Source organism: Nothoprocta perdicaria, unplaced genomic scaffold (assembly GCF_003342845.1).
Source record: "Nothoprocta perdicaria isolate Ctin4 unplaced genomic scaffold, notPer1 scaffold_12, whole genome shotgun sequence".
NCBI lineage: Eukaryota > Metazoa > Chordata > Aves > Tinamiformes > Tinamidae > Nothoprocta > Nothoprocta perdicaria.
This window is the reverse complement of record NW_020454316.1, coordinates 6,670,609-6,734,204: the sequence shown is the minus strand read 5'-3', so window position 1 is coordinate 6,734,204 and position 63,596 is coordinate 6,670,609. Positions and strand designations below refer to the sequence as shown.

The 63,596-nt window shown below is 39.9% G+C and overlaps 4 protein-coding genes and 1 long non-coding RNA gene across 5 annotated transcripts in view; 4 read left to right on the top strand and 1 right to left on the bottom strand.

The window, feature by feature from the left end:
- The first annotated feature begins 2,921 nt into the window (after positions 1-2,921).
- On the top strand, positions 2,922-17,459 carry METTL9 (methyltransferase like 9). Its single transcript, XM_026053943.1, has 5 exons — positions 2,922-2,981; positions 3,227-3,417; positions 5,537-5,746; positions 6,296-6,480; positions 17,080-17,459. The coding sequence occupies exons 1-5, from the start codon at positions 2,922-2,924 to the stop codon at positions 17,280-17,282; spliced, it is 849 nt and encodes a 282-aa protein (XP_025909728.1). The 3' UTR covers positions 17,283-17,459.
- IGSF6 (immunoglobulin superfamily member 6) lies at positions 9,516-16,350 on the bottom strand. Its single transcript, XM_026054112.1, has 6 exons — positions 16,214-16,350; positions 13,973-14,323; positions 13,025-13,128; positions 12,096-12,152; positions 11,398-11,481; positions 9,516-9,774 (listed from the first exon to the last, which is right to left on the bottom strand). The coding sequence occupies exons 1-6, from the start codon at positions 16,272-16,274 to the stop codon at positions 9,736-9,738; spliced, it is 696 nt and encodes a 231-aa protein (XP_025909897.1). The 5' UTR covers positions 16,275-16,350; the 3' UTR covers positions 9,516-9,735.
- Positions 17,460-19,710: 2,251 nt separating the features above from the next.
- Positions 19,711-51,148, top strand: OTOA (otoancorin). Its single transcript, XM_026053941.1, has 28 exons — positions 19,711-19,761; positions 22,164-22,273; positions 22,611-22,639; positions 22,734-22,764; positions 22,858-22,885; positions 23,620-23,707; positions 24,873-25,004; positions 25,912-26,147; positions 26,370-26,473; positions 28,775-28,881; positions 29,317-29,456; positions 31,426-31,549; positions 31,932-32,147; positions 32,417-32,584; positions 32,895-33,035; positions 33,671-33,726; positions 34,112-34,229; positions 34,422-34,495; positions 35,618-35,753; positions 37,010-37,200; positions 39,346-39,439; positions 40,619-40,748; positions 43,319-43,506; positions 45,889-46,044; positions 47,487-47,629; positions 48,039-48,175; positions 49,208-49,305; positions 50,840-51,148. Exons 2-28 carry the CDS (start codon positions 22,195-22,197, stop codon positions 51,146-51,148), a joined length of 3,453 nt encoding a protein of 1,150 aa, XP_025909726.1. The 5' UTR covers positions 19,711-19,761; positions 22,164-22,194.
- A 94-nt stretch (positions 51,149-51,242) lies between these two features.
- Positions 51,243-53,016, top strand: LOC112960056. The gene is made up of 2 exons (XR_003251705.1): positions 51,243-51,300; positions 51,884-53,016. It is a non-coding gene; the product is annotated as an uncharacterized LOC112960056 (long non-coding RNA).
- A 6,763-nt stretch (positions 53,017-59,779) lies between these two features.
- Positions 59,780-63,596, top strand: part of KDELR2 (KDEL endoplasmic reticulum protein retention receptor 2) — a 12,722-nt gene continuing 8,905 nt past the window's right edge. Inside the window, exon 1 of the mRNA XM_026053987.1 lies at positions 59,780-59,983. Within this exon, the coding sequence (XP_025909772.1) occupies positions 59,893-59,983 (91 nt within the window). The 5' untranslated portion in view covers positions 59,780-59,892. The remainder of the gene's footprint in view (positions 59,984-63,596) is intronic.

Sequence of the window (63,596 nt, the reverse complement as noted above, 5' to 3'; positions counted from 1 at the left end):
CGGGTCGCGGCGCTGCCCCGCGGCCGAGCCGGGAGCGGGAGCGGCCGCGCGCCGGAGCGGGGTGCGGGGGCCGCCTAAAGCGCCCGATCGTGAGGAAAGCGCAGCGTGGGTGGCGGGGGCGCCTCGCACAAAGCGGTCACCTCGCGCCGCGGCTCTCGCAGCCCCTGCGTCCCGGTCCCAGCTTTGTTAGTGCCCGGGGCGGCTGCCGGCCCCGGCCTCCCGCGCTGGGTGAGCGCGGTGCCGCCGCGCTCGCGGCGCTGACAGGGGCAGCGCTCGGCTTTGCAGCAAGAACTTTACTCCTGCGAACAAAGAAGACGCGCGATTGTTTTGCACTGGTGTTAAAAACCTCCCTAGAAGGATGAGGAGATAGGAGAGGGGAGAGCCTGGTTCTGCTCGCAGGTAGCGGGGTCTGCTCGGGCTGCTCCCTGTCTCTCGTGTGGGGTTCTGGTGCTTCGAGTGTGTAAATACACTTCAGGGGGTTCAAGGTCTTGGGTTCCTCGGTTGTCGGGTTATCCCCTCAAGGGCTGCGTGGTGAGCCCTGGGACCGCCCTGCTCTGAAGTTTTACTGACTTCAGTTTTGTGAGAGTCAGCTGAAAGGCTGTTTTCCTCCTTTTGTTAGTATTAGGCAAGACTTGCAAGTAATAATCTTTATTATAAAAAAAAAAAAGGTCTGCACAAATTTCTCCTCAGGTTTCTTTGATGTGTTGTAGTGTTTCCACTGTTTTGCTATGCCGGATTGATGTTGATTGGTATTGTGGGACTAGCAGCTTGGAAAGGGCTCCTTGCATGTTGGACAACGAGGAAAAGAAAAGGAATTTCTCTTTTGAGGAAATAGTTGCAGAATTGAGCTTTCTTTTCCTACTTTTGTTTGACAGTTGGTTTCCACGGCTAGGTCCTGGAACTACCRGGTTAGGTGATGGGAGTGTGTCATACAACTAAGGCTTATGAATAAGCTCATGGACAGCATGTGTGTAGTCGTGTTAGTTACAGGTCAAAGGTTGTGATTCCCAAACTTGGGATACTTCATACACCTCCGTTGGGATTGAAAATGGCAGCGCGAGGTAGATCTGGCCCCTCCAAGCCCACTCAGCGSGTGAGGCGGCAGCTTTGCCAACAGACACTGAGCTGGCCCGTGTCCCTGCCGGCTCCTCGGCTCCCTGGGGCCCTTCAGCTCTGCCAAGCTCCTGAAACTGCTGCCTGGAGAGGAGTGGACAAAATACATAGACACAGCTACCGCTTTGGGTCTTTTTGATGACTCTATGAGGATTCCTTTTGGGAATTACTGCTTTGTGCCGATCCACTCGCTTATCACTGGGCCATGGCAAAGAGAAGACTGCAGGTGGGAAGAGGGTGGTCATGGAGACGTGCTGTGCTGCGTTGTGTGATGCGGGCTTCCTTGAAGTCTATTTTTTTAGAGGAATAATTCTACTCTCAGTGGTGACAAATGCTCTTGAGTGCACTGCTGAGAGCCCAGTTCTGCAAGGAAGTGCCTAGCAAACATCAAGCTTTCAGGCTAGCCCTTTGTAGGCATGTAACTGCTTCCCCTGCTGAAGGGTGTTGAAACACCTTAGGACTCTGGTCTGCTTGATGGAGCCCCATTTGTGAATTTGGCGCAGTGATCTTGTTGCAGGTCTCTGCTTCCTTTACTTGCTGGCTCCATTCATGTGAGCTTTGGGATGCTGGAGTAAGAATCCTGTACTGTTGTTATCCCAATTTATGTAGTGACTGGGAGTCCCATTTCACTGAATGCTGTGTAAACTGTCATTAAATGACTTCCCCTCTCAACAAGTAACAACAAACAAAAGGTGCATGCATATTTTGTGTATGGTTATAGACACAATTTTAGTGCTTGTTTTAATATTGAACACTTATGCCAGCTGATCTCTTGCTTTCCTACATGCAGTTTTATAATCCTCTGTTGAAACCCTCTGCTTCTCTTTAGAATACTTGTCATTCTCTCTGTGCTGTAAGACAGGTTGGAGAGCACTCTTGCAAGATGAGAGGTGAAGATAGAGGGAGAGGATTTGGGCTATGGACAGTAATTCTCTTCAGGGAGAGATTCAAATCTGCAGTAGAATATTAGAAAACAAACTCAATGACATTAAGGCATCTGCAAAGAGAGCCATCAGTAATTCTGCATGTAAGGGGGGAAGACACTGAGCAAAAAATAGTGATATTATTAATTAAAATTACAGTTAAATGATTGTTGTAACATCTACCTGTTGAGTGTCAGGGGGAAACTGAGTCTGGCATCACATACTAGCAGTGAGCAGCCCTTTGAATTTTGTCAGCACTGGCATTTTGGTGTCTCAACATCTCTATAGGTCTGTCTTGTTTTGCACAATTTCTTGAATTTAAAAGCATGTAAATGCAGGGATTAGAGGAGTTATAGTTTGCACACAGATAGCAAAACATCAGTGTGTAGTCTTACTACTTTTCCAAATAGATTAGGTAAGAAAAGTAGGAGCATCTCCTCTTCAGAACTAGCTGAATAATGGCATGTGTATGAGAGCTAGTTTGCCAGGTAATACACAGTGAAAGGAATCAGTGTCCCGTTGTACCTTGTGCATCAATAGAAAAGCCCTCCAATTGATACTGGAGACTTCTTGGGTGATGCAGGGGCCTGCTTGTTTATGCAACTTCCTCACATTGTTGCTGCTAAATGGGGATAATTGCTTCGAAAGACTGTGTCAACCTGCTTGTTGGCACTAGCATGTGCAAAAGTGCTGTCAGTCAGTGGTGCAGGACAGGCACGCAGTTGCTCAGAGTGTTAATTGGATTCCTTGTCTCCTTTCCTAGAAAGCTGCTGCAAATGCACTTCGTGGTTGCTTTGCAGAGGATGGCCAGTGAAATGTTGAGAGCTGGAAGACAGAAAACAATGTAACCTGCTTCATACTCTGTTAACAGAATGGTGGTGTTCCATGCTGGACCTGTGTTTACTTTCTAGGAGAGCTGCTCTGCAAAATTCTTCAAAATGCAGAGTAATAGTTAAGACAAAAAAAAAATAAAATATTATCTCTTGGTAATATGCTTTTTTTTTGTTGTTTACAACTGAAGTCTAAATAAAGTTTGAAGTTTGTTTAAAAATCTTGGGGGAAAACTGAATTTTGATATTTATAGACAGCTTGATGGTAGCTCTCTGTAGGTTTAAGTTTTTAACTACTTCTGGTTTTATATTGCTGAACTTCTAATGTTCCTTTATCTCTTCCTTTATCTCTTTCTCTAGTGGTATGTCTGCAACACCGAGCAGTTGTCTGAATCCCTTCAACCTGTCTTTGTCCAGAGTTACCTCGACCACGGAACACAGATCTTCTTAAACAACAGCATTGAGAAATCAGGCTGGCTCTTCATCCAGCTCTATCACTCTTTTGTGTCCTCAATTTTTAGCCTTTTTATGTCTAGGACATCTATCAATGGGTAAGTGGAAAGTCGATCTTAGGTAAACTATGTTTATTTATTTATTTATTTATATGGATAATTGAGAATCTTTTTTTCAAGTGTTCAATTCCCATTCTTTTTTTTTCAGCTTTTTAAAAAGATTTTTACAGATTTCCCTTTGCCATTTTAGCAGGTGTTAAATCTTTCCCCAACCCTCTTAATTAAAGATCACAATTGCCGGAATGGAGAGGGAGCARAGGAGGTAATAGCAGTTAGCAAGACATGGTCAGAGGTCTCTAACTGTATTTTATAACCATTACTTGTATTAACTCCTTTTGCAGGAGTTTTCTTTAATTGCATGGTATTCTCTCAGTGTGAGGTATCCTCCTCCCTCTTTTCATTTTTTTCCATTATTTTTTTTCCCTTTACCTTTTACCTGTTGCTGTATCATTAAGAGTTAATGTAATGTTGTGTTTGTTCTGCATGGAGGGGGTTGAATTGCCCTGCAAAACAAGGCAGATCTCTAAAGACAGCAGAAGTTGCTGAGTGTAGTCTAGTAATACTTGTGTAGCACAGAATTCTGCCCTCTCTTTTACTTTTTAAAAAAGTAATTCCATCTCAATTTGTATAAGCTATACTTGAACAAGTAGCTTCTGATGTGAAACATGAGGAAGACAGGAATAGAGAAATTCATTTAACATTGTTTTCTTAGTCTTACTGCATCAGGCTCTTTGGTGATTGGCTGAAGAGAAGTTTGCTGTATACTGTAGTATTTTTTTCAAAAAAGACAAAAGACTTATTTTTTCTTCTCCCTGCACTCCATTCAGTCATATATTTAACTTATTATCACTTTTGAATACTTTTTTTTCCTTTGTTTACTTGACTTCCTTTCCTGCCCTCTGTTTCTCCTTGCACCCGCACACAGTCTGATTTGAGGACAGTAACTGACTACTAAGGCTAGAAGAATAATCTTTCTCCTTATTTTCTAGCCAGATGTCTTTATGAGCTTCCCTGTGGTGTTCTTAGTTACTTGTAGCTTTATATAAAAGTCCCTTTGGTCTCCTCTTCTTCCTCTTCTCCCCACCCCCTTTTTCTTTCCCCCCTCAAAGGCTCTCCAGTGCTTTGAATAACACCTCGTAGTGCTGTTAGGAATAATAGCCACGAGCCAATTACACAGTGTGGACTGACACAAGTGTGCTGCAAGGGGGCTCTGCTTAAATTGGCTTGACTTTATTTTTCTATATTTACCATACTGCTATAGATTCTGTTTTTGTTTATTTTGTGCAGTTAATCTTTCTAGGGCTTCTTTTGCACCTTTTACTTCTTTGATTCTTTTGTCTTTGCTTTTTTTCTTGATTTCTGTTTTGTCGTTCTTAAATTTAACCTTCTATCCAACAGTAGTTTAAAGGAATAGCACTTACCTACCTTCAGTTTATCACTGGTTGGTTATTTTTATCTGCTTGTTTGAACTCTTTCATCTTTTGAATTTCTGCTATGACAGCTGAAATCTGTAAATAAATAGTCTTCAGACAAGTAGTGTGTTTTTTTTTTTTTTTGACTTGATCCATAAAGAATCCAACTGTCACCTGTCCAATTCTTTAATGAGTTGCCTGTTTTTTATTCCATAGCTCTTCCTGATCAATACAGAATCTGCAGATAGCAGCAAAAGCCATTGTAGCATATAATTACTAAATCCTTTCTCTTTGCCACTTCWGGAGTGTTGCCCCTAATGGTTCTTTAAATTTCTTCTATGGTTTCTTTTGAGCTTACTTCTGTCTTTCCAGCCATTTTGTTATTTTTCTTTGTGTTTTTTTTTTTAAGATAGATGAGAGATTCAAATTTACAATTGCAAAAATAGGCTCAGACTTTTTCTCTCTCTTGTTCTTTTTTTTTTTTTTAATGTGATCATTTTCTTGAGCTGCACCCCATGAGCTCTTCCCTTCCTAATCATATTCTTCCTGAAATCTGAACCAGTAAAACTGCATGTAGCTGTGTTTGATCTGTGACAAGTGAAAGGCAACTTGAACTGGATTTAAAATTTATCGAAGCAGGGAACTTGTCTATTATGTGACTGGTTGCTGCCAAAACACACTCTAAATCATTTCATTGTCCTTTTTTTAATTWAAAAAAATGGACGTTTCTCATCTTTACATTACAGGCTGCTGGGAAGGGGCTCAATGTTTGTGTTTTCCCCAGAACAATTTCAAAGACTGCTTAAAATAAATCCAGAGTGGAAATCCCACAGACTTCTCGATTTAGGAGCTGGGGATGGAGAGGTCACTAAAGTCATGAGTCCTCACTTTGAAGAAATCTATGCCACTGAATTGTCTGAAACAATGATATGGCAGCTTCAGAAAAAGAAATACAGGTATTGTATGGAATAGTTCTTGCATACTTTATCTCAATGATTACTGCAAAATAATCTATCTGTAATGTTTTATAACTGTTCAGTGTATTCACTTACGTCGATGCCTTTGATGATTATGGAAAGGGCTGACCTGTACAAGAACATGAAAGCAAACACATCTGACCTTAACCTGTTACCAATGCTTATGTTATACTGATGTTCCSTGTTACCAGTTAAGATAAAATATGGAACAACTGCTTTAAAGTCTTCCTTCATAGCTTGCACTACATGAAGACATGCAGGAGATGAAGTTTAGATGCTGATATATGGACAGTCCAAAGTGAGAGAGGAAGATGCAGACACTGTAGGGAAAGCAAACTGATTCCTTGTAGTAGGGATGTAGGGGTAATGTGCCTTTATCCTTTCTTTAGGTAAAGAAAGTGTCATAGATTACTGTGTAAAGAATCTTYCCACACCCCCACCCCCAACACGTCTGCAGGAAATTTTTATCCTTGGTAGTTCTCTCTGAACTTAGCTTGTGTTTAACACTCTCTGTATCTCTCTTTTCAGAGTACTTGGTATAAATGAATGGCAGAACACGGGATTTCAGTATGATGTTATCAGCTGTTTGAATTTGCTTGATCGCTGTGATCAACCACTGACTGTATTAAAGGATATTAGAAGTGTATTGGAGCCAACTAGAGGCAGAGTCATTCTAGCATTAGTTCTGCCATTCCATCCATATGTGGAAAATGGTAAGTACATGGGTTCACAGACGCTTAGATGAAGAAAGGTTGTACATTACAGTATTTGGAATTAAATGTTTGATTTAATTCATATTTTTGATTTTAAAAAGAACTTATAGTGTTCACATTTAAAAGAAATTATAGGCAAATAGGCCACATGTGGTAAGCTGTTTTGTTAATTACCCATATATGTTGTTGGAACCAGTAATAAAACTCAAATATTGAAGTCTCATGTTCTGCAGGTTCCACATTTGCGCTGTATCAGAGCAACACAAGAAAAATGATCTGATTAGGGCCCCCTGYGACTGCTGTATAGGTAACCCCAGTTGTCTCTGGCAACCACTACGTGAAAAACATATGAACTGTGTATAATTCTGAATAGAGCACTGTTTCAACTGCCCTTAAAAATTCTTAGAGAGGTGATGTTCACTGTCACTATCCAACATGAGGTTTAAAAAGTAAATGTAGACTTCTACTAATATAAAATATCAACTATTACTTACTTTCCTTAGCAACTAGAAGAACTTCTGTATACCAAACTCTATTTCCCATAGTTGCATTTTAAGGAAATACCTGGAGTTTAATTTAAAGACCTCTTTGCTCTTGACTGACTTTGAGAGACTAGCAACTTTTTTTTAGGTGCCTGTGATGTTTGGAATTCAGGTTGAGACACTCTAAAGTTGGACTGATTTCCAGAGGGCTGGTGTTTATGACTTGCTTTTTGAGCATTGCAGTCTCTTGCTCTCTATGAGCCTTAAAACTTGTTAATAGAAAGGCCCGTCCAAAAAATATAAAACCAATTAGCTTAACATTCTGGGAATGATAAATTCATCAAAATATATTGAGTTTTGTGTTTTTCTTGAATGATATTGAGGAGAAAAAAGGGTTTTTATTTTGCAAATGCTATTGTGTCCAAAATCTACTTTTTTGTGTYGTATTGGGTAACCATGTAGTAGATCCTGGCTCAACAGGAGGTGGATAAATTAAGGAAGAAACCACTCTGACTTCATTTATGKCCATCATTAATCTCCTGCTGTCCACTGAGCATGGAATAGTATATTAAATTTATGTATCCYAAAGGATTGGAAACCTGTCTAACTGTTGAACTTCATGTCATTCCTACTTAAGGAAAGCAGATATCTGTTGTAAGACATTTTGTAAACCAGAGTTGTACTTTGGTTTGTGCTGGCAGCTTCTAGCAGATAAATCATTTTGTTTGAGACAGCTTTATTTCCTGTGCTTTTTCTGAGTCTCGAGTAGGACAGTGATGGCTTTTGTGGTTTTCCTGTGGCCTGACAGGTGGGACAGAATGACTTAAACCTCTGTCAGTTGAGATTGTTCCAAGTAGCAAATATTTACTGAAACTTTAAATGTATTCAATATGTCTGTTTGCTTTGGTCATGGATATGGGCCTACATAAACAATGCAAGTTAACACACACAAAAGATACTGTCATTCCACTAGAGCTTTCTCTTTTGAGCTGTATTCAAGTGTACTCTAAAGAAACACGCACTGAACTGCTGGACTGTCTTCCTGATTTACAAACTATTTTAGAATTTAAATATTCAGTTATCCTGCAGGGTGATGCATTAAAAAGGGTTTGACATGTATATTTATATACATTGGAAAAGAATATTTGGAACATTGAGGAGAACATAGGTCTGATAATTCCTTATGTCAGTTAAAAACAGTCCAGTTAAAAACAGTGCAGACCCACCTAGAAAAGGTGTGTTTGGGGGAGCGGGCAAGGAATGCAGAAATGGAGAGAAGGTGAGAAGGGAGGTGATATATTTGATTAGCATATGGATCAATTTCTCTAGCTAGAGCCTAAAAATATGTTTTAATKAAAACATCTTTGAGAGATTTACATCGTTGTACTTAATATAATAGAAGACTGTGGAAACTGCCTATGTGAACAGTGTAAAATTCAAGCTCAGAAAACAAAGCAAGGTAGAGGAGGGAGTTACTTTTGTGCTTACTGTTTCTGGAATTACAGTGACACCTAGAGGCTGAAGTAGTTTAATCATAACTTTTTGGGACAATTTAGGTTTTTATTTTCAATATAGAGAACAATTAATGCACTTCGTGTGTATGCCTAAAGTTGACAAGCAAATGAATCATATACTATTTAAATTATTATTCAAGTAGTTTAATTTTTAGTAGATATTTCATAACATGATGTAGAAGAACTTTGAACTTCCCAATATAGATATGATATTAAYATTAGGATAACATTCTTAGATAGTATATGCCTAGAATGGCTTAAGTTGAAGTTAATTCTAGAGATACCGTACTTTAGGAGAAATAAACATGAGCAGCCTGGGTTTATGATGTGATGAATGTACAATCTGGGTGACTGACTGAGGGAAAGGAAGATGAAGGTGCTTTTCTTCTTTGTAGCTGTTCTTTAATGGGAGAAAGTCAGAGATAACGCATCTCTTGTAAAACTGMCGGTTTTGTAGATTAGCTGGGTGCAATTCAGTAACTTTTAAGTGTACTTCTGTGTTTGTGCTTCAGTTTGTTTTGTRCAGGCCCACAAAGCAAACATGGTGCTCCAGGTACTCCTGGCTTTGGGTGGTTCAATTGGAAGGAGGTCTTCTGGCTAGCAAATCAATTCTGACATTGCAGAAGCAACATTATCTCTTTGACCACCACATTTCCTTTCTAAGTAGGTTAGGAGGAAGCTTCTATTCTCAAGGCATGTGCTATTATAGCAAAGCTAATTTATAGTGTCTGTGTTTTTCTGMTCGCCTGTCTACAGAATATGTATATTTTGCTTGTTTGTGTTGCTATAAGCCTGGGTAACTGCTGATCTGAGTATGTGTACACCAATACTGTCACTGTTAACATGATTGAGAACAGAATTTCACCTAGGGAATGAGTTTATTTTGTATTGCTSTCAATTGTCATACATGTTTCACAAATACTCAGTTCACAGAATGGTTGAGAATTCATGTAAAAAATAGATGTAAACTTTATTTATATATATTTTATATATATAAAAGCATGTAAATTTAACTCAAAACTTTTCTGAAGTGTTTCTCTTGCAAAAGGTAAAGTCCGTTTCCACTCTTTTCATTCTTGCAGAGAGGGAGAGATGTATGAGAGTGTAATGTTCAGTGTGCTCAGTTTGGATCTGTTTAGAATATACTCTTAGGGGTGCTATTTTCCTGTTAAAGCAAAGTGTGTGAAGAAGGTGAACTTCTTTATCTACCTCTTCAGTTGCCTCAGAAATACTGAGCATGTCTATGCTACAGCACATACTCATCTGTTCTGATAAACAGTGTCATCTTCCAAGTGATCCTGTGAGGGGAAAATAGTAAAGCAGTTAGTTACCAATGTCAGCTTTCTTAACTAAAAGGAACAGGATAAAACTTTATTTTTGAGGCAAACTTCCTCTCTTTAGTGTTTCAGTAGACTCCTTTCCCTCCTTCTTTGTCCAGCTGAATCTGAACTTTTCCTTTTGCCTTCCCCAAATCTCTAGGGAGCTCAATAAAACACTCCAATTATTTTCACTATGTTGGTGGCAGTCAAAACAAGAACCAGTCATGTCAGCAGGGATTTGAAGCCTTTAAAGAGGCTCTTACAGAAGAATCATTTGGGGCAATATATGACTAGAAAGCCAAAATGTGTAGGGGAGAGGCATCTAACTTTGCCTGTTTCTTTTCTCCACATTGCATCTCTGGAATGATGTGGTAAATGTTTAGAGTAGGGAAAAACTTGTATTGCTTCAAATGAAGCATTTTTGAAGCCATTTTCTTTTCTTAAAAGTATTTGTGGCTTCCAAGTTGTATATAACTTCCATGATGTGTGCACAGCCATGTAGTYGTAAGTCTCACTGACATAAGTTGGGAATGATGAGATAAATCGTGTGGCTTTATCCAGTGATGTTGAACACTTAGTTGACATTATATTAAGTAGATAGGGGGAGCAAATACTTTTAAGAATACTGTAGAGCTTTTGAAATAATTTTGTTATGGCTGTCATGTAACTACTGCAGGGTAAGGCAGGGACAGAAACTGAGATTTCTTAGTAAGATCCTTCCAAGAGTGAGCTCTTATTATGCCTTTTAACCAAATGGTCCAGAACAACTTGCTGAAACATCTTGGCAAATTATAAACACAAGGAAGATTCAGTTTGTGTCTATGTGTGTGCACATATATATATATATATATATATACCTATACCTATGTGTGTGCATATATATGTTCATAAATAGAGAAATATAAATACATACATGTATATATGCAAAGCATTGTAACCTCCTTTGATACAAGCCTATCCCTGCTTTGTATTTTTTTGTCTTTTCTCCCTGAAAAGGGATACCTAGCTTGAGGCCTGGAATTTTAGACTTTTAGTGTCCATGTGGAGAAAAGAAATTTTATTTCCAGGCAACACAGAGATGCCAGTTCTAGTGCTGCTGGAATCCAAAATATTGGATGTCCAAGAAAATGAGAGCTGTTCTTGATTCAGGACTGCATCTGATCTCAGCTATCAGTCAAATGCGTCAGGTCTGCAGTGAGTTGAAYAGATGAGGAGGAGCCTGGTCCCCGCTGCTCCGCAAAAGTGTCCGAGAGCTCCAAGAACTGCAAGCAGGAGGGGAGAGAGAGGTTGTGACCGTGCAGCTGTGCTGCAAGCAAATAGAACAGGCGCCGCATTCGAGTGCTGTAATCTGTGCTGCAATGCTRGGGCGGGGGTGTGAAAATGCTTGTGTGCTTCTCCCTGCACTCTCTCTTGGATGTGTGTCTGTCCCAGACTATTGTGCAGAACAGTTCTGTAGAGCTTTGTTGCCTTGGGGAGCAAGAGAGAAATCTACTTCCAGAGGAGAGGCAAGTGAGATACGCTTCAAATTTTCTGCTCTTTCTTCATGTATTTCAGTATCAGTAGACATGCACCCAATTTTGCCATACATTTTGTGTTACTTACAGGCTGTTGGCAGTCTTCAGCATACCTCTGCTTCTGAAGTTCTTGGGCAATTGCTTGAAAAATTTTTCGTCCGCTACTGATTTTCTGCAAGTTATTTTAAATATTTTAGATCAGTGGTAATCAGTTTTGCCTTTCACAATTAAAATCTTTTTTTCCCCTATATATGTCTTTGCAAATGTCAGTGAATAACACTTAAAATATAGAGAGTGGCATTCAGAAGGGCTTTAATTTACTTTATAGTTCACTTATTATATATACCTTCTTTAACCGGTGGTTAGGTTGTCTGGCTTTTTATTCAAATAAGCATTGCAGCAGAGGTTATAAGCAGACTTGCTTTAAATGCACTAGAATTTGCCTGAATGAATCACTTAAGCTTTTTTTTTTTTTTCCTTTTTTTATCGCAAGCACTGTTACTTTCAAAACAATTTATTTAAAAATGTAACCCGCAGGAACCCATGTATTAGAGATGGTAGCCTTTAAGTAGATTTGGCATTACCTTCTGCCCAGTTAGTTAAAAATAATGAGAACTTTAATTTCAAAGTCAATAAATATTTTTTACAAATCATAAATGAGACTTTAACATCTGTAAATACCCCTTCTGACTGAATTATTGCTTATTCATAAAATCAACATCCTCTACTTTTTTGTTTAAAAAAAAAAAGTTTGAATTATAGATGGAGGAGACAGTGAAGACGTACACAATTCTCTGTTCTGTGGTCTGCTTTGCTGCTTTTCTTCAGCAGTTCTGGTTTTAGCTGGAGGTGGAAGGAAAAAAGTTAAAACATAAGATGAGATGCCAGCTCCTAAAAGACTTACCTAGTTAAAAGCTGTGCACTGTAAGGACAGAGAGATCTGAAGATAAAAGTTGCATCTTTTACCCAAATTTCAGAGTTTAACTGATTTTTTTTTAAATTTTTTTCCTGAAGAACAGTTCATTTTTTTTCCCCCATACTACTCTGCCTCATTGAAAGAAAACCATCACAAAACAAACACACAAACAATAAAAAAGTTTAATTAGAGAGTCCCACTGCAGTTTTGATTGTTTGGTTTTAACTCAATGTCATTTTTGTACTAGAAAAAAGTATGCCTTAAATATTTAATGTAACTTTTAAACAGGAAGTTTCTAATATGTGTGTTCAATAGGAAAACTTTTTCCAAATCTCCAGTTGATCACAACGTCGTTATACAAGAAAATTCAGTTTGCGATAACTTTACTGCACCTTGCGAATATCTTGACATGAAATTTAAATTCATTTACTGATAATGGAACCTAATCCAGACTGATGACTTCTGATAGTAACTTCTAGCTTAGCTTTTACATATGGCTCGGTAGTCTCAGTCTCCAACCTGCTGAAATTTCGAGATAATTCTGGCTTTAAAATACCTTTCCTTTTATAGACTTCATTTAGTGTCATCACTTTTTTTATTTAAGAGTAATGAGTGCTGCGTGCTAGACTTTGCCAATGGGCACAGTGAGTGTTATCTTCAAACTCCTGTCTCTTTGAAACTTAATAATAAAAGCTATGAAATCTTTTTTTTTCTTTTTATTCTCCTTATGAAAATATTAAAGCTCCTTAAAAGAGAGCGAGGAGAGAGGATGAAAACAGGAATATCAGTTTAAACCTACCTTATGAAGTATAAGGATTGTGAATATGACAATGCTGTATAGAAGCAGTAAGGATAAGGTGATGATCATTGAAGTAAGATTTTCAGTATTGTGCTTCTCAGCCCCTTTATGGAAAAGAAGGGTTAGGATAATGCACAGTTCTTGGAACACATGTAATTTTCTGAGGACTTTACGTTCCAGTCCCCTTCCTTTAATGAATTAAAAATCATTATTAGCCATCTGTATCTTATAGTTCATTTTCTGTCTAAATTCATTAGTGAAATTCCTTTTCTCAGTTTCCCTGGACATTTGCAACAGCAAAGGAGTCTTATGATTTCTGGTTATGGAAACCTTTCTTGAGTGGTAGGCAGAGAAGAAAATCCCATTTTTCTGATCTAATGAAGGACTATCTGAAAAAACTTATTACAGATTTTTGTTTACGAATGCAATTAGGGGACGGAATTAATAAAGGGAAAATAATAGTCCAGCTACTCTTTTTTTCTTAAGTATGTAATACTGAAATGTAGTTAGTGGAAGTCTTATTACTGTTGTAAACTATATGACAGATGAGACTGCCATACAGAACTGAAACTCTTTGCTCAGGATGGTGAGTGAGACTGCTGTTCTGAGCCCTGTACTCTGCTGGACACGTTTCCTCTAAATGTCTGTCTCTACTTCTCACTTTTCTGTTGATACTTCCTTTCTGTAGCCCTTGTAGTCTTTGTACTGGAGGATGTGGAGTATGGTTAGGCAACAGAGTAGAAAACTTCCCTTGTAGAAGATTTCTGAGGTCTCTTCTTGCAGAAGCCCTCTGTAATTTTTCAGTGTTTCAGTAAAATCCCGCTACTCCTAACGCTTGTTGATATTCCAATCTTACTTGCTATTTCAAGAATGGTATTTACAAAGGCTGTTTAGGAAAGAAAATGTATTTCCTTAAGATGCTTCATTAAGAAGGAACAATCAACTGACCTGTTTTCACTAACACGGTCCCGCCTCCCGTTTGCTTAGAATGGGGTGACCATGAATCTGAAAATGCAATTCCACAGAAGTAGACAGCACTGTCATTTGGGGTCAGATTACTGATCTGAAGTGAAACACTCTTTGGCGATGAGTRTACTTGGAACTTGTGAGCATCTGTGCATTTCGGGGTACACAGATCTTCATGCCTGTTAGTAAAAAAGCGAAACCACAGAGCTTGAGGCTCGACCGGCGAGCATCCCAGGGCAGAGAACGTGCATGGCAGGGTGACGGTGTCCGCAGATTCCTCAGCTTCCTTGTACCTGGGCTGCATTACGGTGACTTGGCAGGTATTGGTATCACCTGTTGGGAATAAATAGATTTTGATGTGAGGGATTGTAAAAAGCAAGGCACCATCGAAAAAGAAAATAAGGTATTTGGGGCTCATGGTGGAAAAGACAAGAGGAAGGCAGAAAACTTTGTTTCAAGCTTGGAATTTCTCAAGTTATTTCTAGCAGCATTTCCTCTCAAATTGTACCTACAGCTTGCCTGTTTGTTCATTTAACAGTTTTATATATATGCAGCATATATTTTATTATATATTAGCTGGCCACCTCAGGAAAAGGATACAGATGATTCATATATGTAAAATAATGTAGACGACTCCTGAACTAGGTAATAGATGAACTCTTATCTACCCTCACAACAAGCAAAACTTGCTGCAAACCCTTGTTGCGTCTTACCCTGAAAAGGCTATAAAGATGAGTACTTCAAAAGACTGTAAGAAGCAAGCCCCAGCTGATGAGAAAAATGTTTTTCTTACAGTTTTCTTTCTTAGGTAATTTTATGATTAAACAGGATTCTGATTTATTTGAATGCACACATTTTCCTGATTTGATAGTTAGTATCAAGAGCAGTAGGGAATTGCTCTTTACCTTTGTGTGCCCTGAGTTTGAGAGGACTCAGTTGCCTTAAGCCTGATGGTCTGCAGAAAAGTTCTCCATCTCCAATCTCCATCTGACCTATCATCTTAAGATGCTTTTACTTGAATGTGAAATTATGAAGGGTTTCTGTCTCCCCCACTCTTTCTGTTCTGGAGTGAAGTGAAACAGCCTGATGGCAGGCRGTGTTTATGGCTTACACAAAGACATTTGTAATTTAGCAATTTCATAACATTAGCATTCCTAATAATTCCTAGACATACTTCTACTTCATCATACTTATTGACTCTGGGTTTCTAAGGACAACAATATTGCTTGTTAGTTCTGACATTTAAAAATGCATGGAGAGAAAAAAAGGTTAATCAGGGAAGAGAATCCTAATTAAAGAATTGAAATGCTACATAATTTGCAAGCTTCTGGTTTATATATGACTGCTCTGGGAGAGTTTTTTTTATTAAGTTCTTATTGAAATCCATAACTTCAATATTGATTTTTAGCATATTTAATTCTGTTCAAGTAAGTTACTATGTTATTGAAACAATGTAATCAAAATTATGCAGTGAAAATGAAGATAGTGGTTTCACAGAATCTTTTTGTACTTTCCAGACAATAACAAATTATTAGAAAGAGAAATGGAAATGTATCCTGTTCTCCTGCTGATAATTTGTACGCCTGTCCTCTGTAGACAAATAGCAGTGCCTCTTCATTGCTCTTCTCACTAAATGTTTTGTGGTCCAAATCTGTGCAGATTCAGTGTACGTGACTTCTACAAGAAATTGCATTTGTGGCAGATGAGCATTAGAGCTGTTGCTGCAATCCCAAGCCTGTAGCAGTGCATGTCAGTGGCCTCACACCCTCTGTGATAACCGGCAGTCACTTGTTTGCCTGCAGCTAGTCGATCCCTTCTCCTTGCCCCCTTACTCTAGGGCCCTGGGTGGCCTTACGGAGTGAGCTTCAGGGCTCTCATTAATTTGGAAACCATCTGATGCATCTTCTGGACTCCCCAAACCCTTCTCTCAAATAAGCAGAGCTACACGGAGGCTCTTCTGCTGCTGGAGCCCTTCTGCTTGGGAGTAKGGAGTAGAATTTAACCCCAAAATCATAGATTACAGAGCATTTCAGACTTTCGGAAGCAAATGCGTTCACTAACAGTCACTCGATTTGGAATTAGTATGAAGACAGCAAAACTTATTAAAGAAAAATATTTTACTGTTCTTACTTTATAGCTATGTGGCAAATTATAACCACCACATTTTAAATTCTGTTTAACTTGTAGTTTGTAGGGATAATACAGAAAGCTTAAAGTTCTTACCAACAGCGTATAGAATCCAGTTGAATGCCAGSATTAGCACCTTCTTGATTTTGTTGAACATTTTTGGTGTCTCTCTGGAAATGATTATGCTTAAATGAAGAGGAACTTGAGAAATCTTTGGAGTTGCAGAATGCTCTGAATCACAAGATTTAGAGCTTCCTGTTTAAAAGGGGCGTTTACTGTTGCATTTTGCAAACTTGTTAAAGGTACACACCTAACAGAAAAGAATTTTTTCATTTATGGATGATGTTGCATTGACAGCAAGTGAAGCTTTGTTTCCCTGGACATAAATGACGACTTGTTTTCCAGTGTATTACAAGCATTCAGCTTTGAAAGGTCTAATCTGTCTTTACTGTGTCAGCTAATAAGTGCAACTTGAAGGAGCAAAAGTTCTCCACCTGTCCCCTCAGCTGACTAATGGGATGGCCTGCCCATGAGAGCATCACAACAAATCATGATTTTCAGCTTGCTATCTGTTTGCTATAATTACCTAAAGCAATCTTTGCAAGGCAGTAAGCATAAAGAAGGGGAAAGAAAAGATATTATAATGCTGGGAAATATCTAGATTAAATAGTCTGTCTGTCCAATGTCTGCTAAATGCCAGCTTCACTATTGGAAGTTACTTTTCAGCCAATCTTGGAGCTGCTAGTGAAAAATAAAACAAAATATAGCTTTGAGAAGGAGCCTCTTCTGAACTCTAGAAAAACTCTTGAACTGGTCTTACAACATCTCTACGAATGACCCATCAAGCTCAAAGTTGGAGTGGAATGGAATATAATCTGTGTATCATGCTTTCTGTGAGAAGATGCAATGCCCAATAAAGCTTTATTTATAATTTAAACACCACTGTTCTGTTTTCTCAGTAGGTGGCAAGTGGGAAAAGCCCTCAGAAGTTTTGGAAATCAAAGGGCAGACTTGGGAAGAACAGGTGAATAGCCTGCCAGAAGTTTTCAGTAAAGCTGGTTTTGCCATAGAGGCTTTCACCAGACTGCCATACCTATGTGAAGGTGATATGTATAATGACTACTATGTACTAGATGATGCTGTCTTCGTCCTCAAGCCAGTGTAAGCATATATGAAGTAAATCACCAGAATCAAACCCAAGAAGTAGCCTCTGAAAGAGGTGCTTGATTTATGGTTACAGTTACTTAAAGGGAGGGAATTTGGGGATTGCAATGCTAAATAAATATCATGTAAGAAATTTAAAGGCCAAAATACTAATGTATTTCTTTGTAGTATGATTAGAGGGGAAAAGAAAAAGGTGTTTTTTAAACAGACTCTTTGGTTGAAAATTTCTTTTTTTACCAGCTCTTAACCCAACATTCTTCAATCCAACAATAATGGAGAATATTTTTATACTTACCTGCAACAGGAATCAGATCCAAACAAAGCAATAGACCTAATAATGAGGAAATTGATATAATGTGAATTGTTGTTAAAGAAATCAAGAGAAATCTGGCAATAAAGTTGTCAAACCTTGTGGAATATAAGCTGTTGAAATGGATATTCTTCCATGCTAAGTTACTTTCTCTTTTACTGTCATTCTTCACATGTTTTTAATCATGCTAATAAACTTTTTTTGAGATGACTTTTTGCATTAACTTTTGTGTTTATTTTTGTAATCATAGCCACGCTTGTCTTTAGGAACTGTTCTTTGTGTTGAGAAAAGCTCTCAGTTGCAGTACAGCTTTGAGTTTATTTAAACAACTTTTAAGTATTGTTTAAAGGGATACACAAAAAATGTCACTTTCGGTTGGATTTCCTTCATGCTCCTCTCAAAGCCTCATAAATCCTCATTGCCTTTGCATACATTTTCCAGCTAAAGGAGTTAGGGTAGAACTTGCCAAAACTGCATTTGATGCTGATGGGTTTGATAACAAACTTTCCAAGCTGAACAAGTTGTTCCCAAAATTTTTACAGCTCAAATAACTCAGAAGCAGTTTCTCATGCTTTTTTGCCAGTTAAGCTGCCTCTGAGGATCCTGATATGGGGACCTGATTGTCCTGGCTATGTTTAAATAGCTTGGGATAATTCCCTTTCCTATCTGTTTTCCTGCACTAACTAAACACTATTTATTTTAACATCGTATATTTTAAACCCTTCCTTAAATTGACTGATTTCTAGTACTGGGGATAACCTTCCATTTAAACAGCTAGCAGTATCACCAGTACAGAAGTGGCAGCTGCATGTCTCACATCGCTTGGGATTTAAGTGATGTGAGAGAGCAGGAAACCTTAGCTTGCATATTGACTGGTAAGTAAAGTTAAGACTTACCTTTTGTTTTTGAGGTTAACAAGTTTTTTTAATGATTGATGATCTTATGCCAAGTAGGATATTTAAGTTGGTCTTTTTGTGTTTATTTTAAACTTCCTTTGCTTGTCCTTAGTGATTTGTCTTGCAAATTCAATAATCTTTTATTCTTAGTTGCCTTAAATGGTAAATGTTTTGTAGTGTGAGGTGAGTGATTTGACTCTTTATTTTTTTTTCCAAACAGTAATTTCAGGCTTGGTGTTATTCCCATTTCGGCAACTGCTGTGTAATTTTGACACAATCAGATTTAGCATTGGGGAAAAAAAAAAAAAGAGCTGTATATATTTTCAAGTGCATCCTCTTAATCTTTTCTTTGCTACCTTAATGTCTAATGAATTTAGCTTCATGTAGGTGACAGAACCATGGTAGCTGTCAGGGGACATTCTCCAGGCCCTTATCAAACACATCCTTATCTAGTCTGTTATCTTTTCGTTATTAAAATGAGGCACAGTTTAGGGACTGCAAATATTACAGGAATAGATAGGAATCGAAGCCTTAGCGTTCTGGCTTTAATATTCTATGCTAATTTTGTTGTATTTTCCTAAATATATGGTCATTATGTGCAAAGTCTTACAGCTGAGTACAATATAGAGCACAAAGTACAATGTTTATAATGTAGTAGTTCTGTCCCATAATGTGATGGAAAATCTGCCCAGCTGCTGATTTCCTTGCTGTATTTTAAGTAAAACTAGAAGCATTTTATGTGCCTGGCGCCTGTTCTCAAAACATCTGCTTGGGCCTGTTGAATGTATAAAGTGACCCTGTGGGACTGTACGTACACAGGCACTTTYAGTATCACAGTTCTTGCAAAGGAGGAGGAGCAGCCTGGCTGAGGGTGATTGAAAAGGGGCTTCTTCCCCTTTCAAACACATGTATTTGAGTGCAGTTAGTGTCTGCATTGACAGCCCCAGGAAACACATTCGAGTTCAAACAGTTGCTTAAATAGCATGGAATAATTTAAAGATACCATCCAAGGAGGCAAGTGCTTGCTTTGGATCTGCTGCCCATCCTGCTCAGGGGTGAAAGTGCTAAGTCACGTCTCGGTGATCTCATGAACGTGCTGTGTTTTGCCCTGGAGAGTAACTAACCCCTCTGTTCTGTCGAGGTGGCACTGGATATGTTGCAGCGCAGGAGAAAGATGCTGTGCAGGGGCCTGATTTAGTCGGAAACTTTCAACACAAAGTTGGAAGAGCTTCGTCTCCCAGAAACYGCAGCCCCCTTTTGCAGGGTGACCCCAGGTACAGTCAGTTCCTCTTCTGCTTTAGGAAGCTAAGGGGTGCAGGGTTTGGCGTGGGGGGCTGGCCTGGCCTTGCTGGAGCCCCCGGGCAGCTCCTCTCATCCCAATGGGAGCTCTGGCTGCTGCTCCCGCCTCTGGATGCCCAGGGCAGCCTGCAAGGCGGTGCCAGTGCCTGCCCCTGCTCCACTGCCTRGCAGAGCCGTGCGGCTCGCGGAACACCAGAGGCAGGTAAGGTGCCCCCGGCCCGCGCTGGCCCCACGGCTGCCGCGAGGGCCGGCACCTCTTCCCCTTCCTTCTCCGACCCAAGCCCCATAGGCTCCYGTGCTGCCCGGAGAGCCCCTCTGCGAGGGGGAGGACGGGCAGCCGCAACGCGTGGGGTTATCGGGCAGCTGCTGCTTATGAGGGTGGCTTTGTGCTTATCGGGCTTCTGATAAGGCGCTGGCTGGCTCAAAGGAGCCAGAGATATGGAGTCTAGGGTTTCTTKACATGGAAAAATGTGTTTGGGGAGCAGGCGGAGAGGGCAGCCCCGGAGCCCCCCTTAACCAAACCTGTCTGCAAGAGAGGTTGGGGAGAAGGGATGGCAGCGCTGGCGCTGGGCAGGCTTGTGGGGACTGCTCCAAGGAATCTGCAGAGCCACGGCGGGCCTAGGGGTTGCCTAAAAGCTCCTGTGAATTTTTGCAAATGGGCTTGTTTTGCTGGCAAAAGGAAATACTTCATCTTGCAGCTTGTCTTATCAAGCAGGGTTCCTTCACAGATTTCCTCTGCACCTGCTGCTTGCCTATTGCACTTGGTCAGGATAAAGCTCCAGTTTCCGTAGCATTTAATCTCCTGATATATTAATTTAGCATGTGTTAGTTAAAGTTTGGTGATGCGGGCTCTGTTGGTATGATTTAAGCTGTTTGGAATAATGAAACCTTTTTGCAAAATTAACAGGACAAAGACAGAAAACACAAAAAAGTTCATTGTCTGAGAAACCAGATATGTCTGAATGGGGGACATGTACTGAGGCGCTCCCGAAAGAACAGCTGAAAAGGGTTTCAGTGCGGGCAAGAACAAGACAGAGGCAGTAACTTCTTAAAGTGTTTACTTGACATGCTTGAATTTTTGATCATCCACCCATTTGAGTTGTTCCCGGTGTAAGAGTAGGACCATAGATTTGAATTAGACCAAAGCATCGCTAGAGGCTGTTGAAAAGATTCTTTTTAGAAAAAAGAAAAAAAAGTATAGCTTGGCCATAGGTGTGATCTGGAAATCTAGATTTCTGGAAATCTGTAATTCTATCTATGGCAGAGAGAACAGAAAAATTAAATGTGGCTGCAGATGAGTCCTTGAAATGAAGGAAAAGGGTACAAATCCTAACACAGTGACTTCAGGCTCACAGCAAGGTTTACTGACAAGGCCTATGGTGTTGTTTGTTAAAATTAAGGACTACTCTTGATGCACAAAGCTGCAGTTTGTAGCACAGAGCATCCTCAAGCATCTCCGATCAATTCAGGTTTTACCTGTGGCCGCAGTGACCCGCGCTGCTGGGCCAGGTGCCAAGCTGAGGGTCCTGAGACAGCAAGGCACTCCAGTAAGTGGAAGCAATGTGCGTTAAAGTAGCTCTGGATGTCTCATTTGCTGCCCTTCCAGCTATGTGTCCCTCRGTGATCTTTATGCCACAGTGCACAGGACAGGGGATAGCAAAAGCTACTAAAATGCATAAGAGCTAGGTCCCAAGTGGTGGTGAAAAACTGATGCTGTTCTCAAAGTGCAAGGAGCAGCACTGAGAGTAGTGCAATTGGAGCAGTGTGCTTTTGAATACGACATCCCGCATGCTCCTTTCTCTCTGGACAAGGGTGTTTCTTCCCTTTCCTTCCCTTCCCTTGCTTCCTCTTCCCTGCTGTGCTGCAGCATCCTCCTGCTGGCTGCATTTTAGGGTGGCTCCCTGCAAACCCCTTCTGCACATGCAGGCAACATAACATTCTACAAAAAGCTTAAGGTTTGTTTGGCCTTTCTTTGCTATTTCCTTTTTCACCCCTTCTGCCTGCTTCTTTATTTTTATCTCTGTTTAAAAAATCCTTTTTTTTCCTTTTTAACTAAACCGTTTGAAAACCACATCTAGTTGGACAATGCCTTAGCAAAGAAAAGGTGCTACTAAAAGGAAAATTAAAAGAGCTACTTCATGAAAGGGAAAGAAGCAGACTGCACATGCATACTTAGTGGGCCTGTGTTTGCTTAAAGGATATCTCTGTCCTGGAAAAAAAAGATCTAAATTTAAAAGTTGGTAGCAAGCATCCTTAGATCACTCTGATCTTAGTGTCTGCTCAGCATCTTAGCCTGTTTCTGATTTATAACTGTGCAAGTTTTGGGTGGATATTGCCTTTTTGACTTTGTTCTTTTTCTTTTCCTTTTTGATCCAAGTATCTTCTGATTTTAATAAACTCTGGAAGAAATGTCCAGTCTTTTGAAGATATGGTTCTTACTGATATTAATGAATCATGCTGAGATTACGCACAGTCAGAACCCTGAAGGTAAGATCAGAAATCTTATATGAGGGATATAATTTGTGTGAATTGAAAAAGCTACATGTACTAAAATAGATACAGTACTGTTCAGTAACTAGGTCCATATTCTCTGTTCTCATGACTTTATTGAGCTATGCCAGCAAAGAATGTGGTAAACATTATTGTTTAATAGCCTTTGTTTTCACTGTTTTTTTTTCCTGTAAATACATTTAATCTACACCGTACTGAATTAAATTTGTGTACTTATTGCTTTGATTACTGAATACAATGTATATACTTTTGCTTAACACRTTTTGATGGTAAAGCATTAAATGAGTTTTATTAACAGGATAATCTTTTACAGGTTTGCCTCCATTATTACACAAAGCTATGGTTAGTATTTCTATTTGATGTCTTTAATAACATTTTATAAGATAGTCTAAAACTATATATGTTATTACCTATACTTATCATTTTTGTTCATTAGGAAGAAGTAATAAATGGAAAATATCTGAGTGGTAATGTATGAAATTTCTCTTATGTGTGCTACTAAAAGGAATTACAACTCAGTATCTCACAATAACTCTTTCTGTTCAATTTTTCATGCATAGCTCTCCTTGATATACTTCATTTTCAGAGGTAATGTATTACTCTTGCCATCTTAATTTTTGGTATTATCTTGCACTTCAAATCTGATTAGATTCATTTCCACAGTATTGGAACATTATGGATAGAACAAAATTCGCGTATATAATTACTTTGATTTTGATCTGCTGTGAAAGTATTTACCCTTCAATATGAATAACCTGGCTTTGTGATAGTGCAAAAAGAATGCACCTAATGAGGCTAAGAATAAACGCAAGCTACAATTTTCACAAGTTTTGATAACTGCCTCTCTTCTGTTTTAGAAAAGATTCTTAAGGAAATGAGCTGTAGTTTCAGCTCTCTGATCATCTTTGGGTTTCAGGTCTGCTCCACACCCCATTTCCTTTTTCTCTAGCTCCTTTTCTGGATTATTTGCTGATTTTGTCTAGATTTGAAAGAGTAGGATAAGCCTCAGAGGTAGTTCCTTTTTAATATATTTTGAGAGAATCAGTAGCTGGGTAAAGAAGAAACACGGAGAGAAAGGCAGCAGAAATTAGTCACTGTACAGTCTCCATGCAGGTCACAAAAGTCATGAGGTGCCAGGAAGCACGTACATGTGCTGCCCTAGCCAGAGCATAGCATGTCACGTTGGAAAATTGAGATCGTTGTAAACACTTAACATCATGGTATTTTTACAGTGCTTCTTATGCTCTCATTTTGCCTTGTAGTCTACCATTTTACATGTTGCATTATTTTACTGGCATTTTTGCTCCTGTTTTCCTTTGCAGTTCTAATGCGTGGACAGCAGATATGGTTACAAAAGTCATGGCATATYTTCATGCCCAAGAAGTTACATTTACTCTTAGCAGCTTACAGGTATGTAGCATTTAAAATACATCAGAATTCTTACTAAAAAAAAAGACAACCTGTCTCTATAGCCAAAACTGGTGATCAGTGATAGAGATAACTAGCAGGTCTTTATAACAGAGCAGCTAACTATGAAATCGGAGCTGTGGGTTTTTTGTTTTTTGTTTTTTTCCCCTAAGACTACAACAGTATTCAAAGACTAAATAATAAGAAAAGAAACCCTTTTGCTTCTCCTCTGATAGGTATTATGTTTTCCTAAGAGAGGATAATATCAAATGTGCAGTTTCGGTTTCAGACACTCCCCAAAATCCCATGGTCATGCACTTCCATAGTACTTGAATCCATTTCCCAAGGGCCACGTATTGTCTCAACTCTTCTAAACCTGTGCAAGACACCTCTCTGCTGTTGGTTCTTAAWGTCGTTAAACTTCACTTACACAGGTATTTTTTATTAACATTTTATGACTAGTCAGCCATGGACTCCCCAGGCAGCAAAGGTTTTGTGGAATAGGTTAGTGTTTGTTGGTTGCAGTGTAGAGTAAGCAAAGACAACCAAAATGTAGTGCAACTCCAATTGTAGACCTGCTTTGAAATAGTCCTATTGGGAATTTGAGTSTATTTTACTACAGTCTGGTGCCTCACAGTGTTTGGTGTTCCAAGGTTATAATTCCCCTCAGAGGTTCAAAACAGGCACTAGATTGTTAACAGGTAATGCACGTTGATGTGAGAGAGTCTATTTTGGATTTATGACTTGGTACAGACTTTTTGCCCAATCTCATTTCTTTTTTTTTTTTTTTTTTTTTCAATTTTAAGGTTATAATAGTGTGGTAAGTGCATGTGAGTTTTAGAGCACTTTCAAAAGTTTGTTTTCAAAGCTCTTCTGTGAGGCAGAAAAACACTATTACTGCTTTTGTAAAGTGAGAAACTAAAGAATTTCTGTTAATGGAAATTGCTTGTGAAGCCAGAAGTAGGATTTCAAAGTTTTTATCTTCCATCATTAAATGGAGATTAGTTTCGTTTGTTGTTTGTGTTGAGTATCACTGTTCTAGTCATTGACAACATGGGCACAGAAAGTTTATCACTTCTGCTCCTTAAAGAGAGATTCTTAGGCAGTAAAGGATACCCCCAGGAGAGTGTCATGAGTTCTATTTATATTATTTTTTTCTATCCTTCAGATGTCCGTAAAAAGTTACCTGAAGTCCCTCTTATACCAGCCTAGGCAGCTGATGTTGGAATTTCAACAGCTTGACCAGCAGCAGTTTCAGACTGCAATGAAATATCTCTTCAACAGCAGGAAGGACCGCCTGGTAGGTCACATTGTGCTGTGCAAAGAAAGCTGTTCCTGGGAGTTTGGATAAGCAGGAGCAGGTCAGGYTGAGGTGCTCACGGGGTGTGTTGTGCACTGCTGTGTTGCTGGCATGGATTTGATTCCAGAATCCCATCAACGCAGGTGTGTTTGGAGGATGGAGATCAATCTGGAAGGAGAGTGTTTTTGCCGAGTGCAGGAGGTGCCTGCCCAGAACAAGTACTGTATATTCCCCAGTGCCAAAGCGCATGGGAGAGGGAACCAGGTCAGCAGCTCATCTGTCCTGTCCATGCACTGTGAACTCTCCCTTCCCACGTGGTATTCCCAAGCCCTTCCAGGATGGATTATAGAGGAATAAGAGATCATCAGATCTGGAGCTACCAGCCCTGAGCATCTCCTGGGCATGTTGACTTGCGAGATGGAGAACAGCCCCATCATCCGTCTTCAGACAGGGCGACTTTATGCCTGTTTTTGTTTCTTTAATACTGCCCAGCCTTCCAGGGGGATRTTTGTAGTAATGGCTGCAAAAAATACTGCATGGGAAAAAGTCTCTTCCAGAGGTATCTGCATATTAAATTATATATGAAAAAATACCCATTTTATTCTGCAGGGCTTTCATTTTTCCAGTTATCTAAATCTTTCATGAGAGCATTCAACATAACTTCAGACATTTGGATACTTTTTCTGCTTTTCATTTTGATTTTGTTAAAAGATTCAAGTTGGTCTCTGGTCAAAAGCAGAAATGAATTACCTAAAGTAATGCAGCTGCATGATAATTTGTAGTATGAGTATYTGTAAATTCTTCAGAATAGCACCTTATTGTTTGTATAGTGCTTTTTGTCAGGCTTCAGAATGAACAGCTGAATTAATCAGTTTGCATTATTATTTTAACTGTTTGATGCTTACAGGAAATGGGAAATATTATTCTTGATTTGGACAAAATTAGAGAGAATGTTTTTCAAAGCCCAGGAGTAAACAGGACCTTGTTCCTTATAACACTGGAAAAATGTTTCCTGGCTTTGAGTGCTATGGAGTGTGTGGATATCCTGAGCCAGGTGCTGCGTRTGTCAGCAATGCACTATCTCCAACCCAGTGTCGTTGGGAGCCTCCCAAAAGATCTGCAGGAGGATGCTTTCAGAAACTTGTAAGCCCTTTATTTTCCAGTTAACACAATTAATAATTTGTAGCATTTACTGTTTGTACATACTTATAAAAGGACTTATATACTTATGTATGGTGTCTGTACCTGTTTTGTGGATAGAACTTTCTGTTTATGTGTTGCTGTTTCTAAAAATATTTGTCCCTGTGTATTATTTTAAGAAAAAGTTTCCTCATTACTGAGTTCATATGCCATTGTATCACTTAGATCAGCTGTATTCAAGGACCTGTACGACAAAACTTCAGCAAATACACAGAAAGCTCTGTATGGCTGGATGAAGCAGATTCTACAAAAATCCTATAATGCCAGTGGTATGTTTTATACAAAATATTTCCTTCTTGCTTATGTACAGTAACAAAAACAGTCAACAGAAGGTCGGTCCATTGTATTGAATTATTTCCCCATTTAAGAGAGAACTGATTTATGAGCAGTTGTCTTGAAGACCTTCCTTTACTCCAAAATGTGGTAAACGTAATGTTTGTTGTCCACAATAAATAGTTCTCGAACGTTGGTTCTCTTCTACACAGAGCTGGGCACAAAGTCTCTCTATTCAAGTACTTTTTCTAAGGCTTTAATGGGGGAAAGTTACCAGGCAGACTGCCCAGGTCTGCTGCCATCATGAACTCTTGTTCAGACTAAAATACATTTACCTTGCAATAGGTGAGCTTAAAAATTACAACAAAAAAAGCAGGAAGTGTTAAAATTCTGCTGTACATGGCAACAACTCATTCATAAGAGCGACAAGATGATGAAGTGGATTAATGTTCCCTGCTTTGGTTTAATGTATTTTTTCGTGTTTGCCATGTTAACCGTGTCCTAGGCAGCTGTGTGACAGCGGGGCTGTGTAGCGGGGACTCCACGAGGGGGCTGCAGAGCTGCAGCGGCACCGACACAGCGGAGCGGGCGAGGGGCTTCAGAGGACATCCCAGCAGCTCTGCTGCCGCGGCAGCTTGCACTTTACCTGCTTTTCTTCCCCTTCATCCCCTGCAAATTAAAGGCCAAGTACCCGCTTGCTTCAGCAGAGCAAAATCTGCCTCCCAGGACTGCCGCCGTTCTGTAAAGCCACAGGGGTTCTGTAAAGCTCGCCGCACYGCATCCCCTTCCCAAGTGGGGATGCAAACACTCAGTCCTTGCATGGTGCACAGCAGTACGGGCAGAATTCACCCTGTCAGACATCCCTGGGTTTTTAAAAGAGCAGCAAGCCAAGGAGGGGCTGAAAGCTGCTGTGCCTCTTCTAAGTCCTGGTTGCTGCTGTAGCTGCAGGGCGGATACAGTAAATCCATCCTCATATCCGTGGTGTTTCCTTGGCTGTTCTTCCTGGTCACTGGATTGGCAAYTTGTCATTTTCAGGGTCTTGGAATCACAGCTTTAGGAAGTGTTTTTGTCACTCAGCTAGTTCTGCATTACTCATGCGTGTCACTCATGCATTATTCTGCGTTAAAAACACAAGTGTCTTTAGAGATGAAGTGAGCTGATGGCCTTTATAAAAACAGGAGGCTGTAAAGATTGAATTTTATACCTCAGCTATAAAGAACAAAACAGCTTTGGAGAAACACAGTCAGTAGGGTTGGTAACTGCAGGTCTGCTCTTCTCCTAAATGCCACAGTCACCGTCTTTACATTGTGATAGTTTTTGTTTCCCTCTTCTATGGCATTCCTCCACTCTCTTGTTACTCCTGGTCACGCAAGGTAATTATCACTTAAGAGATGGGGTCTGACAGGCAGCTGGGAACACAGTGTTGTSTCAGCTAAGGCACTTAGAGCTATGTTTTCAAAAATCAATTACTGAATAGGGTTCTTCAGTTTCTTATATTTGTAGGATGCTTTTAAGGGCTGAAAACTGCAAAATATATTGCTGATATTTTAATAGAGATTTCGATGATCAGTGTTGTTAAATCATTCAGAGGTACCACACTCAGCATCCAAGGCTTTGGAGGAAACAAAGTCTTTATGGCTCAGATTACCTGCCTAGTCCATGAACTGACTTTTTCTCAGGGGTGCTTGAATCTTTATTTTTTGTGAAGTACTTCTCAATTCTTGGAAAATATTGCTGAGTGAATTACATTTTTAGTTGTTTGGCAAAAACATAAAATATTGCCTACCTTTCTTTTTTCCATATAGCTATAAGATTGAGTTTTAATTTTCTCTATTATTAGTACTGCCTATTCCTGAAATAAGTGATAACATCAATAATAGTACCTAGAAGATATAAAAGTGTTATGAAGTAGCATGGCTTCTTGGTGTTATTAAATAATGTATGTGATTAGGAAAACTGATCTGAAAAATGCTCCTCCATATTTAATACATTTAATTTAATTTTTCCCATCCCATGCTTTCTCTTTTTTAATTAAACAACATAAAAGTTTAATCATTTCATATAAGAAAATTTTAGACATTCGAGACACTATTAATTTTCATTTTAGAAGTATGGACTTATAAAAATTGTCGTGCTACAAAATGGCTAATGAAGTTAACCTGCTGTGTGTGTTAAGGATTTTTCTGATTTGCAGATTTTTTTTTGATTGTATGTGAATAATAATGTGCTGGGTACAACCTTATTGGAAAATAGTGATGTTCTTAACACTTAAGTGATTATTTATTTGTACAAAACAGAGTTCAATGAGTCAACCTCTTGGGTCAGTGCAGAAAACTTATGGATTTTGGGAAGATACATGGTCCATCTCCCTTTAGAAGAAATTCTGAAAATTAGTCTCAATGAAGTAAGTAACGAAATGTGTTTGGATTTATCACTGTCAAGTAATGTGAGATACAAACAGTGCACACTAAAACATGAGTATGAAGTTTAGATTTTTTAATTATTGAAATCTAAAGTGAATCCAAATCAATTATTAATCAAATATTCCTCTGTTTTTATAACTCAAAAGTGCCTAATWTTAATATGCAATTGTTTATCTGTATCAGACTTCTGTGACAGGTAGTGAAGGAAGGAGAGGGACCCGTGATAGAAGACCCTCAAGTTATTTGAAAGTTTGTCAGGGAATCAGTTACTCAACTTTGCCTTCAAAAATTCTGTATTGTGCAAATATGTCTTGTTCCTTTCACTGTGACATAAGTGGAATCAATTAATTTGTAGTATCAAAGATATATATGGTAGTTCCATAATCCTGACCTGTGATTTTGTTTGTGCTAAACAGATACGGCTGTTCATTAGTTATGACAACGCAACGAAGCAGTTGGATGCAGTGTATGATATCACACCAGACCTTGCACAAGCTTTCCTAGAAATAATAAACTCATCGGGATTTGATATAAGAAACATTTCAACTATCTACAGGCAAGACTCATCTCTGTTTGTGTATGGAGAGAACAAATAAGTCTGACTTGTGCTTGCAGCCTCAGCCTTGTTACCTGTTGTGAGAAATGGGGAAAATGGGCATGTGATGGGGAGAGGGTACAAGGAGACAAATTGGGATAGCAGGACAGAAGCCACCTTGACTCTCTGAGTCATGGAAGGTGCAGCTGGTTTGTGGAAATGGTGTAACTGTCAGGATTTAAGGAGGAAATCTTATGCTGCCCAGGCTGCAGGATGTTTAACAGCAGTTATCGCACTTATATCGATGTGTGTCACCAGGAAGGTCAGGAAGTGAATYGGTAAAAAGCCAGTTCTGCCTGTTCTTTATGAATGGTCCAGGGGCTGGAGATGAGCCACAGTTGGATGCTTGTGTCTCTTACGTGTAAACAGGCAACTGTGTTGTCAGGGCTGTCAGATCCATACTGAACTTGCTTTAGCAATATTTTTTTTTAAAGGTCTTATTTATAAATATGCAGTAGGTGAGAGCCACATGCAAGGAAGTGCTATAGTCTATGTTTACATTTATGCTGTCATATAAATGTATGTATTTAATCCCAAGGCACCACTGCCTGAAGTTATTTCTGGTCTCCTTGGAGAATACCTGGGAGTTTCAAACTAATGGGAGAACTTGCTTTATGGCTGCAGAACTGCTGTCATTATTGCAGTGTAACTCATTGACTTCCATGAAGTGTGTTCATYTTTGGTGATGTGAGTGAGAGAATTATGCCCACACTCTATATTTCAATGTCAGAAACCTTAAAAAAGATTTTACCACTCATGAGAGTTGCCAGATCATTACAAATGAGAGAAATGTCGTGCTCCATATTGCTTAATATATTCCATTTTTACAACACACTTATTTTATATTACTCATTTTAAGCATACTGATGATTTAAATGCACTTTTACTTTTATGAAGTAATATTATTCATTGCTGCTAATCCCAAAGGAGATGAAGAGCTCTTGGTGGCTATGTGATAATTATTTGCTATAAAAYTGCAGTTACAGATATTTCTTTGATTTGTGTGTTAGTTTGGTGATGTCCCATGAATTCCAATGGGCTATTGAAACAGTATTTCATTACTGCACTGAGCAGACTGTTGCTGAAGGACTAGAGAAGCTAAAAGCTGAGTTTGTCTGCGCTGCAGATTTTTAATGAGTTTATGATGGTGCTGCAGTGATATCTGCTGTTGGTCTCGTTAACATCTGGACACCGCAGTCGAGACTCTGCTTGCACATGAAAACTGCTGTGCTGGCGCAACAGAGCCCATCAGCCTGGGTGGTTACTCATGACCAAGCTTGAATAGTCATGTTAGATAACTCAAATACATCCACACGGGGGCCAGTCCTATATCTAACTGGCTGTGACGTGGACAAGGAGCTGCATTCGATGTGAAATACATCAGACTTTGCTTAATAAATAAAGCAGACTTTGCTTAAACGTGAAATGCTAATGAAGGCTATGCAAATGCTCTAGCTACTGCTCTAACACAGGATGAATGACCTTAAAATCCAAGCAGCATTTAAAGCAGAGCTTAAATCATCCRGTGACTCCAAGTAAGAAATCAGCAAGCCACTTGTAGAGACTTCTTAATAGCCCTTCACCCTTTTCTAAGAGGAGGCCGTATTCCTAATTCTGCCGACGGTGGCAGAGTCTGGCAGCTGAGAAGAGCCTGCCGTGGGCACGTGGAGTTGGGAAGACTTGCATGCTGACAGCAAAAACCTTCTGGGTAGGGTTTAATTGAATGTGGAGTGCGGAGCATTGCTCTCATAGCCAAGTCTCAGAYTGTGTGGAGTTTTAAAGAGTGCAGTTTAAAGCATTAGTCACAAATAGAAATGATCCAGAGATTTTGAGGAGAAATGGGGTATATCATACTGTAGTTCACTCTCCTGAGAGTGACATCAATCATTGCAGACATTTCAGAAGATAGCTAATGTATTCTTCTGTATAGGTTGGGTTTATTGGTTTGCTTTTATGATGACCTGGAACAGATGGATGCCGCTGTGGCCCGGGCTTTACTTCATCAAATGATTAAATGCAACCAGCTGAGAGGCTTCCAGGCCAAAGTTCAGAAGGTGGGTACGATTTTCATTCCTCTTCTCTAACCTAATCCTGAGCAGAGAGGAGGAGGGACTTTCTTCTTCAGTTCAGAGAGAAAAGAGTGAAAAAATCCTGGGATCTAAGAAATAAATGGAAACACTTCTTGAGTATATAATGCAAGCAATAAAAGCTCATWTCTGCTCTTTTATAGCTGCTTTTTCTTTTCATCACTCTTGTTTCCTCAYATTCCATATTCTTTTGACAACTGTAGTTCTACTTTTGAATTTTTATGAAGTATGTGGTTGTTAAATGCTTGCTAATACCTATTCCCAAAACTCCAGTTAAAGATTGGGGTGATAGCGGAGACTGGTTCTTGGCAGGTTTTTGTTTCCTGTCCGCTTTCTTTATTCCTCTTAGCTCAAGGCTCAACTCCTGAATATTGCCATGCAAAACCAGACATTGAATGATACGCTTGGATCTCTGTCGGATGCTGTGGTTGGACTGACTTCAAGTCAGTTGGAATCACTGTCACCTGAAGCGGTGCATAATGCTATTTCAACGTTAAACCAAGTCTCTGGATGGGCAAAAAGCCAAGTTATGATTTTAGCCAGTAAATACCTCTCTTATGAAAAGGTATGTCTGTTATAACGTTCCTGTATTTGATTTTTAAAAGATGACTTTTTCTGAACGAAAACTGTAGATTTTGAAAAATTTGTGCCAATATGGGACTTTCTTGATATTGTTAGTGATCTGTACATTCTGTTCAAGTCAAATCAAAGCATCCATGACTGTAACACCAAATATAGTTCTTTAGCAAGAAGAAAAAATACTCTCTTTTGCTTTTAGATATATCTGTTATTCCTAGATCAGAAAATTTTCTGTCTGCTCTGTTTTCTCTCTAGGTTTTATCATTTTATAATGTTAGTCAGATGGGTGCATTGGTAATTGGAATTAGCACCCAGTCATTATACAACATGAACCCAAAGGAGCTTTTGCAAGTTATTCGAGGCACAACATCCCAGTACTCATCTGACTTATCACCTGCGCAGCATCAAGGGATCCTCAGGAAGGTAATTGTAGWATTGTAATATTAAATAGTGAGTTCTGTTTGTACAAAAGCACATGCAGAACAACGATTTAAAATGTTGTCATTGAGATGTGGGTTTTAGCTCAACGACTAATATTCCTAGCATTCTTTCTGAACACCAAATATGCTTGGAATGCTGTCTCTTACTTAGTTCCATGGCATTTTTAATGCATATGTGTTTCTTTTATTAACATCCTCTTAAGAGGACATTACACAGAATTGAAAGAAGGACAAATCTGTAAATCTAAACATCAGTTCTGAAATGTCACGTATTTGCCTCTTCCTATTTTTAGATATCTGCATCTAGAGATTTTTCTTCATCAGTCACAGATATACAAGGGGCTTTCTTTAAAGAAATCTCTCTCTCTGATTTATGGAAGGAGGCTGGATATAACTCTTCAGTGATGAAAGAGAAAGAACTGAGAAAAAGCCAGGTAAAAAAAACTATTAAATTATTATGAATTTCCCTTTCCACTGTGATTTAGTAGCATGGAGGAGTAGAAAAAGCAGTTTGTAATAAATACGTGTGGAAGAAACATAGGTAACAGGAAAGAAATAGCCCAAACACACCTTGACATAAGCAACAAGGGGCCACTGAGCCTAGGCAGCGCTGTGAGACACTGTTACATAAAGCGAGGTATTAATATGCTGAGTTTAAAAATCGTAAAGACCCTGTCACATAAATTTTCTCTCCTGGGTACTGTGTATTAGACATCTGCATGTACAGCCAGTCCTCTGGTTCTGTCCATGGAGATTAGGGATGAGCCAGGCGATCTCCAGAGATTCCTACAAACATAAATTATTGTGTGTATCTGTATGTCCTGAGTATGTTTAACTCTATTCCATAGTGCAATCAATGATGTCTTATCATTAAAAAACAAACAAACAAACAAACAAAAAGGATTCAGCACCCAATGCCAAACATTGTGGTTAGCAAAATCGAACCACAGAAAATGCTTTTAGAGTACATCAGAGAAAAAAAAATGTACCAAGATCCTGTAGCAGTTTTTGTGTCTTTCAAAGCTCTTGTCAGAGATKACCTTTACATATATATATGTTTTGATTTCAGGCTTTGTATCTGTACAAATTATTGTCAAAGAAAAACTCTTTTGATGACCTCCTAAGGTATGGATCTAAGGTCTCTCTTCACAAGGGGTTTAGGTTTAGTTTTGCAGTCAGGTTCACTTTGTGGTAAATACTATGTACCTCTGTACCATTCTGTACTTATAGAGCATCATTCATTCCTAAGTACTCCAGATCAGTTCGCCCTTCTTATGAAAAGGGCCTCCAAAACCAAAATCAGAATCAAAGCATTGCAGGCCTTGTGATATTTTATGGCTCAGTCAACGTTTTTCAATTTAGTTACAGTTTTACTTTCAAAGCCTTTAGATTATGAAAGAGAAAAAGATAAAGGTAGTCATAGAAATTTTATCGTGGGACATGGCTGTGGAGAGTGAAGATTTGATCCTGCTGATATATTCCAGAGATTGTATTTTGTTTTCTCTATCAGCACAGGACAGCTCATAAAAGGAGTAACTTGTCAGCTGATTGAAAGTATGAGAGCAGACTTTTTTTTAAACAATTTTAGATTCTTTGAAAAGAATCTTCATCTGCTTTCTCCATATCAGGTAAAACAAACAAACAAACAAGACTTCATGTGCGTAAATGTGCTATTCAATATTGAGACTGTAGATATATTAGAACTTGGTTATTTTTTTTCTATTTTTTTTCTGAATTTTTATATATGCAAATCTGTCTGTTAACATAATTCATTCAAATCTCAAAATTCACAAATGTTTAAGATTTTTTATTGTTTTTAGATTAATTGTTTGGCTTGGAAATTTTGGAGAGTCTCCAGTGCATCTATGCCTCCGTTATTCTTAATAGCTCTTCCGTAAGTTGTATTGTGCTACATCTTGAGTTGCTGCATTCATTTTGAGTAATCCTTGTGAGCATTTTTAAATAACTGCTTCAGTCCTAGCAAAACTGATAATTCAAACAAATAGTAATTTGTAACTATAAATGTGGTCACTGATTGCAGACAAATCCATGTCATCTGAGAGTTGGTAACACCAGGTATCTGTTAGTATAGCCAATTTTTGTTTGCTATTRTATGAACTTCATTGTTTGGGCTGTTTTTGAGGGTGAATATGTAAGATAAAGCCATTGGGTTACTGCCCAAGTATAATGCTCTGCATGATTTATAACTATTTCAATGTGTTTAAAAATTTTTTTTTGTAAGTAATCAAAACTTTCCATCATGTAAGTGGTCAAGCAATATTTAGTGATAGCCTTTCACCTCCCCAAATAAATTATAATTTTATATTATTATATTTTTAATTTTATTTATTTTATAATTCAGGAGATTCTAAATTGAACATCTACTCACTTGATAATTCACTCTTTTTTTTTTTTTTTAATTCTTCCCCCCAGCTGAAAGAGGGGAAAAAATGAAAGAGAATTATTCTTTACCTGAAATATTTCTAGTTGAGAAAAAAAAAGTAAAATTCAGATCAAAAGTGTGAAAAGGAAATAACTATCCTTGAAAAGGCACTACTTATATTAAAAAAAAAAAAGCACACTGAATAATAAAAAGATTTTGATATATGAGAGGCTGCAAGCTGCAGCACCAAGCACTGGTGAGCAGCTGTGTTGCTTGTTGAGGGCCATCAGGAGCCCCTGGTGTCCCTGCCTTTTGGAGCCCGAGGTGAGCACAGGTAGGGCACCTCTGCAGAGGGGTCTTCCTTTCTCGGTGCCAACCAGCTGCATTTGGTTTAATTTGGCAGCTCTTCCTGCATGTTTGTGGAAAGGGAGCCTGCTCCAAAATTTCTTGTTGTTTTCAACCCACCACCACATCTTGACTCATCAGTGATGGCAGAAAGGTCCTGGCCTGCGTATAGTTATTTAAAATTTGATTTATATCTGAATTTTTCCATCACCACAGATTTAGTGGGTGGGGTTATGGGCACATGAAGATCAGTTTTATGTTCTGAGACCGTTCCAATTCTTTTGGCAGGGTTGAGTATCTGGAGTATGTTTCAGGCTCTTTGTGTGTCCCTTTCATTGCACATCTGGGAAAGACTGAGCTGGATATTGTGAATCCGGGTCTTCACAAAAAGAGCACTGTCCTGCGAAAAGTTCAGGAGTGTTTGGTAGGCACAAGGACATGGRGTTAGTGGTGGGAGGGAGAGATGCAAAAAGAGTAATTTGTGATTATCCACTGACAATTCCTAACTAAGAGGAAGTGGTTGTATTCACTTTTTTTCTCCCTGTATTCACCTGTGGTGCCTCACAACACTGCAGTGCTTYCTTGTAGTCTCCTCTCTGTCTGCCTTCCGCTTGTGGCCTCCTGCAGACAGACAGTGAGCTCTCGTACACGAGCTCCCTTGCTCTGTGCTTGTGCAGTGCCTTAGTGCAGCGAACGCCAAGCCGGTGACCTGATGACAGCCCCAAAGGCAATAACATGTCACACATACTCTGCGTTGTCATCAGCAAGAGCAGCTTAGACTCTAGCCAGGCTTGGAGAAAATGTTCAAGTCTTAGGCTTAGGGCCAAGCAAAATATTTGTGATTTTCGGTATTGTGCATGCCCAAGGCCAGCAATAGCCAGTTTAACAACCTACCAATTTATTTCTGACAAAAATGAGATGTCTGTAGACCTCAGGTATCCCAGTAACCCCAAAGCTATCCAGAACTTAGTCATATGAGTGTTCTCATGGGAAATCACTGCTRGCTGCAGTGAACTGCTCAGGACAGCTCAGAGCTGACCCATTTGCACTTAATGCTGTTCTCTTGCCCTGGCCTTTGCTAGTCCTGTACAGCTGCAGGCACAGGGGTGTGCTGGTCCTTTCAGGAATATTTTATCTGGGAGCTGCAGCAGTCCTCAGTACTTTGGAGAAAGTAGTTCTTTGCTCTATGTGTGAATATTCACACCATTATATATGCAGTAACTGATCTTAATAATCCCTAATGTTTAGCAGGCACTCAGAGACCCTTCAGAGCTAAGGCTCGTGATAGCAGGAGCCTGTGATGCCTTTGGCACAAGGGGCCACATGAGCACCCTCCTGCCAGGCAGAGCTGCACCACCTCTGTGCTGGCTGGGTCATCACCTAGGTATAGATATGTGGCAGGGGACTTTTTTTAATTAACTGTCATGTGTGATTCCATTTTTAATAAGAATACATTGCAAGCTGTTGCAAGTGCCTATTAAATATTGCCAATTGTATGAGTAATAGCACAAAGTATAAAGTAGCTTTAGACAGAAACTACTGATAAAGCTGCCAGCATGAACTGTTGTGCCTTTGTTCCTTAAAGGGTTGYAGAGCTTAAATGTATTTTGATGTAGTTGAATGATACAGGGCAGGAGCCAAGATTAGCCCTGCCAGCAAGGAAAATGCTCTTTGTTTCAGAATGGCTCCATTGCTGATGAATATGATGTTGACCTACTTGGAAATCTAATCTGCCACTTACCTCCAGCCTCTATACAGGGCAGAATGTCCCTGAAGGCAATGGCAGTGGCCCTGCATCAATTCAAACTCTGCCGACAGCTCAGCCATGAGCAGAAGATTGAAATTAAATACAAACTCCTCGAGTTGTATGGGTAAAGTATTAGATACACCACCTTGCCTTTGCTGATGCTTTAGCCATGCAAATAGCAAGCATTTGCTTTGTCCAAATAGCATTGCAGTGAAAAACAACACAAAGCAACTTCAGCCACTGGCCAAGAGTGGGGTCTCAGTCTGCTGGAATGACATTTCTGCTCTTGTGGGTAACATGATAACTGTGGAACAGAATATAACCCCAGGGACACCCYGAGTGACTTGTGTACCAGAGCAAAAGGGAGAAACTGTAATGGTTGAGACAGGACGGGCAAACTGAGTCTGTGTGGTGGCAAGCAAAAGGTGCTTGCTGGCAGAGTGTAGAAATGCAAGGAATTGGAAGAGGGAAGTGGGATGCACAGTGTCCAGATGTCACAAGAGGAATTAAGAGGAATGTAAATGTCCAGGCAGTAGGAGTAAGGCAGAGGAGGAGGGAGAGGGATATAAAGTTAAATCATCAGAAATAACAAAGTGGACAAGCTGTTAGAGGGCATTAATGACTCCAACTGTGATGCTGATTTCAATGACATTGCTGCCTCAATCATGCAGAAGACATGATCTTCTATCTGGCAAAAATACAGTTTCCTTCCTGCCTTCTCCTTTAGAAGTATCTTGCATTTGAAAACAGAGACAGGTCCTACAGTTCCTACCCCCAGCCATCCCTTCAGTAAAGTGTGTCCACAGTGTTTCCTCCTAGTTATCAGCATTTTTCTACYAATCAGGTAGCTAGAAATGAATACATCAAAAAAGTACTAAAAATGGCATTATGTATTTATCAAATATAAGACAGATATTGATAGTTTTGCTGAGAGCTATATTTTAGATTTTAAACGATACTTTCCACCACATTCTACCCCTGCACTAATTATCATGACACATTGTACTGAATAATACTTACTTATTAAGAAAATGTTGGTCTAGTCGAAAACCCCGATAATGGAGCAACAAAACAAATAAAGTTTTCTATGAGGACATAAATCAGTAACGAGCCTGTTAGACTATTGTCCTCTTTAGAGTCTTTCAGGCAGAAAATTATCAGTCCAGGTGTTTTCTCAAGTCAACCACAAGACAAATGGGTTGGCTGTCATTTATCAGATTAATATCAAACAGCCCAAGCATTCATAGTGCTAAACTACTCGTATTTCAAAACACCCAGCACCACTCAGAACTGAACTCGAACTTCATTTTTAAGATCTGAATTGCCTACAAATAATTTAGCCTGTTATTTCAGGAGGTATGGTACCACCACAGAACTGTTTTCCCAAGAAAAATTGCATATATTTAATTAGATGGGGTCCTCCAAGGCATTAGAGCTCTTTTCTATCATGCTTAGCATTAAAGATGAAGGAAAGAGCACTGACAATAAAAATATATAGCTCATAAGGTTGTGTATCTAAATCTGCTGCTTCATCACTTGTTTTTCTGGCTTAGTCTGTAAAAGGCAGTGCTGGCATCTGAGCATTGCTACGTGATGCTGCTTACCTGAGTTATTCAGTGAAATCAGACTTTTCGGAGATGTTGAGCGCCCTCAGCTTCTGTTAACTTCAGGGAAGGCCGCAGTTGCCCAACGCTGATGAAAAGCAGCCTCTGTAAACCTGAAAATCAATAAATATGGGAAGTCATTCAAATTTATGAGCAAGTATTGGCAAGTATTGTTTGCTTAAAGTATTAGCAAGATTGCTCCTTAGGACAAAGTCATTGGAAAAGGGCTGGTTTCAGTTTTGTTTATGGGGTTTCTGCTTCTCTTTGGATGCCATTTAATGCTGTGCTTTATCCAAAGAAAGCTGAGAAAATGGTAAATGGAGTTTTCTAAAAACAGAACTATTTCTCCATGCTTAAACACTGTAGTGATAAGAATGCTGTGGGTATTGAGGGGAGGAAGAGAGAGGAGCACTACTGCTAGAATGTTTGATGGCTTTCTCGGAGTGCACCGAGAACTCCGCTAATATTAAAGAGATAGAGAAAATGCTGTATGATGTTAATAGACATGAATCTTCACACGTGCACAGGAATACCTATCTTTACATRTGATAGAGTATAAATATAACTTTGATGTTTTAGTGTAATTTTAAATACTGAAATAATTGTAGTATCATTTAAGTTGTAGTCATTCTTTGTTAAAGTCATTTTCTAAAATATTTCCTCAGCTCCCCAAAGACCTGGACAGCTGAAACAACGTTAGACGTTGGACCATTCATAGCTCTGCTGCCAAAAGAAGAATTAAATGTCCTTGCCCTGAAGGTATCTTTTTAATTCAAATTTTTAAAATTGTGAAAGTATATTAAAATGGTATGTTAAAAGTTGAATTTTTGAGTGTCATAATTCAGTCTGATTTATGCAACTTGAATGCTAAGTTAGGAAAATAACACTTCTGGCAAGGAACCGTGTGTGTTTTCATCCATTCTTTGACTTCATCAACATTTCTGAGATTGCATCTTGAGTGTGATCTTGGTATAAACAATTATGTGCATGTGTACAATGATAATTGGTCTTTGTCATTATAGAAGAAAATGGTGCATTTAAAGTGCAGTACACACATATGCAGCAATTTCAGAATGCAGTGCAGTGTTCCTTGCTCCATTCCCCTCCTTTCCAACCATAGAAATTTATTTTGTTACCCCACTGCTAATAATGGGATCATATTGGGGGAGCAAGTGTTAAATAAGCTTTACTCACGTGGCCTTTTGCCCACAGGCTAGTGTAATAACACTGCAGTAATACCATGTAATAGTAGCTCATAGCTTCTGCTTTGCACTCTGTAGTTTCTTTGCCCTCTAGTTCTTATAATGTGTAACTTTTATGTATAGGAGTAGCCTATCCTGGAATGAGTTATTTATTTTTCAACAGAATGATGCAAATACAGGCAGTAGATTTTCCTTGTGAGATAATAATACTTGTTTGACATTACAGAATAAGTTTTCAATTGAAAAGGAGATGTCTAGCAAGGTGGAGGAGAGAGGTGAAAAATCTCACAAAATCCTAAAAAATGATGAAGAGGTGAAAATGAATTCTCATAATATGATTGGATCCTGCCCCTAAATTCTGATATTTGCCTGTCAAACGCAGAACAAACAAAATGAAGTACTTCTCATAGTGCGCTTAAGTAAACTGTGAAGTGCGTTGCTACAGCATGGTCTGGGGACAGTCTCCAATTCAGGCAGTGTTGAGTGGTTGCCAAAAGCTGTGAATGCTTACAAGAGAGAGAATTACTCTGAATTTGTTTTCTTCCATATATCTTTTCCTTAAGCACCTGCTATTGACCTTTGAGGACCAACCAGTTTACACTCCTCAGGAAGCTGAGCCGTCTCTAGCCCCTACTTTGCTGAGGCTGGCATGAGTCTTTCTCTGTAGATCACGGAATCACTGCTTTATTTTAAAAGGAGGATAGATGTTTTATTCATTTTTTTTTCCTCTTTGAAGTTCCCAGATATCATTTTACAAATAGCAAAGACAATTGGGCCAATTTCTTCATCTGGAAATCTTCTATCAACTGTATTTGAATTTGTCTCCAACACCACCTCCAACAACAGATCATCTCTCGCTAGACCTGGTGAGTATTTCACCTGGTACCTGCACAGTATCAAAATGCCAGATTTACAGTGGTGCCATTTGGTGTGCTAGTGCAGYTTGACCACACATTTGGTTTTGCTTTATTATAAAATGCGTTTTGAGACACAGGACAATAAAAAGTAGAGCCTTAAGTAACTTACCGAGGTTCAGTCTTTTAATAGAACAGCAAGAACCTTTGCCTTGTTGCCTATAGTTGCCTGATTCATTTACGAACTGATGAAGCATTTAATTCCATTATGAGTTTGCATGTTTAAGCATCTCCTGGAATGCTGCAAGTGCACAAATGGAAAATATTCATTTTCCATTGTATTCATTTTTATTATTTTTATTTTTACATTCGGGAGCTTTCTTTGTAGTCTGAAGTAAAATTCCTTGAATAGGAAAGCCATGAGAGTAACAAGTTGTTGTGCCAAAAGATTACACACAGTTAATCCTTTGCTAGACATGAGTTTATGTTGACTCAGCTATTCTGCAGTTTGACATTGGCAACACTATGTTTTGTCTGTTTTGTCCAAATAGACAAAGTTTGGTTTAGAATAATTTATACTATTTATAGTCTAAATGTATTTTAGTTAGCAACCAAACATCAGTCTGTTCAAATCTCTTGTGACAAACGGATCCTGTTTTCCTTGTGCAAGGTACATACTTAGACTGCATTCTGCCATTGGAATAGCTACGTGCTTGCTGTTATCTGAAGTTCACTCAAGGATAAATTTTAAACTGTGCCATCTTGTGGCCTGGTAAACAGATATGCTATGAGAAAGTCTTTTGGAAGAACTAAGGAGAATTTAGAACCCAACACCTTTGAGAGATTTGAACTAACAGTAATAACAGGAACAATTACTAGTGTCAGAGTTTTAATATCTATGTGTACATTGAAGGAAAAACAAAAATTGCAGAAAATTTGAGACAGATCTCAGGCACGGTGTATCCAAGATCTATGATAAAATGGTGGCAGTGCTGGAAATAAAATGTGAGTTGCTTGCATTACAGCACCAATGAGTTTTATTATATATATATATATAACATATTCTGCATTGAACTAATTATGACTCTAAAGCAAAAGGAAGAATGAGGCAGCATCAGATACAGGAAGCAAAGCTAGGAGTCTTGCCAACATATCTGCTGTGTAGCAAATAATAAAATCAATGTTTTTTTCCAAAAAAGAACCCCAAAAATATTAGGTTTCCATGACTTGGGGAAGGGAACTGCATTGTGCGTGGATGGGTAGGTAGTATTTACATGAAAAAGACTGACCTTTTGCAGCAGGAGAACGTAAAACAAAGCAGCTTCACAAGCAAGCAGTTTGAAGGGAGAGCAGAACATCAGCTGGTACAGTAGAAGCTGACAACATTTTCCTTTGTTCAACAGATTTAGTCTTTTCAGCGTTCTGCCCACTACTGCGGCTTTCTTGGACGCAAGCAAATCCCTTCTCTGCCTTCTATACAAATCTCCTTCGTACATCCTCACTTTAATTTACTTAGGGAAGCTTAGCTCAGACCCAGCATCTGTGAAATTCTTGTTTTTTACTGGTAATGATTATATCTGAAGACATGCAGAGATTACTTGGTTTAGATGATTATCTAATACAGGTTTCCAGAATTAGTGACAGGAGAGACAGCAGTAAGCAACCACATCAAGATTCTAATTTCTGCCCTCCATATTCCATCTTAGAGGTGGCTGATGGCAGCAAAGACCAGATTTCACTAACACACACAATGGAAATGGACTCATATAGGCATGAACAGGGTCAGAATCTGTTGGTAAATCAGATTTTTAAATGTGGTTCGTCTGTCCTGACAGTTCTATTGTAAGTGAATAACCCTTTCTTGTTCCTGACATTTTATCAACATACTTGACATAAAGAACAAGTATTGCCCTTCTCTGACACATTCAGTTTCTGTCTTCACCTTGTTTAAATGTCAGGCAAGTCTTACAAGACATACATCTCTGTCAGGGTGTTTTGAAGCAAAAGGACCACTCCTGTCTGTTACTTAACTCTTGAGTGAGATTCACGTATGTGGTGCTTGAACATGAAGAAGTTTACTCAGCTGCAGCATTTTTCATGAGCAGCGATATAGCTGTATTGAGAGCTATTTGCATTTCATTCTTACTCAGACAAGATTCCTGATAAACCGTATTTTTGCCTCAGGATCAGCACTTGTACGGATTTTGTTTCTTCTAGAAAATTAGACATTTAAATGAAAGATCTTGTTTATCTTAGTATTATCTACATCCAGATTTTAATGTTGCTGTAGCATCATGTATTGCAAAAACATGTCTACTCCTATTTTCTTTTCCATCAGGAATTGCATTTGGAGGACAATATATAACAAATGTCTTGCACATTAGCCAAATCTTATTTTTATATCCAGGACTTTCATGGTGTGAATATTTAAAGGAATTACTGCATTGCAAGATGAGTAACTTATCAATATCATATTGGCTGTAGCTAATTCAGAGACTGTCARCCTCTTAAATCTTTGTTTTACTTTGATTTCTTTCTTGAGTCTCCTTGAAGAAAACTTGCTATTTGACTTTTTCTTCCAGGTTGCTTAGGAATCAGATCCCCTTCTTTGGATGAAATTATTAAACTAGCAGAAGCAAATGCCTTTTGGTCAGTTCAGGAACTGAAATGCATGGAGGCAGAAACATTTGACAAAGAAGTGGAACTTCTTGGGACTGTGTCAGGTTTTAACAGCTCCCAGCTTACTGTCTTGAAGGAAAAAGCCAAGGAGGTAACGATCCTGTCTGTGAAGGAAAATTAAATCCATAATTAGATTTGCTATTATTGAGCTTTGTCATTTTAAAGCAACTATTGCAAGAGTATTTATTTTTTATTGGAAAAATAATGTGAGTTGTTATTGACCATGCTTTAGAGTCAACTGGCAAGTAGTTCTGACCTACTGGCAGCTGAACAACTTAAATGCTTTGATTTTTTTGATGCTTTTTCAGGTGTCTGCTCCTCGTCCTTCTCTTATAGCAAGGGAAAGTTGTGGGGTGCAACTCAGCAAGTAGTTTTGGCTGCAGAGCCAGTGGGGAAGAGGTGACCGAGCCCAACCTGTCTGCAGCTGCCTGTCACCAGCCTCTGCTAGAGACTGGCTCCTWTCTGCTTTTCTCTCTGCATGGCTAGCTACTCCCTAATCCTGTTCTGTCAAAATGAGCCAACGTTTGGGAAAAAAAATCCCTTTTAGGCTGCATCAGAGCACTGTGACAGAATCAGGTTAGGAGCATCTACAAGTACAATTAGTTCCAAGCAGAACAAGCGCGAGGGGCTGAGCTCTTTGGAGGGAAGCAGAAACAGGACGAGGTGGCCCAGGCGGCATCTCCTTAAACCAGCAGCTGTAGCCAGAACAGCGCAGCTCACCATGACCTTTGGCTAGGTGAGGCCAGAAGTGCAGTATTGAGCAGTGAAGCTCAGTTTTAAAAACTACTAAAATGGAATTGAGGAGAAGTGGCACTAACCAGATTTCCAGAAGCTGACCCTGGCCTTTGGTCTCTGCTGCCTTGTTGCAGTAGGACAGCAGTCTGCCAAATCAGATGATTTCTTCTGAAGACAGCCTCCTTCTGTCCACACAGAGATGTATGGCTAGGAAAAGGAAAAAATACATAACCCTAGCAGAAAATAAAAATATCACGCATCTGAGATGGTGGAAATCAAAATATTTTACAGCAGAGCAACATAATGATATGCTTGCAGAGTGCTATGTGTTCTAGAGAAACTGTCAACAAGGTTCATATATTCATATCCCAGATGTATTCAAAGATACACAGATCTGTAGTGCACTATATTCAGTGCACTATATTCAAGTATTTGGTCTGTGTAAATGTTTGTAAGAAGATTGGTGCTAGACAGACAGATTTCCTACATAGTAATTTATAAAATGCAACATGGTATTAACACTGAGGCATGAGAAGCATAAGAAATCAGACAGTACAGMCAAAGCAACCACAGTTCTTGGAAACTATGTGCATAAGATGCTCTTATTAATTAAAGGGCATCTTTGATTAAAGATTTGGTTAAGCCAGCTTTATTTCTCCTAAACTGATCAATACTGCACACTTCTCATGGTTTCAAATTCAGAAAGCCCAGTTATCAGATTGTGTCTTAATGAAAATAAGAAGTTTAGGTCGCATGTAAGAGGGGTGTTTCCAAGCTCAGTGATAGTAACAGATGGGTAGATCTGTAGTCCCCAGGTGAATGAGGACAACGGAGTGTTTCCGTTTTCATGTGTTGTGTTATTTATACTGTTACATCTAAGATTTCATCTCTGTTGTCAGATAATACTATTTATGAAGTGGTTCAAGTGCTTCATTTTTATGACCTAAATCAGGAAATAGACATAGGATTGTTTAACTGTATTTTATGTACCTCCTAAGCTGGAGAATTAGAAGCTTTAAAATTGAGTAATGCTTTATACTCTGTCTTTTCTTTGGAAATATACTAATTGGTGTTGGTATAAAAAAATAAAAAGAGCYCTTGCTTCTTTATTTTTACAGAGCTTTACAGAATTAGCTGTATTTTTACATATACATAAATATGACATTTAAAAATACTCTATACACACAAACTTGAAGTCAGAGTTTTGAAGTGGGCTATTTACCTGGATTCTCTGATTCTCTGCTTTGACTTCCCCTTTCCTTGTCACTGCCTGAGTCACTGTGACTGGTCATGAAGGCAGTTTAAAGTCCCCCACTGCAGGGAGTGCAGTTGGTGTAGAAGCTTGCATAATTCATTCGCTGCTTTTGTTGTAGCAGTAGTAATGCGGATCTCAGCACAGACTTGCTTTGTGTGTGTCTGTGTGGGGGGGTTTTGTTTTATTTTGTTTTTAGTGGTATTTGCTTCTCCAGCAACAATCCCAGCAGTACCTGGGCTAACTTAAGAACAAGCTCAGAAATAGCAGGATTTTCAGCTGAACTTATCATTGCTAGTGGAGAACCTCAAATAGCTTCACGATACCTACGCCCTGCCTAGTGTGTGCAAAGAGGTGTCTTTTGGCTGAAGGGGTTTATCCTTGAGTATTGGGATTTCTAAAACCAAGACTTTCAAGAAYGAGGCGTATGCAGGAAGATTCATAATGACCTAATGGACACTGTATATTAATGAATTTATTTTAAAGGTTTGGGGATCACTGCCAACCTGGAAGAGTCATCATATTGTTTCTCTGGGGCGCATTGCTCTGGCTCTCACTGAAAATGAAATAGAAGAGCTGGATTTACATTCTCTTGACACTATTTCTGTGCTTAGCCAACAAACAGAGTGGACTCTTACCCAGGTAAATATTTTATTGAATTTACTGCTGATGAAAGCCTCTTGATTCATGTCCCTTGGGACTGAAGCCATGTACTGGAACAGACACTGGAATCCACAGGATTCCCCACTGATTTTCTTCACACATGATCCCAGTAGAAGTGGGTGGGTWGGTCAGCCCCAGTGTCTGCTTGCTTGGCGAAGAGGACATCAATGAATATTAATTGTGGTGGTGACAAGTGTCTTCATGAGCACTTCCCCACTAAGAAATAGAAYGAGGTCAGCAGCTCCTCTCCTACTGACCTCTAAACAGAAACTCCTGCTAGAACCTATTAGCCCTTCAGTCACTCGGTAGGTAGTGTGTGTGCACCCTAACCCCTGGCATCTATTGCCCTAGCAGCCTAAATTATTAGCAAAATATACTATTCAGATACTGCACTCCTGACATCTCCCTTTGCTTGAATAACTTCTAGTTATGTCAATGAGGCTGTTGTATTAAATGAAGAGAAGATTAAAAGCTTTTATTTATATATGCAACTGGCAGCACATTTCTGGCTCTGTGACTGTGCCATCACAGCTACTCAGTTGTACAGACGCCTGCCTGGTGACAGCCAGCTCTGGCAGAATGTCATGGCTGGTTCTGATGAACACTATCAGAAGGAAACAGGCAAAACTTGGGAAGATTTTGCACAGCACTGTTTGCCTTTTGAGATTTCCTGCTATTAGAAAGAGTGGTTGCTTAAATGGGATTCATCTGCCCTACCTCTGGGCATCTTAAAGTTAGGCAGCTACTTCAAGTAAGTTACTGAGGCTCCCTCTTTCTATAAAGAGAGGCCCAGAACTCTAGGTAGGCACTAATCTTGGCATAAAACAGGATTTTGAGGAAGATGCTTCTTTCTTTCACTGACTTTAGAAGATGCCTTGGGGATAGGCCACAGCTAACTACTTCAGGATGAATACCATCCTAAGTGACTTAGGTTTCCAAAGGTATTTTGGCACCTACATTCCATTCATATGTATATCTTAATCCTAAGCACAGGTCATCATCTAKGTATAACAGTTCAATAGGACAAGCTAACCTAAAAATTTCTTATTTCCCCAAGGTCACGAAGGGGAATTGCATTTTCTCATGGCTGTTAAACTGAGTAGGGCAGTTCTGCTCGGCACTTCGGTGCCTGTGTCTGCTGGTGAGGCGTTCGCTCGCGAGGCCCTGTAAGAGGTGCAGAACTCTGCAGCTCACTGGTGCTTGGGAAGTGTCTGCATTTGTGTCCTGCTTAAGTGTCACACAGAGGTGGTGACAGTGCTCCTGCTGGAGGCAATGGCCAAACTCCCACTAATTTCACTTGGGGAGGCTTGGTGTTATATATGGTCTGCTTGTAACACTCCATAGCTTCTTATAGCATTGGAGCTTCTGGTAATAAAAGCTTCAATTATATGTTATTGTATCATATCTTATTGCTTTTGCAGGCAAGATCTATATTACAAGGTTTTCTAGAAGACTCTGGCCATACGATCAGTACGCTCAAAAGCTTTGATTTAGTTGGATTAGGAGCTATTCTCTGTGCTCTGAATTCCACAGAAATCATGTCCATAAGGAATACTGAATTCAGGTACCACATTTATTAATTAATGCAAAATTTATCAGTGTATCTACTGATAGAATTCATTGTGCAATTGTTTTCCTTCAATATTTCCAGAAACTAAAGTAGTCCTTTAATACTTTAAATGCTTTTTGAAAATTATTTTGCATGCTTTAACAATAACTGTTATAGAAGGAATATAGTCCTTGTTTAAAATAGATTCTGTTGCAGCTTTCCTCTGCTATTTATATTTCAAGTATTGTACTGAGAAACCTGGGCTTTTGCTTAAAGCATTCAACATTTGTATGCAATTTGTGTGTGTATATTTTGACTTAAAAATAGGTTTACACACTTGTTACAGCAGACTACATACCTTCAAGGCATATATAGCACTAGGTGCAATTGCAGCAGGTAGTGATAACCTTGTTGCCTTTTGCAGTGCTGCTGTTGCACGAATTGGATTGCTGTTCTGCAGCTCTCCTCTCCTAAAGCAGTTTAAGAAGATGGCAGAATCAGTGTTTGGAATTGCTGCCAGCTGGAACAGCTCCGTCCTACAGGAGATTGGTACCATAGCAGGTGATAGGTCTGAAGCATTATGAAGCATTAAGAGTCAGGGTTCACACAGCAATGTGTTCCTCTAGACTGGTAAAATGCATCTCCTCCGCAGAGGAGTCACCTGCAGGGATGGACAGGCAGACATTTCATTCACACTCGAGGGAAGCTGTGGTTATCTTCATGTGGCCCTCTGGGTCTGCTAGGACTGACTTTGTGGGGGGCAACCCACACTCACTATATTTTGAAAAACAGTACTGAAAAGTTCCAGTATATTAGATTTGCAGCACTTTTTTTTTTTTTTTTTTTTTTTTTTTTTTTTTCAAATGCTTCAAATTAAACTGTGCATTGCGCTTAACCTGTGAACTCCTTATTTGTGAACAGTGTTGCCCCAAATGTGACTAGATCAGGTTAGAGCAATGCTGTAGCTGATTAGTATCCTGCCTCAATGCTGGAAAAAATGGGCTGTCTAGGAAAGAGCAAAAGATTCTGCAGCGTGGCTTCTCCAAAATGCTCACAACTTCAGACATTTCCTGAGCCAGAGGTCGCAAACAGGATTTGTTGTTTATAGATTTTTTTTCCTGTAAATCTGTTTAATTGCACATTGAACCCATATAAATTTTAGCATCCCCTGTGCCTGGAGCAATTATTCCACACCGTAAATATGTAATGGATGAAGTACCTCCCATTATATGTTTTGAAAGCATTCCAATAACTTCACTAAACACTCCCTAAATCTTCTATTGGGAAGGCATTCCCTAATAATGCTGCTGAATGACTTTATAGATTTTATCATATCTCCCCTCAGTTGTCTCTTCTCCGTGACAAGGAGTTGTAGTTTATCTAGCGATCACTTAGGTGGAAGATATTCCATACTCTTGGTTAACTTCACATGGTTTGTMATGTTTGAATATAATAAAAGAAAACAAAATGAAAAGTTTTTTTATACTGGAGAAAAACAATTACTATCATCTTTAAGTACTTAAAAAATCTTATTAGTCTAAAAATACACCTAGTAAAATAATATTGAGGCCTGTTCCTGTTGTGTTTTTGTAGGTGGATTGAATGAGGATGAATTAAAAGCTTTTGATAAAAACTTGATGCCGTATTTCCAGCCAGCAGCAATAAGACATATACCTGCTGAAGTTTTCCAAGTAAGATTATGGTTACTGAAGAAGTAGCCAAATTTCTAACACTTTTGCTCTTATATAAATAAATTGCAGCACTGATATATGGTTTGATTCTGCTTTTCAGCAAGAATTTTTCTGTCGTATTAAGAGACAGTCAAGGATTCGAAACATTAACTTTCAATTAAATCATCTGTATTTGCAATGTTAACAAACACTATTTATTCTTCAGGAATATACATTTCAAGGAAAGGAGACTATGAATTAGTTTAGAAATGCAATTCAAAGATCCAGTTTCTTTCTTCTGACAATATATTCACCTCTAAGTTTTCTTCTTTGTTCATTAACTTTTTCGTGGTTACTATCATAGCTGCATTTTTTTTGCCCATAACATTACACAAGTTTATCATTACCCTAAAATCTGACAAAATTCTCCTGAGTAAACTCTGAGAAACAGATATAAATAGATATGGATCTGAAAGGAATTATATCTAATTATCGCAGTTTTGATTGTGGACCAGAAACTACAGCATAGATTTTGAGATCATTGCCACAGATTTTGATTTGGTGGCAAAATTAATATTCTATCTAGGCTGGTCTCTTTCAGATGCTCAGGCAAGCAGTGGTCATATGGACAGATGAGCTAAACAGACAGTTAACTCTGTCAGATTCCACAACAGAGAAAAAGTGACTTGCACACTGACTGTTCTGCACAGTACCACTGACAATTTAGATAAGCCTGAAATGTCCCTATGTCAAGCTATTTCTCTGGAAAATAGGCAAAGCTGGAAGATTATGTGATCCTGTAGAATTCTTTTCAAATAGTACAAATTCTTGTTAATACATATTCTTTTCATATTACAAAATATGCTTAAAAGTAACAGGATGCCTTCCCAGAAGAGTTTTCTCTAATTGAAGGACTGAAAGCAGATTTTATTTTTACACAGGTTTTGTATAAATTTATTTTAGGGCTGTGTACATTATTCAGACTATGATTTATGAAAAAAATGCATTGCATTGTGAACCTATTTTAGTTAAAAAGTTGCTGACTTCAAAATTCGGTACTGAAAGGCATTTATATGAGATTTGCTAGACAATCAAAAATTGTATCTGCCTTTTCATCTCACTGTTCTACCGGTGTCTCTAATGGAGGTCAAACGAAGGTTCACATGAGGTAGCTTGGGAACAGATGTAAGCAGAATAAATGAAAGTATGGGAAGGGGCACAGTACCATCAGCCTTTGAGTAAATCAGAAAGCAAGTGGTTGGAAAATTAAATTGCAGTAATCTATTGAAGCATTATCAAATACAGCATTGGCACTGGAAGGTGCTCAGGCTGTCCGAGCCACGCAGCAAAGAGGAGGGCAGCTGGTGCTCAGAGAGGTAAACGGAGGCAGAGGCCTGTCCAACTCCCCAGCACAGCAGTGCGCTGTTGCAGACCACTTCTCCTCATCCCAMATGCAAGGCAGTGCTGTCGATTCCCTACAGGATTTGTATTCGTACAGTATTCCCTGTAGTATTTGTGAGCCTAAAGCAGTGGTTCTGGCTCTCGTTCTCCCCAGGCACTGTCCCCAGCGCAGATAGCAAACCTGGGCCCTGCCAATGCCGCGGTGGTCACCGCGTCACAGCGTGAGCGGCTGAGCGCATCGCAGCTCCAGAGTCTTCAGCTGGCGCTGGAYGGGGCCAGGACGAGCACCCAGGAGACGCAGAGCAGCACGGGCAGCCCCCAGGTGGCACAAACCCCAGCTCCAAGCGGTGAGCACAGTCGCTCTCTCATCCCGTTTCTGGTTAGAAGGATCCAAATGTTGGAATTTGCTACACCGCTCTGTGGGAAGCCTTTGCCTCTCTGTTGGGTGGTGGAAGGTGGCTGAATTAAGACAGCATTAGCTTGAACTGCATCTTGGCAGTAATAGTAATGCTCTCTGCTTTTCAGGTGCACCCCCTTTGAACAGCTTCAGCATCTCGGTGTGTGCTGTGCTTATGCTTCCCCTGCCCTTCTGAATCTGTAATTGTCGAGCTGATGGTAAGTTGAATTTTCAGTAAGTGGTATCATTATAACAGAAACACAGCTCATCTGTGACAGTGATTGTGTAGCAGTAACAAGACATGGTGAAGGACTGGAAGAGAGACCCTCTCCTTGCTTTGAAAATAGAGATAACAATTTCTGAGTAATGTTTCTGTATTACAAAGGTGCCTTGTACCTCTCTCAGGCATAGGCTACCTTAGAATCTAATCAAGGGGAAAGCATTTTATCTTATCTTTACTGTAAGGGCAACCTTAAAATGTGTATATAAAGTTCTATGTACCCCCGATCAACTACAGTGTTGTTATCTGAGGCATGTTGTTGGTATTAACCTGTATTTTGCTTGTTCCAGTATATTGATAAGATTTTATTCCATGATTGCTTTGATAACCTCTTTCAATGTATTTTACCTATTGGAAGGATCAAATTCAGCTAGAACAGTGGTGGGTTTAAGTTACAAACTCCACCAGTTAAGCAAACCAAACACTGCAGTATTCTACTTAAAGGTGCAYTTAGAGAGTGACTTCTACTGTCACCCAAGGTATTTCAAAAGATTTGATATTTTTCTTTGCTTGTTTTTCAGCATTCTGGAGCTTGCAAAGGTGATAGCAGAACCAAAGAGTTGCAGCTCAGCATGATCAGTAGATGCCTGAGTGTGACATGGTTAATTTCTTAAAAGCAACACCTTCATCCAGCATCACCGTGTGAAGTATACCCTCCCTCTACCTTTAGCKTTCACACATAATACAGTATGCCTCCAAATGTTTCAGAACAAACAAAACTGAAATTGGCTTATATGACTCATAAGAAAACCACTAAAAGACTCATTCATATGTTAGAGAGGACTTAGAGGACACCTAGCAGGTGATTGTTACTCAAAAGGCAATGTATCCTCTTTTTTATGTTGGCTAATTTGGTCACACTGTTGTATCTGTTGTGGGCTTTATTCTTTTACTTAAGCATACATTCCTTGGGGCAGGGGCCAGCTTTGTGTGTGTCTTGTTAAAGACCATATTAAGAGTTCCTGCTGTTGCAATAAGATAATTTAATCTCTGGGTTGTTGGTCTAAATCCTGCTCAGATAAGGGATAATCATATGTTCTTGCCATTTAAGTGCCTGTGTGAAATGCGGTACCCAATGGCTGTATGGAAACAACACAGAGCTGTCAGCACCGAGGGCACTGGCAATACTGTTAGCACTGCATGCGACAAAATGCACTGTGGAAACCTGCCTGTCTTCATCATGAGACAGCCTCTTCTTCACTTCAGGCAGCGCTGAAGCGTTCAGTTGGGAGCAGTGTGAGCAAACTGTTCACCCAGACTACAAATATTGCCAGAACTATTCATACAGCATTCTCCACAAGCTCTAAAGCAGTAACTACAAAATAATATTACAAAATTACAATAATATTACAAAATCAATAATTAAACAACACAAATATTTGCACATGTTCCACCAACATGTCACATATGTAACCAGTGTGTTTCRTGTCAGGCTCTAGTATCTTAAACAACAGAGGAAATAGATGCATTAAAAATTCTTTGCCTTTGAACCTACGTTTTACTCTTAGTCAATATTGTTTTATGTCAAGAACTCATGGTACAATTTTTATTTTGCCACTGCAAAAGTCTTTTTCTTTCCTACTTTTAAAAGACAATGCAGATAACGCATAGATTTAAAAGTGTAGGTGTTCCTTATATGGCTGTACTATAATAAATGTATTTCAAACTATTATTCATTTTCCTTTCTGACAAGCATCACATCTAGCTTCTCAGCACTAAAAGTAGAATTTAAATTTTGCTACTGGGGAGAAATTTCTTGACAGTGAGGGTGACAGAGCCCTGGAACAGGCTGCCCAGAGAGGTGGTGAAGTCTCCTTCTCTGGAGACCTTTAAAACCTGCTTGGATGCAGCCCTGTGCCATGTGCTCTAGGTGACCCTGTGTGTGCAGAGGTTGAACTACATGATCTCTAGAGGTCCCTTCCAACTTTAAGCATTCTATGAATCTATGAAATTGAGCTGGGATGGAGAGCTGGAGGGAAAGGCCTGGGGCTGCAGGTTTGCTGGGGCTACTGGGGAAGGGTGAGTATTAGCTGTTACTGCTGTTGGGAATAACAACCCCCGCCATGGTCCCACATACTCCGTAATTCCTCTTGCAGCAGGAGCCATCCTCGTTTCCAGGGTTCAGTTATTGGCAAAGTGGGTAATGAGGGCAGGGCACTTTGTACCAGGTCCTGCTCCCTTTTCCCCCTGAGCAGTCAGCTCTAGTCCCCACCTTTGCCTCTAAGTAGCCCTGGCAAATGTGACATGATGTCACACGTAGTGTTACATGGTTCAGTTCTGCATTATGTGAGCAAAAAGCTGCTGCTATTACTGCRAATTGCCTTGCACCTTTTCTTTTGTGTGGAAAAGAAGATACCAGCTTTTTGCAAATGATACCAGCTTTTTGGCATGTAAATAGTAAATTTATTTATTTAAGTACGCAAAAAAAAAATCTTATTTTACCAATCTCAGGAAATACATGCAAAYACCCACTGAAACTTGAAAAATTTGAGTGAATCAAGTGTATTATAAAGTCATCTGTTTTCTTGCATTTAAAAACTCTGCCTCATTTAGATATGAAAGTATTGAAAGGTTGTTTGATTTCCAGAAATTACTTGCCTTGAATTCTGCAGACATTTCAGTCAAAATGCAGGAGAGTATTTTCACAGTCAAGGAAACAGTCTGTGTTTCCAGTTCATCTGTTAAACTCAGATACATGACTTAGCTATACCAAGTACTGCAGATATCTGTATGAGTTGAAAATGTTCTTCCTCAGTCAGTGTACCTGAAAGTAAATCAGTTTGCAATTATGTGAGTCAGAGTTTAGCATTTAATTGGAACAGGAATGAGATCTTTGTTTCATACCATCTGCACCATAATTTCTTTCTAGTGCAAGTGCTTTTACATTGTTGAACTCCTTGATTAATTATTTATTTTATTAAATTAGTTATTATGATAATGTCTGGTATTGCATTTACATTTGGTCATAGACATATCTATTTCTTACAAGGGTAATGAAGGAGCTCCCATTTAATGTTATACTAATTGCACGGTTAGCATGTACCTAACGTGATACTTCAAGTCCTATTTAGTCTGCAAGAAGGTTTGAGCATCTTGGCAAGTATTGTGGAAATGCAATTTTGCTTTTGCCAATGTACTTCCTTTAGAGGTCACTGCTGGAAATGCCTGTCCTACAAAAACTGCAGTTCAAGAAATTCCTGCTTCAGAACTCTTGAAAATGAATGTCTGTTTTCAAAATAGATAGGGAGGGACGAAAGTGATAGAGAGTACTAGAAATGAGTAGTGCATAATCTGTACTCTGTTCAGTTTGGCGTCTTTCTGTTGCTAAGAAGAAACTGAAACTTTGCTGTGATGCAAAACAGAGTAAGTAGAGGCAGGCATCCATGCCATATGGTACTGCTAGTCAGAAGGATCTCTAACCTGCACATATGTGTATAATATATATAATGAATGTGATTACTTTCACTGGAATGTGTTCATGGAAAAGACATCTCACAGTCGCTCTCTTCACACTATCGGGATTTTGAGGAAGAATATGTTGCAGTAAAACGTTGTATAAAGGTTTCTGTTATCCTGAAAGAAATGCTTTTTTTAGATATGGGTAAGGTTTGTTTAAACCAAACTTACTTTTCCTATATCCTTTTACTTCTTTCATTTATATTTTGAGTGACAAAACATTTAGTCACTAATACAGAAATCTGTGCTGAATATATGTCATGATAATCTCATTTCCTAACCTGCACATTGTGAGATTGCAGCTCTGCTCTCCTCTGGGCACTGCAGGACCTCGGAGGGACAGACCCGTGACTGCTGGTGTGGATGTGACCCTGGGGTGCTGTGAATCAAGTGACAGATGGCAGTGCCCGACAGTATGTAAGTGGGGGCATTTCATTTAATTGATTTAACCAGTTGKGGAAGAATCCATAGGAGACTAACCAACAAAATGTAGTACCGTGATTTCTTATCATTTTAATGTTTGCCACTTTTATATTCAGATTCATAGTTGAAAAAGAAGAAAGGGCTTATACCTCTGAATCAGTGACGGAGCAAAAAACCCTAGCACCTGATCCTGAGGAATRTCACTTAGGGAATCTGGCATCTTTAAATCCCTGAAGATAAGAAAGCAACTGCCCATGCACAGTGTCAGAAAAGCGTCCCCGGAGAGCTGGCGCGATGGCTGTTGTCAGTTTTCATACAGTGCTTTCATACAGTGGCATGTTCGGCTTCCAGTGATCTCAGTCTGTCACATCAGAGCTAACCAAATTTTACCCATGTGAGGCTCTAAAGATGCAGCTTTAAAAAAAAAAATGTAATGATGTCCTCCTTTAATTTTATCCACTATAATCTATATAGTAGATAAATCTGTATAGTGTATAATCTATTCAGATACYCCAGGGGCGACTGTGTACTGCACTGTGGCGTAGGTAGCTTCTTGTTTGACTGCCGTACCTGTCTCCTAGGATCATCACCACCTGATTTGTCTTCCTATAACACTGTCAACGAGATTGGAGTCCTAGCAGATCACACCATGGCCTTACTAAGCATTCCCATCCTGTCTCCCTGCAGCAAAGCAGCGTCGTGGAGCGGCTCAGGAGGCCTTCCAGGTGTGCCAGGCGGATGCGGTGCCCCGCAGTCACCAGAGAGGTTTGACTAGCTCCAGTGATGCTCATCTGGCAGCCCATAGACAAGCCAGGAATCCAGCATTTAACTGCCATGAGTCACGTTAGTAAGTAAACCCGTAGCATGGTGAATTTGCCGGTATCCTGGCTGTTAGTGCACAGTGGGGCTGATAGACCTGCGTGCCTAGGAGCGCACACAGAGCCAATTCCAGCACRTCGGTGAAGTGGTAGCTTGTTAACTGCACTAGCTCATTCCCTTGTGATAGGTCATCATTATCCTTAGAGAGAAGTAAACATTAAATTTCAACTAATTTCTTTTTTTTTGTTTTGTTTTGTTTTTGTTTCTTTTTGTTTTAGAAATGCTGATACTCAGTCTTAAGCAATGTGATCTCAGTGAAAATGTTTTTGATAAATGATGGACTTCTTTTTTTGCAAGATCTGTAGATTCATGGGCCCACCATGTCAGGGGGAATAAGAGATTTATTTCACTGCCTTATATTTCTGCCTGGTAAAACACTCATTCCCATGCCATATTCTGAGGCATGACCCTATGGATTTCTCACTTTTCCATTCTGCTTAGGTCGGAGATCTGTCTTCTAGTAAGAAGCCACGATGGAATCTGAATAGAGAAGACAAGTCTGCAAAGAATAAAAACAAACTGCTAACATAAACTACATTCCTCTTATCAGCACCCTAATTCATAGTTGAAATGTTTGAAATCTTTCCTCAGAAATATTAGACTCTGCTTTGTGGATTGCTATGTGGCCTGCTTTAAAATGTGCAGGAATTAACAACGTGCAGGAATTAACAGTCTCTTCAGAGGACAAGCTAAGTGTATGTGCCAGCCAAGGACTCAGAACTTTTTATTTTGGTCAAGTGTCTGGTCCATTATAAATTGTCTGTCRGTATCTGTCTGCTCTTGTCCCTGGACAAGAGAAATTATCTCSGACACTGCAGCTGATCTCAGCTGGCATCAGGCTAGTAGCAGTTTTGTAGCATACGGTACCTAATCTGTCAAATTAACACCTGGTTCTTTAATGCTGCCCTGAAGTATGTAGTCTGGAAACGTGCTGTATTTTGTCTTTGACAACTTTGCAAGCAGCCAGTGTCCATCTGTCTCTTCTTGCCCCTTCCTGTTCAGCATTAGTGTGTTTTTCCAATCGGGATTAGTAAGAGGATTTTCTTGCCCTCATGATGCAGGAACACAAGGCATGTTTGAAGCTTATAAACAAAGTATCTGTACATTGCAGCATTAATGGAGGAACTGGAATGCTGKASTTCTTGCTTTGGTGACAACAGTGCAATGTTTATCTTTTAACATTTTAGCTGCTATTAATTAGCCTTACAAATATTTAATGGCATCTCACAATATCTGAAAGCATCATTTTTAAGGAGAAGCGAGGACAGGGGTGAGCTGCCAGAGGAGAAATCTAAAAATATTGGAAAATTCCAGTCTGCTGCAAATACAGCAGGGTTTTCTTTTTCTGGTACTCTTTCCCCAAGAACTTTTAACCATGGTATAGAACTGAATTGATTTATCAAGGACTAGGCATTGATCRTGTTGGTTTAAAGCACAAGCTAAAGCAGTCCCAGGTTATCCTTATCTGCGGCGTGATGTGTTTCTACATTTAATCAGATGTCAGAAAATAACTTGGATTACAAACAAGCTCTGACTGTATCCTGCAGGAACTGAGAGAAGGGTCTCTCAGAGAAGGGATATCTGGCAGAGAAGGGATATCAGCTCCTCGCCTTTGATACACCTGTTAGACTACCTGACAGTTACACACATCTGTCAGGTTTTTTATTAGATACTTCTATTGTGGTACTCGTCCTTTTATATTGTTTACAGATAACACTCTAAATGTACATATCGCTATCAAATTTATGTCAAACAGCTAATCTAGCTATTCTATACAGTGCCCTAAATCATAACCTGTATTTTTTAAGCTTGTAAATAGTGATGGAAGTGCCACAGCACTGCAGTCAGAGAGCTTGTACGTATTTAGTTGCACTTGTCCCATGGCTGCAATCCATATCATGGGCCTGACAAGGTCTGCCAGGTGCTTAGAGTCTTCAGTACAAATTCTCCAGGTACCAGGTCTGGGTACCTAACGTGCCCCTGCATCCTCAACTAGAAAATTTACTGATAACTACCAGAAACGTTATTTGATGATGTCTAAAGTCACTTGGTACCTGCTTAGAATAATTAATCAACTAGAGCCAAATCGATTTCACTTTTCAAACATAATATAAAGCCCCTTTCCTTAGGGTCTTATGGGAAGAGTAAGATAAGACATATTATGGGACTTGTCAAGAAGCTGTAATGCTGGACTTGTAAATGAAGTAATTAAAGAGGATAGGTTTTATTACCTATCTCTGAAAATAAGTAAATGTCTTCCTATCACACCATAGGTGCTTGTTAAAAAAAGATAAAACTCAGTAGAAAATGCCAATTAATTTTCTTTAGCTTAAGAAGCTATACAAGCCCTTTAAAGATTTCAGTGTTTATGTGCTGTTTTAAATAAGAAAATGAAAGACTGCATTTAGGATCTTTTCATAACTTTTCAAGTAATACATAAATAACAACAGGAATTTTTTTATGGATCAGCATGGTAAGCCTTCTGTAAGAGGCACATCAGCTTGCTGTAATAAAGTCCTTACGCAGGTTTCTCAGAGTGGATACACTAATGTGAAATGAGAGTTTTTTTAAAATAAATAACTTGCTCTTTATGAGATGATGGGGAAAAAAAAGTATGAAATACTACTGCCTAACTTGTTTCCCATTTTTGAACAGTTATTGAGAATTACATTTATTTGGGGAATTTCCTAGATTTCTTTGCTAATTTCCATTTATTTATTTATTTATTTATTTTCTCTAAGAAGGAGCACTGGAGGGTTACTGGAGAAAAACAACTGCTTAGGAGCAAATGTTTCTGAACTGCTTGCAGGACTGCTGTCCTGGTGGTAACATCCTCCTGCAGGCGCAGGGAGCCAGAGATGCAGCAGGTTAGCTTGCAAAACCTTTTTGTTGCAACTATTTTTTACTTAAAAGAGATAAAATACATGTTTCTGTATTTAACTCATGGACTATTAAGCAGGAATCAAATCAATAGTTTCTTTCACAAACATGAAAATATCTGTTAAGTATCAACTGCCCAAACCACATGCAAATAACATGCAAATTCTCTTTCCGGAGAAACTAAATGACTCTTGACAGGGTGCTTCAGGACTCTGCTTCTTGGTACCTTCCTGGAGCCCCAGAGCACTCATTTGGGGTGCTTATCAGCTTTGTTTTGCTGATATATCTTAACATTGTGAAGAGAGAGACTGCTGCTGGAGTGTAACCAGCACCACAATTCGCCCTGAGTGCATAGGTTGGTCGTCTGCTCTAACACGGAGGAAAACCTGCAGTCTMGTTGCCATGTGGACTGTGGTAACAAGCACCAACCTTTAAGGGCAGACACGAGGACTTTAGGAAGGATTTTGTGTCCTGATATTTAGTTTTACTGCTACTTGCTTCGCCCCCACTTCCAGCCTTTGTCTTTCATAGAACCACTGCACCAATTTGAAAGTCACAAGTACTGCCTAGTAGCTAAACGGCAATTTTCAAACTATCTAAACTATTGAGAAGGCACAAATCATTTGTGTAGTGGTGATGGCGCTGGCCGCATTCCCCCCACTCTCAGGCCCCTCCCCCGCGGCTCGGGGCTAACGGCCGCGGCGGCGCGCGCGCATGCGCGGCGGGGGTCGCGCCGCTGAGGGTGGGAGCGGGGCGGGGCCTCGCGCTTCCCAGGGTGCAGCGCGCGCCGCGGCTGTCTGGCCACGTCCCCGGGCCACGTCGCTCGGTGCCCGCTGAGCTCTCGCCATCTTCGCGCCCGGCTCCGCGCTGCGCCGCCGCCTCTGCCGCCGCCATGAACATCTTCCGCCTCAGCGGGGACCTGTCCCACCTGGCGGCCATCATCATCCTGCTGCTCAAGATATGGAAGAGCCGCTCCTGCGCCGGTGCGTGCGGCGGGCGGGAATGGGGCCGCGCCGAGGGCCGCGCGCGGCGGCCGCCCCCTCCGTGAGGCGGGGGGCGCGAGATCGGCTCAGCCGCCGCGTGCGGCCGCTTCTTGTCCCGTGAGGGAAGGCCGGGTGGGGCGGGGGGTCCCCGCTGTGGTGAACGGCCGCGGATGGCGGGCGGTTAGGCCGGCCCGGTGCTCCCGGCGGGAGGGGGGGCTGCCGCGCAGCCCTGGCCCCGGGCGGGCGGGAGAAGGGCCCAGCGGGGCCCAGGCGGCGCGGAGAGGCCTCCGCTGGTGCCCGAGCCCACCCGTGTCGGCAGCGGGGCGGCGGATGGCGGTAGAGGGAGCCGCTGCCTCGGCGCTGGGAGCGGGAGCCGGGGGGCGGGGGAAGCGGCCGTGCGAGCCGCCGTTCTGCGGAGCTCCGAGCGCCGCCGGTTGTTTGTACTTTAATCCCCACCGAGCGCCGCTGTCGCCGGGCGGGCGGCTCGACCCTTATGTAACTGCCCGGCCACGGGAGAATGAATGGGGAGGCCGCTTGGGGTGGTGGGAGTGGGGRGTTGCATCTCCCGCAGGGCGGGCAGCCTCCGTTTCCCGCTCCTGGAGGAATCTGCTTTCTCCCTTTTATTTTTATTTATTTATCCCTCCTTTTTTTTYCTCTCTCTTTCCTTTTTTTTTTTTCTTTTCCTGACAGTGCACTGTGTTCTGTCAGCATGTTTACTTAGCAGCTTTAGACCCTGATGTGTGAAGGGTCTAATGTTGGTGCAACATTTAGAGTAGCTGACTTGCAGTTTGCAGATCCTGAAGTTTCTCCCGCTCCCTTCCTTTTCCTCCCCGCACTAGTGGAATGAGTTTGCCGCGGATGCACCCTTTTCTGCCCCTATGCTTTCTGTCCCTCCTGCTGTAGGAATCAAACTGATTCATGCCATTTTCAAGGATCCTGGAATCTTTTCCTATTTATACGAGCAATAGCAGGATAAAGCTGGATGAGATTGCCTCTTTACAGGCTGGAATGAACAGGCTTTCAGTCGAGATCCATGGCCTGGTCTGACGTGGCAGCGGGAAGGTGTGGCGGGGAGGGAGCTGGGTCCCAGCCACCCTCCAGGCCGGACGCTGGGAAGCCCTGCGCCCGCCACAGGATCGCTGTCCACGCGGGGGGAAATGCTGCTGCCTTCTCCTGGCTTCTGCATGTGCTTGCCTTCATTTCAAGTGATGTAATTGGCTTTTTCGCTTTTAGAGTATGGTTCATTTGGAAGGAATTGCTTTGGAAACAAGCAGCTCTTGTTACAGCAGTCCAATTGATTATTTCAGTGAATTTAGAAAAAAATTAAAATGATCTTTTGATTCTCTATTGTATGGAATAGACATATTGGAAGTATTGTCTTTTCTGTGGACTGACTTTTGACTGGAAGTTTGCCTTCGACTCTTAGTGAACSTCTCCAAGTCATAGTTTGCCATGCGTTGACATGAAAAACTGCTGAAATGCTAAGCGTACAAAGTTGAAAGGTCTATCTTCAAAATCTTCTATTAAGAGTTTAAGCGAGGAATTAGTTTAAACTGCATCCTGGAAAGGCTAAGAATGGGTAGGTGAGATTTCAGCTTCAGGTAAGAGGAGGTGCAGATTCTATATATTTTCCTCTCAAGTCACCTTTTGCAAATCATTTGATAGTACAGAATCTATGGAAAGAGCATAGTAAACAAATAGCTTTGGTTGAGAACTATGTTTACTGTGTGTGCAGTTTTTAACTTTATAAAGAACCATAAAAATGACTCTACGACTCAAATATAGCAACAGTTAAGAACTTCTTGCTTTGGGAGTTATGAAGCTAAAGAATCTCTTCTCCAATGATCTTTCCTGACTCAGGCTGTGTGGATCTTGTGCTTGTTCTATAATTCCTCCTTCCAGTTCTGTTTTCTTCCCCGTTACTCGGGGAATGCTGTCAAGACTGCAAACAGCAAAAGAGTTAATGATCTGTGAAATATTTCTTCCTGTCTAAAGAAAGAAAATGACAAATTCTTATGCAAGGTTAAAATTCATAGTGGGGTTTTACTGAGGAGATTCCCAAGTGACSCTTGTACACAAAGTTATTTACATAGTCTAGTGCAACATGACAGTGTACCCAGTTGTATCTTTGCACTTGAGAATTGAACTGGTGTTTTCTTTAAGTCACATAAGACTGTTGCTAGAAACTGACTTGTAACAAGGAAGAAGCATGACAATCAGCATCTKTAGTACTGCGTTTTCCAACACAGAGAAGTAAGTATTACATAGGCCCTATGAGAGTTCCCATTACCAAATTAGCCAGCTTCTGCTAGCAGATAGACATGCTTTTTCAGTGGAAAATGTCATTTTCATTCATGTTTCGGGGGGATGGGGAAGAGAGATGGGATTCATTTGTGGGATTATTTTTTTGTGTTCTCTAGTTCTGTCTGATTGTCCAGAAGTAGATCTGTATCCATTTTCCTTTTAATATCTGAGAGAGCAAGTCTGGCTAGAATGAGATCAGCACCTTAAGGAGCCTGGGATTTTATTTTTGGGAGCTTTTTCATGTTCCTTGTAGTAGTTTGTTGTTGCTGGTTTCTAATACGAGAAACTCAATATGTTCACACCAAATATGCCTGTTGAGATTTTTACGGCAACAAACCCTTGGTAGTTACAAGTTAATGTGCAGCAGCTGCTAAATGCCTCTTATTAGAGAGTTTTACATAATTCTTTAATATTGCATGGTTATTAGAGCAGTTTATGTGTATAAATGTATACCTCATGGTTGTTCTGGACTATGGATACATATGAGCAAACCAGCAGCTGATTTTGCTGTGCATTTTTGAAGCAGTGGAAGCTTAGAAAATAAATAAAAGCCTCCAAGTGATTGCTAAGCTGTATTCTGTGATCCATGAAGAGCTGGCAAGCCGCATAATGTTGACTCCTCTCTTGTAGCTACATCTGTGTGTGTCTGAGGCCTTTGTTCAAAGAGGAGCTCAGAGGGCTGAAAAAGCAGCTGGAAGCAAGAGGGAGGCAGCCTGTATACCTCTGCTGCAATCTACTGCTTCCAGAAAAGATGCACCAGTTCCTACTTTCTTTCCTAGGAACTGACTTCTGTAACCGAGAAAAAGAGATGAGGATAGGAAAATCTACATTGTGAAACAGTTTGCGTTTTCGGTGTTTGACAAACTCATTCTACATTTTTTTTTCCACTAATTTAGTCAATATGTTAAAAGAGCAAGAGGAAAGTTAATCAAGTAATAATGTTGTATTCAGAGCTGGCAAGGGACCAATTTTTTGTCTGACTAGTGATTTGAGTTTCCAAATTAAGAATGTGGGGAAAAATGGTTGCCACTCCAAATAGCAGCTCAGAAATAATTATTAGGAATTGTAGAGGATGTTGCAGGTAATTCCATTATTGACTTGTATCAATCCTTGTTAAAAGGATGATGTTCATATGACTTGAAAAATCTTGTGTTTTCATATACAGAGTTCAGAGTGTATTTTCTCATACATTCAAAGTCAAATTAGATTGCACAGCAAATTACTGCCTGAAAATTGATTTTCTCAGTGTCATTTGTCAGGTGTTAAAGGTGACGTGCAGGGGAATATGCCAGTAGTAGCTATATGCTGA

Coding starts and splice junctions, on each gene's coding strand:
- METTL9 (XM_026053943.1), top strand. CDS start 2,922: ATGCTGGACCTGTGTTTACTTTCTAGGAGAGCTGCTCTGCAAAATTCT. Junction 3,418..5,536: donor TCTAGGACATCTATCAATGG/GTAAGTGGAAAG, acceptor TTTACATTACAG/GCTGCTGGGAAGGGGCTCAA. Junction 5,747..6,295: donor CTTCAGAAAAAGAAATACAG/GTATTGTATGGA, acceptor CTCTCTTTTCAG/AGTACTTGGTATAAATGAAT.